The following is a 72,089-nucleotide window of genomic DNA, read 5'->3' on the forward strand; positions in this document are numbered from 1 at the left end:
TTCGTACCCAAATGAAAAAGCATTCCTGCATCTTAGTCTGAAGGCTTAATGGATATATTTATCCCTGGCATTCTGAAAGCTCTTCTGTCTCCTCTCATGCTTCCCAGCAGGGGCATAATTGGCAAATCAGGAAGGGCAGTAATTTGTTGTGCAGGACTCCCGGACTTTTAAGACACTTAGCACACTGCCTGGCTTCACCTAAATACAAAAAAAAAAGTCCTGTGACAATCGAAAAGTCTCCCTACATTTTAAAATGTAGTGCCAATCTCTTTTGATAATCACTGGGCCTTAAAAGAATGTTGGTATCTTTTAAATGTGGAAAACCATCTGGCCCAAAATACTATCCTGGAAGAAGGTGGCTTTATGGAAGAAGACATAATCTTGGCTTGAAACATTTGTGGAGACACACACACACACACACACACACACACACACACACACACATTTGTCACATAAAAATCTTAATATGGCCCCGACAGAACATTTTACTTAAAACGAGGCTATGCCTTTGAACAAGGCTACCAAGATGAAATAGCATCCAAGTGTAACTGTTATCAGCTGAATGAGTTAATCCACGTAGCTCATTCATTCAACAAATATTAATTGTCCATCTGAATAATGAAGATGGTCTGCCAAAAAAATAAATAAGTAAACCTTTTGGTTTTAATGAAGTAGATACCATAATTTTTTTTTTCTAGCTAGTTGACCAAGGTGTTTATTTCTTCCTCCAATGTCAAGATCTATTATGTGCCAAGTGCTGAAGACACAGTATTAGTATTTTGCTAATAGTCTAGAGGAGGATTGCATGAAGACAGGTGATAAAGTATCATGAAGGGTATGAGATACAGCTATGGTGGGCCCGCTGAGGAAACTTTGAATCTGAGATCTGAAAGACAAGTAGGGGTTAACTTTTCTTTGTGGAGAGCAGGGGGTGGAGTGGAGACAGAGACAACTGTTCCAGGCAGGGCAAGCCTATATGAGACCAAAACTGAAAAGGTTAAGATGCAAACAGAAAAATGGTGAGAGAAGTCTAGTGAGGGGAAGATTTTCGAGCTTGAAAAATATAAGGATTTTCTCTTAAGTGCAGCAGGACTCCATCACTGAATTTTACAGAAGACATGATCTGTATTCAAGACATCTCACTCAGATCCATGGGGTTGAGATCTGAGGAAAAAGCCAGACAACTGGTTGGGAAATATAATATCCAGAATACAAACGACAGTGGGCAAGACAAGGGTAGTGCAGGAAGGAATGATTTATTCATTCAATAAATAAGAGCTCCATGTGCCAGGCGCCCTACTAAGGTATTGAGGAGTCTAGTGGGGGAAATACATTAACCAAACAAGCAATAAGGACAAAATATAAAATATTATATTCAAGTCACAAAAAAGAAACAAATGATGCTATGAGAATGAGAAACAAGAGAAGCCTTTCCTTTAGGAAAGCTTTCTCTTGAGGAAGGGTCACCTGAACTAAATTCCGAAGGTTGAGTGGAAGCTAACTGAAGGGCATGGGGGGAACAGATGGAAATAATCTTCGGGAAGAATAGCATTTACCAAGAAACAGTAAGGCAGGCAATGTGGCAGGACACTAGGGGCAAAGGAGGATATGATTAAGATGAAGCTGGAGAGTGGGTTGGGACTAGACTGTGCAGCATTAGTATTTTGGTCTTTATCCTAAGAAGCAGGGGAAGGCAGCAAAGTGTTTTAAGCGGGGGGGTGACAATGAAAGCATCAAATCTGTGCTTTGGAAAGACTGCTGTGGCACACTGGTAAATGTGGGGAAGTAGGGAGAACTACCAGTGCAGAACAGCAGGAAGCTGCTGGGAGGTGGACTGTGGAGACTGTGGTGGGGTTTCTGGCTTGGGTTTCTTAAATACACTCTGTGTGGATGGCGGTAAGACCATATCATCTCACCATAAGGTGTTTGCATCTTCTTAGTCACTAGGGCAAGAATAGGTCATTTTGTATCATACATCCTTGTATCACACATTAAACTGCTGAGGAATTGGATTGAGGAAGGAGGATGGTATAAAGAGGGGGAACATTTATAGTTTTCACCTTCAACATTTCTGTATTTGGTATTTTTATAATGAAAACATAAATACAAATATAAGCTTAAACATCAGATATAGAAGTCCCATCAAATTATTTTAAGTGGGAGGAAGCTAGGATTATCTTGTTTTATACCACTAAGGCTCAGTTTTGACCCCTAAAGAGCCTACTCCCACTCATCCTGCTTTTCAGAACCAATCTGCAATATGCGGTTGGAAGATTAAAACCGTGGAATCTACGAACCGATAGGTGTGTGCTATCAGCAAATATTTTAATTTATGGTTACAAAATTCAGTAAATATTTCAAAAAAATCTTAAATTGCTCTTTTTTTCAGTAAAAGCCTAAAATGATCAATAGAGAGCTGAGACTAAATCATGCTTCTTCCTCAAAAAAGTATCAACCAACCACAAAGACTCAGAAAGAAGCAAGCTAACAATTACTTTGGACAAGACATTCAACGAACTGATGGCTGTGTAGCTTTGTGGAGATGAAGAATTGTTCTTTTTCTAAATAGATACAATTGAAGTCCTTATCTAGGAACCTAAGTCTCAAAGAGTTAAACATGTAAGCATTAATGTCCAATAGCGTAGGATTTATATGACTCTGGGCAACAAACTCTTTGCTACGTGGAGGAGATGTCTAGAAAACTATCAAATGTGCACTTAGCAGAATCTTGAGATTCTGCCAGCATTAACTCATAACCACATTCGAACATGGAATCTAGACCTTTTCCATTCAATAATCATTTATCTTTTCATTTGCATTATTAACCAGTCTTTTAAGTTTTACACTCTACTTCTATTATTTAAGATAACATTTAGAACACTGCATATTTTTTTCTTGCCTCTCACTAATATGGGTATGGAGTCTAAAAAGGGATACAGGAAAAGCAGAAATGAAAAATTACACATTACAAAACAAGATCAGTGTTTGCTTGCTAATATATAGCAGTGACAGGTTTAAAAAATGGCACTGTCAGCAACTGTTCAGAGCTGTACAAAGCACTTTCATGCCCATTATTCCTCAGACACCTTTTGAGCCAGATTCTCACTCCTGTCACAGATGAGCAATCATAGCCAGATTCCTAACAACTTGTCAAAATTTATATAGTCTTATCTTCACTTCTGTACTCTTTTTTTCAACCAATGCAGTAGGGACAGAATGTGTTGCAAAGCAGCAAACTAGAACTATCTTAGACAAGTATACAAATACACACACATAATGGGGTACATTATGGAACTTTCTATGGTCTGAATGTGTCTTCCTCCAAAATTCATGTTGAAATCCTCACCCCCAAGGTGACAGTATTAGGAAATGGGGCCTTTGAGAAGTGTTAGGTCACAAGAGTGGAGCCCTCATGAATGGGATTAGTGTCCTTAAGAGAGAAACCCAGAGAAATCTGTGATGTAAGGTCACAGAGAGAAGAGAGCTGTCTGTGAGGAAGGAGGACATCACCAAACACTGAATCTGCAGGTGACTTATCTTGAACTTTCCAGCTTCCAGAACTGTGAGAAATGTTTCTGTTGTTTAAAGCCACCTGGACCATGGTATTTTGCTATAGTAGTCCAAATGGTCTAAGAACTCAAGAACAGGGAAGGATAGCCAAGTCTCCCTGGAGCCCACTGTGAGACCTGGCAGTCCCCTCTGCATGTCTGATTCTCTGTCATCTTCTTATCCACATCCTTCGCCCTCTAGTTTTTCCATGCCACACCAAGACCACAGTTTCCAGCATGGCACAAAAGTTCAAAGGGCACATTATTCATTCAGCCCTAGAATGAATAATGGGCCTGAAATCTCAGTTGGAGTTCTAAAATTCCTGGGACACATCTGAACAACTAAGCTTGGGTGAGAGGGGTAACTCTACTCAACTGACTAAAGGAAATTATCAGAATCGTAATAGAAATGAAGTAAAATCATGGGTACCATGTTAGACCAATCTGACCAAATCAATGATTGCAAATGTTGTGAAGAAGTATCAAATGTTTTACTAAGATGATTATACAAAAACCTTTAAAAATGCAAATGAAACCATTATATTTAGTAAAGTGTTAAGTCTGGATGCCTGGGAGTCTGGAGGCTGCCTGCCACACTGGACTGTGATGAAAGCACATTCCTACTACATGAAGCCAGTGAGATGTTGGGATTATTATTATTTTTATTTTTTTGAAACGGAGTTTCACTCGTTACTCAGGCTGGAGTGCAATGGCGCGATCTTGGCTCACCGCAACCTCCGCCTCCTGGGTTCAGGCAATTCTCCTACCTCAGCCTCCTGAGTAGCTGGGATTACAGGCACACACCACCGTGCCCAGCTAATTTTTTGTATTTTTAGTAGAGACGGGGTTTCACCATGTTGACCAGGATGGTCTCGATCTCTTGACCTTGTGATCCACCTGCCTCGGCCTCCCAAAGTGATGGGATTACAGGCTTGAGCCACCATGCCCGGCCCGATGTTGGGATTATTACTGCAGTTCAGCTACCCCAATACTGCATTACCACCATAATCAATGAGAAAACAAACTAAGCTCCCTCCAAAATGCAAACCTTCAATATAAGGTCTTCTAAAACCTAATCCCATGCACCTCACATTCTAAAAGTATCACTGACTCTCCTAAATGTTTTCCAAAGTACCTAGACCTGTTCTTCTCCCTCACATTACTGATCCCAATGTAGTGCAACTGGTTGTCAGTCTCTTTTCCTAGATTGTGAGTCTCCACGATGGCAGTGGCCTTTTTGCTTCTTTGCAGATGTATCTTCAACACAGTATCATATGTTGGGCATATAAAAGATGCTTAATGAATAATATGCTCCTAAATGTTCACGTCTCCCTGAAAATTCATGAAATTTTAGAGCCTGGAGAGTAGGAAAAATCAGTTCTCATTTTATTGACACATATTCTCTTCTAAAATGGTTAACTCCTGAATACCCAACTCACTGGCTTAAAGCTCTGACAATATTACTGAAATGAAATGAGGAGTGAAGAGCCATGAGTAAATAATATCCTTTTGATTAGAATTGGTTTCTAGACCACATCCTTTAAGACTGTGAAAATTTAAAAACTGTGATCTGCTAAAGTCAGAAGTGACATTTTTTGTCTTAGGAATCTGAGGTGAAATGAATCATAGGTATTTTAAATGGGGGTGGATTCAGAATCATTTCAGAGAGGAAGCAACCTTGGAGATATAAAAATCATCATTAACTCAAAATATCCCATTTGTGATGGGGGCATTCTCAGAGAAGCACAGCATTTTATGTTTCTTGGAAACTTTAGGCTTTAATAGCCCTTCCATAAAAAATAAAAGCATTTTATATCAAACATCATTCAGGGTTGAGGCTTAAATGTTACTTTAATAGCATCCACAAAGAATCTGGTTTAGTTATTAAAATGACTTATTTTTATTTAAAGAAAAATCTATGGTTTTACTCACTGTATATATAGAAGTGAATTTTTAAAAAAGTTTCTTCCTTTATGTGGACTCTCTTAAGACATGAAGAACCAAGCTACTCTTTGGTTTTATTATATGGGAAAAACCACACACAGTCTAGTTAAACAACTTTGTGATATTTATATTCCATTGCACAGATATGGGTTATACAAATTAGTAACACAAGTTATTTCTTAAATTCCAAACATTTTCTAAAATATTATTACAGCAGATGCCTAGGATATTGAAACAAAGGTGGAAATCATTCTCTAAATAGTTAAATGTGACACTGAAAATACTGAACATTTTAATTAGAGGAAAATTAAAATGTGTGCTCAAATGCTCTAAGAAACTAGGTAGCAGGGCAACTAACAACTACAAATAAGTCACGGTGGTCCATTTTTATGTATGCGTATATATGATTATTCTCTTAGATAATCTATCTTCTTAAAAATGCTAATAAAACATAAAAATCCAGATAAATGATTTCTTCCTACTACCTAAGGTGATGTGTACTATTATCTATGACTTCATACAGTTACTAATTCAAATGTAAAAGACACCACACTTAGAAAGAAAAAAATTTTAAGGTAATGGTTTTAATTGAATTAATGAGATGAAAGATAGTAAAGCCCTGTTTGCTACTTACATGAAGGAATATTTTAAAAAATAATCACTGCACAAAATGTAAAGGGTGGGTTATGTTGTGGTATTAATTTTCCTCAATAATGTTTTTCTAGACGGTTCAAGAACAAATTAAAGTTTCCACAGCAAATTTGTTTTCGAAATGCCGAATTGTGAAACAATTGCTGGCCTCACGTTTCTGAATACCTGTTTGAGAAGAAAAAGGTTTTTTAAAATTTTGGTTCTCTAGTAATAAATATTCACATAATCTTTATAGTTTAGACATATAGAAATATTTCACTCTATACTCCACAAAACTTCTACAGTTTGAATCTGTTTACACTGAAGAAAAAGCTTTTCTCCCTTTCTGAACTAAGTATTAAACATCTTGACAGATCGTAGCAACATTAATAATACTATACAGATTGCTTACAAATTCATGAACTTGAAGGTACTGAAAATGTTCTGTGGAGGGGATGGAAGCAGCAAACCACATTGCCATGTATGCACTTATGCAACGATACTGCATGATCTGTACAAGTACCCCAGAACCTAAAGTACAATTTAAAAACATATATAAAGGAGAAAGAAAATGTTCTGTATCTTGATTATGGTGATATTTGCAAGACCACGTGTATCTTTGTGGTATAACTCAGAATTGCACACTTAAAAAGGGCAAATTTCATTGCATGTGTAAGTCTGACTTAAAAAAATTATAAATCAAGAATTTTAAAATGTAAGAAGTCAACACAGCCATAAAAAAGATGAAATCATGTCCTTTGTAGCAATATGGATGCAGCTGGAGGTCATTATTATAAGTGAATTAACACAAAAACAGAAAACCAAATACCTACCTTATAATGCTCTCACTTGTAAGTAGGACTGACATAAAGAAGGGAATAATAGATACTGGGGATTATAAGGAAAAGAGGGAGGAGATAAGGGTTGAAAAACTACCTACTGGATACTATGCTCACTACCTGAGTGATGGGATCATTTGTACCCCAAACCTCAGCATCAGATAACATATCCTTTGTAACAAACCTGCACATGTACCTCCTGAATCAAAAATAAAAGTTGGAAAAAAAAAAAAAAAAAAGAAATCAAGCGGGTTTCGGATGACTCAATGGCCGGAGATGAAAGAACCGTATTATTTAAAATGCTAGCAAAAAGCCAGGAAAGCACTTATACTGGGTGACACAATTCCAAAGAAATCATACCACAGTGTATGTGAATGGCATTTCTTACTTTCCACAGCTGCCACATGTACTTTTTATTTTCACAATGATCTTAAAAGGAAATGAGGAGATATTGTAATCCTTATATTTCGGGTGAGAAAATAAAGGTTAAAGGTTAAATGATTTGGCAAAGCTGTATTAGTTGTTTCAATGCTCTTAATTCCTCATCCAAATTCCTTTCCAACCAATCTGACAGTGATTATTCCCAATGTCATCCAGAAGACAAACAGGCTGCTTAGAATCCAGATCCCTGAGAATACAGCTGAAGAGATGGTCCCAAGAGACCCTCTGGATAATAAAAACCCTTTCAGTATGGCTGAACCAAAGTGGAAGGATGGGAAGTTGGACAGGGTAACTAGATGGAAAGTGAGGTACCAGCATCTCAAGGCAATGACATTTCACATTGACCTTTTCTCTCCATCTGAAAAGAGTGAATTTATTAAATAGAATTAAGGTAATTCTATAGAAACCTGGAAATATTATATGATGACACAATATTATCTCATTCATGGCAAGTACATTGGTAACAATGACTAGGCTTCACCTAAATCTAGTTTAATGCAGTGAACTTTTCTGCCAAATACTTTAATATTTAGAAAGTATTACCTCTAACAGTTTCTCTGCGTTGCAGTTTGTAAGTTTCCTTGTCATGACACAGTCGATAAATAAAGAAACCCAGGGGATCAATGTTTTCAATGCGATCAGTAATAACCATGTGCTCATGAATCAGATAGGACTGAGGCAAATAAGTTCCAGCCTACATTCAGAAAAGAATACATGACGTAACTATCCCAGAATATACAATGAGTAGACTAGAGTAACAAGACAAAGTTCTTATACATTATGATACGGAACAGGTTGCCAAATTACTACCCACTATCTGTTTGTTTTATGTTCTTACTATGTTGCCTAGACTGGTCTCAAATTCCTGGCCTCAAATGATCCTCCCACCTTGGTCTACCAAAGTCCTAGGATTATAGGCATGAGCCACTGCCTTCGGCCTGGTTTTATAAGTGGAGTTTTTTCTGGAATATAGTCATGCTTATTTGTTAACATATTTTCTATGGCATCAGAATTGAGTAGTTGGCTAATATTTACTCTCTGGCTCTTTAAGAAAACTTAAATCATTATTTGAGAAATTATATTTCAATTTTAAGATATGAAACATAACAAAACCCACAAGTATTAGTTCCTCCTTGTAAAATTCTTAACAAGAGTTTGCTAAAAATGGGCTCCTACAGGGCTAATTTCTCAACAGGGAATTCCAAAACACTATAAAGGCATCATTCATCAAAAATAGTCAACATTCTTATACCTTGATGTTAATAAGTAACTCCAATAGGTTTCTGGGTGGCATAACAATGGAAGTGTTCAGAGGGATCACATAGCACTTATCCAGGTTAAGATCTAAATAGGCTGTGAGTTTCTAAGGAGAAAAAGATACAGTATAGTTAGAGTAATACTTGTACAACAGGAAGCAACTAGATTTTTAAGAATAATTTATACCATTGAAGTGAATTGGCTTTAGAATGTATAAATCACTTACATTTCATCAGAATTTGGCTGAATAAAGTTGGAAGTGGGAATGGGACAGGAAAAAATATTGCTACCAGTAAATAAAATACTTATCATGGGTATATTTCTATAATAAGAATAATACCTATTCAAATTAACTGCAAATACTTATTATATAATTAAGCAATTTAACTTCCTCACTTAGAAGCTCAAGTGCCCTCTAAGGTATCTGTCCATTGCATGTAAAGATTGACTTTTCTCGCACGTATCTTGAATACTACACTACCATCTTTAGAACAATGGAAAAACAGTCATTTAAATGATTTTGTGTTCTGTGGTTCAAATGAGAAACGCTGGTTGAGAAAGACTGTCTCATAGGATGGTTTTTAAGAATAAGGTAAACCAAACAATGTCAACATTTTGATTACTAAGAGCTCAGTGTTAGCTATTATTATTTACTGTTTGCTTTGGATGTTTATTTCCTTGAAGTAAATTTTCAAACTGGTTTAGAAACATCCATCAGACGTATTTATCAGGGACAAAATGTTTGCAAAGCTAACTGAGTAATGTAATGGAGTGTTCAAAATGGCAAGCTTACAGAGAGACATAAAAATCACAGGTGATACATAAACTTCTGAATCTCTGAATCCTTATTTGAAAACACAAAAAATATTCTTGGGACAAAAATTGGGAAAATTTAAACATGAACATAAATTTAAACATATTAAATACAGTAGTCCCTCTCATCTGAGGTTGTATTTCCTGAGTTTCAGTACCTTCCGTACCTACCTACCTTCAGTTAACTGCCGTCCACAAACCTAGGTAAGTACAGTATAAGTATTTTGAGAAACCACCTTCACATAACTTTTATTATAGAATTTTGTTATAACTGTTTTATTATTAATTATTGTTAATCTATTACTGTGGCTAATTTGTAAATTAAATTTTAACATACATATACATGGACACTAATAGGAAAAAACATAGTAATTAGGGTTTGGTACTATCTGTAGTTTCAGACATCCACTGGGGGGTCTTAGCATACATCCCCCATGGATAAGAAAGGACTGCTGACCTACATGATAGTGTCAATTTTCTTAGATGTGATAATGATGTGGTCACGTAGGAGAACATCTCATTTTCGAGAGAAAACAGCATAAGTAACTTATGTTAAATGACAGAAAAAGAGATGAAGCAAATATGGCAAATTTTGGAACAAAGTGGAAGATTTTGGGTATTCAACTTTTCTGCATTACATAAAAATGCTCAGAAGCTAGGGAAGAATGTAGAATGAGAAATTAAAAACAGATTAACAAAATTATTGACTTTGAAAATGCTACCAAAAGACAGAAACATAAATTACCTCTTATCTAAGAAAATGTGGGAGCATACAATAAAATATTAATTTGCTGGCAAAGGAGGAATAGTCATGAGGTGGGCTTTAAGAGTAGGTAAGGCAAGGAGAAGGAAAAGACAACATAAGAGAAGCTTGCGTCATCAGGGTCTGCTTCAGACAAAGCACCAAATGCTGACAATTAAACTCTAAATATAACAAATTAGCAAATATTGCAATTAGAACTACAAAAAGCATAAAGAACTTGCATTCTTTCTACAATTCTGGATACTTGGCTCACCTTGTTAAAGTCATGAACAATGTTGGCAGGATCACTATCTGCAAACTCTGGGACAGGCACACTGATAAATTCAACCTCCTCTTCTTCAAAGATTTTAATATTTTCTTCAATTGTCTGGTATCGAGCAGCTGGGGCATCGGCAGAGGGCTCATTTAAGATGACATCATCTTTGATGTACTTTATTCCACAGTAGTAAACGTCATCTGGCTATAGAGAGTTCAAAGACTCATTTCAGCAATTCAGCATGAGACAGGTTTTTAAATACAAGTATTACTTAAGCTGCCACCTCTATCCAAATAGCATTTTGCTTGCAAACTCTTGCTTTCAGATGACAAGTCAGACAGTTTAATTACACAGTTAACATATTCTTTAAGATCAGGTTTTGAAGTACTGTAAAAGAACAGCTTCAGAAGAAGAAAAGCAGCTGGTTTTCCCTTTACTTTTCATGACAGATGAAAAGAGAACACAAAAATAATTAGCCATCCAGTAACAAATAAATATAAAGAAACAACAGACCTACTCTACCTGTAAGCAGTTTTTATAAAAGAATATATTTCAAAAGTAGTCATGTTTTTCTGAAAGAATATATTTCAAAGTTTGGATATAGTCTACTGATGAAATCATTTTTTTCTTGTTAGCCAAAAAAGGGATGAATTTTCTGAAATTTCTATATGCATACAGGTAGTTCAAATTTTCCCTTTATATCACAATTCAGTGGAAAATATTAGATTACAGCAAATCTTTATGCTACTGTCTCACTTTTGAAAAAAGAAAAAACAGTATGTAAGGTCTGGTGCAGTAATTCACGCATGTAATCCTAGTACTTCGGGGTGGTGGGGGCAAAGGCTTGAGGCAGGTAGACTGTGTAAGCCCAGGAGTTCAAGACCAGCCTGGGCAACATGGTGAGACCCTGTCTCCACAAAAAAATAAAAAATTAGCTGGGCATGGGGGCACACACCTGTAGTCCCAGCTACTGGAGAGGCTGAGGTGGGAGGATTGCTTGAACCCAGGAGGATGAGGCTGCAGTGAGCTGTGATCATACCACTGCACTCCAGCCTAGGTGACAGAATGAGACCCCATCTCAAAAAAAAAACAGTACATGTATACACACACACACACACACACACACACTCTACACACACAACAAAGACTAAACGTATATAATGCACCAAATGTTATCTCTGGAAAATGGAATTGCACTAATTTTTTGTATATCATATGTCTTTCTCGTAAAAAAAAAAAGTATTAAAAAAGATGACTAGTATTTTAGGAATTTCCATTAACATGCGATTATCTTGAACAATACAGAAAATGAGCATGAAATTTAGAATGCTTCAAAATTAGTTATTTAAATTATTTTAATAAGTCTAGTTGCTAAACCTTGAAAGTAATTTTTCCTTCAAAACTCAAAAAAAAAAAAACTTCTGAATTATTGCCAACAGAAATATATCACAAATGGACTGTAAATCATAACTGATCAATAGAAAAACCTTTGTCTTAGCCCACTGGGATTACTATTAAATATTCAAAGTTATAAACAACTTTCATCCTATGTTATATTTCAATATCACTGCTGAAATCACCAAGTTCTTCAGAGAAACCAGTGACTGGAAAAGAAGCAGAAACATGGTTTTACTATACTCTGGGCCCAAGAGTACAGTAGGACCATGGGGGAGCCCAAGCTGACTATCAAATTATGGCCTATCAACATGAGAACATTTGTGGCTGATGTATTTATTCAATTGGCAATTGATAATACTATGCCTCTCAACCCTTAATTACAGTTAGGAAAATAAAGTTTAGTAAAATCACCCAACAACCTAAATAAATCCTTTAGTCAGCAACATTTTAAAACAAGTTACTCTGCTTTAGTGACCTGTGTCTGATGGGCTCAGCAAACATATCATGGAGAGATGTTTAAACACAGCTTTAAAACAGAACTACCACTCTGGCTGAAGGCTGTAGACAAAAAGTACAAGCTTAAAGCAAGTTATAAATAATTTTGTAATGCATGTCAGGAAAGGCAAAAAAAAAAAAAAAAAAAGAGAGACACAAGTAATTTTTCCACTTACTTGAAGTGCAAAATATTTGTAAAGGTATGCTCCTCCTAGAATAACACCTGCAAGCATAAATGCTAGTCCAAAGCACATACACCAACACCAGGCTCTTCTCTGGCCAACTGGTACCACATCATCTGGGTCCTAAAGTATGAAAAAGACAGTTAAATATTTTATCTCCAGACAGAATAACAGAAGGCTTAGAAGTGGAAAAACCTTAAGGATTATCATTTTAATAAATGAAGACATAAAGACAAAAGTAGTTGGGTCTCTCATCAAAATCAACCCAAGAATGATTAAGTGGTAGCTCCAGGACTCATGGTTCTTGGGCTGGGACATCGGTCTCTAGGAGAGTTGTCTACTTCTAATCTCAACACCCCACCTGCTAACCCTGCCTCAAGCAATGATACACTCCACAATTTTTATTTTCCATGCATAACTTTTGGCGATATCTTCTAACATTTAATAATTTAGAAGAGGTTATTCTACAACTTAGTCATACAACATGATGATAAGTCTTTTAAATTATAAATCCAAGGAGTCTATCTGATCATTTATAAAATTATGTGTTAGCCCTGCTACAGGTGGTTTATACTTTATACCAGGTATAAAACTATTCTTTTTTTTTTGAGACGGAGTTTCGCTCTTGTTACCCAGGCTGGAGTACAATGGTGTGATCTTGGCTCACCGCAACCTCTGCCTCCTAGGTTCAGGCAATTCTCCTGCCTCAGCCTCCTGAGTAGCTGGGATTACAGGCATGTGCCACTGTGCCCAGCTAATTTTTTGTATTTTTAGTAGAGACGGGGTTTCACCACGTTGACCAGGATGGTCTCAATCTCTTGACCTCGTGATCTACCGCGCCCGGCCCAGGTATAAAACTATTCTAAACAATCCACAAGAAAAAATTACAGCAAAGTAAGGAACAAAACAAATAATGATACTAAAATTATTTAAACAATTGGAATTTTTAAAAATAGGACAAAATTACATACATAGAAATAATCCTATTATCCCACTGCTCTACCCTAAACCATGGTCTGATATGATTCTTCAATTTATTTTAAAGACAGGAGCCATAGAAAAAATGAGAAAATGTTCAATGATAAAAAGCTACTTATAAATTCAAGAAACAAACCTAGCACACAATAGAATTTTCAGTTTTATCCACTTAAGAAAACAATTTAGCATTAGAACATTATTTGGGGTCATGACATTCATAATTCCTAGATATTCCCTCCCTGTGCCCTTCTAACCTGATCCCTCTATCCTGTCCCTCTAGAATTACAGAGAATTTCTGATTCATACCCAAGTTCATGTGCAAAGCACTAAGAAAACCAAGATACTTAAATAAGTAATCACTCAACAAATAGTAAAGACTGCAAAAAATTCATGGTATACATGAACAGCCTCTTGAAGTACATGACTGTCCTTTACTTGGAAAATCCAATATGGGTAGCTTAAGGGAGAAAGTAAGACTTCAGCTGGCCAGAAACCATGGCTCTGCACTTTGGGAGGCTGAGGTGGGTGGATCACCTGAGGTCAGGAGTTCGAGACCAGCCTGACCAACATAAAGAAATGCTCTCTCTACTAAAAATACAAAATTAGCCGGGTGTGGTGAGGCATGCCTGTAATCCCAGATACTCGGGATTACTGAGGCAGGGGAATCACTTGAATCTGAAAGGTGGAGGTTCCAGTGAGCCAAGATCATGCCACTGCACTCCAGCCTGGGCAATAAGAGCAAAATTCCATCTTAAAATAAAAAAAAATTAATTAAAAAAAAAAAAAAAGAGTAGGCTTCACCTAAACCTATATAATAGGATATAAAATTAGGAAGAAAAACTATGAATGATGTACAAAAACAGGATGAGTCTATTGGAACAGCGGTCCACAGCCTTTTTTGGCACCAGGGACCAGTTTCATGGAAGACAATTTTTCCATGGACAGAGTGTCAGGGTTGGGATATGGCTTCAGGGTGAAATCGTTCCATCTCAGAAGATCATCAGGCATTAGATTTTCATAAGGAGTGCACAACCTAGATCCCTAACATGCACAGTTCACAACAGGGTTCATAGACATTGAAGCAACCAAGAACAATGTAATTCGATATTCCTAGGTTGAGGTTCCAAACTTAAAATTTAACATTGACCAACAAATACTGTTTAATCTAAGAATCAGTCCATTGCTATGAAATGTCACCCTTTCTATAGCATTTGTCAATATACTATGTGTGTAAGACACTGAGTGTACTGCAACCAAGAAAAGTATGTAATAAGTCTGAAGAATTTATCAAGCCATGTAAGATATTTCAGCTATGAAAAGAAAGTTACAAGAATTCCATGGAGTCATAAGGTATTATGAAACTTTAATGATAAAGTATACATCTTTTGCTTGAGCCCTTGTCTGACATAAATATCTAAGGAGGTAAGAAACCTCCTAACATAATTTTAGGGTGGAGGGAGAGTGGGGGGAGACGAAAATGGCAGATGGAAATAGTTATTTCCAACATTTGGTATCAGCTGCTGAGACAGCCAAATGTGCACACACACCCACCCCATTTGGCAGGCTTTCTCTTCCAATAATACATAACTGAATAGCCAAACAGCACAGGCAGACATCTGTAAACGAATATGCAGCCCCAACCGGCTAATTGACGACAAGTTTCAAGGCACTGTCATATATCATTTTTAACTGTTCAATGATCATTTTGAGAGTAAATTATAAATGTCTACTATGTGCCAAGAGCTGTGCTAGGCACTGGAAAGATATCCTCCACCAAGAAAGAGACCAGTTGGATCAGTCTGGAAAACAGATAAATATAAAAAAGGAAATAAAAATGATACAGGCTCTAATAGTAAAATGCACAGAGAACACTTAAGAGGGGATGAGTTTCAAGAAGACTTCCCAGGGGAGAAAGTACTTAAGTGGAATGTTAAAGGACAAATACTCATTATTTCAGCAGAAGACAAGAGTTAAAGGAAATTATATATATGGCAAAGATTTTTTAAAAGTTATGTAGCTAGAATGCATGACATTTCCAAGGGCCACATGTGGTTTGGCTGGAGTATCCAATATGTGGACAAGGGTAAGAGAGATGATGAACAAGAAATTGGGGCAGGTCACAAAAGACCTTTGTAAACCATGCTACAGAGTTTGACTTCTCATGTTCATTCAAAAATCACTTCGAGGCACTATTGTAAGTTTTTAAAAATTCAATTTCTTGGGGCATTTCACTTACAAAATACTTCACTTATCCACAGGTCAATTTATTCAGCACCTCAACAATGTGAAATGTGGCTTAAGAATCAGGAAATAAACAAGATTCTTTGGTCAGCCAAATTATAGACCCCACACTCATGCACCATCATCATATGAAAGAGCTGTTAAATCTCCAAAGCCTATCTAATCTTTTTTCTCTAGATTTCTAGCGATCACTTTTCTTTCATTAGAATAATTCACATAAAGATCTTATCTCTCTCTGCTAGGCTCTAAGATTCTTTTGAGTATCTATTCATGTTCATTTTGCATTACTGGCAGCTTCAAGCCAAGCTTGGCATTAGTTGGTGCTCACAAATTTGATGAATGACTAAAACTTAGATATATATATTTTTAAAAGCTTGGCTATTAACTTTTTTATGATTCATAAAAGTTATATCAGCAGCCAGCATAATGAGGGAAGGGAGAAATGCAACCTAATTATGACGTAAAACAAACTGGCTATTTAGCAAGAGCAGTAGCCTAGTTCAGCATTTATTAAGGCCTGCTATTTGCAGTATACTGTGCTAGATACTGTAGAAAATTCAAACATGATTAAGATATGGCTCATATCTTGAGCATTTTATAGTCAAGAACTAACATCATGTATGATAGATAAATGATGTTCCATAATACAATCCGAGTCATAGAGAAGGTATTAAAGTATGCTCAAGATTAAAAAGTCGTTAATCTAAGAGATTAAAAGTATTTTTAGAGTGATTAAATTTTAACACTTCAAAGAGTAAGCTTTACTTAAAGAAAAAGCCAAGTAAGATTAAAGGGAAAAAAAACCTCCATGACTATCTTAAAATATACAGAAAATGTATTTAACAAAATTCAACTTCCATTAAAAAAAAAATCTTTACAAACTAGCAAAAGATGAAATTCTTTAGCCATTAGTAAGGCTAATAATTGAAAGCCAGAAAGCCTCATACTTAATGGTGAAACTTTATACTTACATTATACGCTTTTAGTTCAGAAATATAAGAATGCCCACTATTGTACCTAAAAAGAATTAAAAAAAAAAAAGAATGCCCACTAAAATTGACTGTTTCCATTCAACACTGCTCTAGAGATCCAACTACACAAACGATAACAAAAGGTATTAGAAAAAAGAAAACAAAACTGTTATTATTTGTAAATAATCTATGTAGAAAATCTAAGAAAGTCAAATTATTCACACTAGGGGCTAGCAAGATTTCTAAAGATCAATAATAAAAAATCAACTGAGTCAAAAATTCGTACATGAATATTTACAGCATCATTATTTATATACTAGCCCCAAACTAGAAACAACCCAAATATCCATCAACTAAAGAATGAATTGTGGTATATTCATACCATGAAATAGCAATAAAAAGGAACAAAATAACACACACCAGCAGGACTGAATCTCAAAAACATGCTAAATGAAAGAAGTTTAGCACAAAAGATTATTCACTGTATGACATCTATAAAATACATGAGTTTTATTCCATGTAAATTATATTTTGATATGGAGGGTGGGGAAGAAATCAACTGAGTTCCTATCTACCAGGCAATAAAAAAATGTCTGACACAAAGCAACAGAAAAAGTGTGTAACAAAGGGAACTTGGGAACTTCTACTCAATTGACAGAAATTTAGGTACAATAGCTTTGGAGAACAATTTGGCAGTATCTAATCAACATACGTCACGCTTGTGTAACTCATGGCCCACGGGCTGCATGCGGTCCAGGGCAGCTCTGAACGTAGCCCAGGAGAAATTCATAAATTTTCAGCTGGGTATAGTGGCTCACACCTGTAATCCTAGCACTTTGCCAGGTCGAGGCAGGTAGATCATGAGGTCAAGAGATAGAGACCATCCTGGCCAACATGGTGAAACCCTGTCTCTACTAAAAATACAAAAATTAGTTGGGTGTGGTGGCATGTGCCTGTAATCCCAGCTACTTGGGAGGCTGAGGCATGAGAATCGCTTGAACCCAACAGGTGGAGGTTGCAGTGAGCCGAGATTGTGCCACTGTACTCCAGCTTGGTGACAGAGCAAGACTCCGTCTCAAAAACAAAAAAGGAAAAAAATAAATTCATAAACTTTCTTAAATAATTATGACTTTTTTTTGTGATTTTTTTTTCCAGCTCATCAGCTATTGTTAGTGTTAGGGTATTTTATGTGTGGCTCAAGACAATTCTTCCAATGTGGCCCAGGGAAGCCAAAAGATTGGATACCCCTTATATACATGAATCTTATGACTTAGCAATTCCATTCCTAGGTATAAATCCTAGATAAACTTTTGAATATGTAAAGTAATATGTCCAATAATGTATAATGCATTATCAGTAACAAAAAAATTCAAAATAAATTATCATGAATTCATATAATACTGCTAAAAAGATTCAATCAGTGACCAGACCTAGTGGCTCAAACCTATACTCTCAGCACTTTGCGAGGCAGAGGCAGGAGGATTACTTGAGCTCAGGAGTTCGAGATCAGCCTGGGCAACATAGTAATACCCTATCTCTATTAAAAAAATTAAAATTAAAACAACAAAAAAAGAAATGTACTAGCCCTGTTGATTTTAGATAAGCCTAAGAAATATAACTGCTGATCCCCTAGAAAAGGCAGTTTGCACAATATATAATACTACATATTTGTTATATGTGATATTTAAGACTTCAAAAGATAAAATATACTACAGGTTCTCTATATTTTATGTGCTTGAAATATTTCATAATTAAAAGAAAAACCACTAATAAGAGCTTCCTCACTGGGGTATATAACTTTACCTGGCCTAATTTAAAACAGGTCACTAAGATATTTCCTCCCTTCTACTGCAATAAAACTGGTGCACCTTGCATAGTGCTTAAAAGGTAAGAGAACTCCCACAGCTGCTGTACAATTATCATCTAATTAATCTTCCTAAACCTCAACTTTTTAGCCCAGTTTATAATGAAGACACTGCAGCACATGATAGCCTATAACCATCTTGCAACAGTAGATACAGAAAGACCTGGCTTTCAGAAGCACTCTCACTCTGGCACAGTACTAATTTCTGGTTCAAATAAATCTCAGCATTAGATGATAAAATTACTTAAGAAGTTATATCTTCTTGTTGGGTGCGGTGGCTCACGCCTGTAATCCCAGCACTTTGGGAGGCCAAGGCGGGTGGATCATGAGGTCAAGAGATCGAGACCATCTTGGTCAACATGGTGAAACCCTGTCTCTACTAAAAATACAAAAAATTAGCTGGGCGTGGTGGCACGTGCCTGTAATCCCAGCCAACTCAGGAGGCTGAGGCAGGAGAATTGCCTGAACCCAGGAGGCGGAGGTTGCAGTGAGCCGAGATCGCACCACTGCACTCCAGCCTGGGTAACAACAGCGAAACTCCGTCTCAAAAAAAAGAAAAAAAAAAGTTATATCTTAAACAAAATGAAGGACAAATTCTTTTCTAGCACTTGAATTAGGTCACCTCAATCAGTTCTCTAAGAGGCTTTGGTAAATGTGCTTCAATTATAAACTTAAATAAAATGTATATTTTTTCATATAATTGTAATTCTGTTCTCAAACTAACAAATCACTTCACATTCTTAGGCATTTTTCTATTTGGACCTTTTTTACAGGATGACTAAAGCTTTTAAGATATATTTTTCAAAGTGCTCAGATATACTATTTTACATCTCTATATCAAATGCAACAACAATGCTTTAGGAACCAGGATACTAAAGAGGAAAACATGTCTTAGGGTTAAAAATTATGTTATCAAAAAACATATATGTAGAAACAATTTATTCAACTCAAAATATACTGAACCTTCAGAAACAGATTTAGTTACTTAGAAACATGCTGGGTAACATAGGTAAATATGGAGGTGCATAGGCCAGCTGCCCAGAGATGTGTTGTTTGGCTGGTATAATACTTTCCAAAACAGAAACAGCTGGGACATTAAAAGAATTCAGTGATTCGCACTTTTAAAAGCTAGATTTCCCATCAATATTCTAGTATTTTCAACTCCTCTCTCACCTTTTTTTTCCTCCCTACTTAGAGGCCAAATATACCTAGTTCTTTCCTATCATGTTTCTAGGTTTTGAACCCTGATCTTCATTTCCAGTTATGACTGGGTATACTTCCTTCTGAAATCCTATTTACATTAAATAAGCAATCTAAACTACTTCCCCACATAAAGGGTTTCAAGTTCTGGGTTTTGTAGACTGGTACATATTCACTTGGTTTCCACATTAGGTTTCTTTCCTCAGTATGGAAGCATCAAAAGGACATGCTCTGGTGATCTGCTAATTATTAATTGCATTGATTACCAAATATATCTGCTATACGTAAAACACAAAATCTCTGGCTGATAAGTTAACAATCCATGAGGACATGAAGCATTTCTTTGCCTTTTTTCTTATTCACTTAAATCAGTATCTGAATTCGACTTTATAATTTGCCTTTTGAAATGAGATTGCTACTGTCTCAACCATAGTGAAGAAGTCTATATAATAAATGTTATGTTTGAAACATAAAAAGGAAGCAGTTTTCCAAATAGCTGGCATTACACAGAAAGCTGCTCTTTATAGTTGTAGGTACTATGATATGTATCACAAAGGCCTCTGACCTTTTGTCAACATTAGATTTCATTAAGTTAAATTAGTGTTTAGAGTCAAAACTGGGACTTATACCGACATGTTATGATTAATAAAGTTATGGCACTATTCTGTACTGGAATTAGAACAAGAGAAAGCTTTAAAAAGGAGAACTTAATCTCAAACTAAAAGGTCTACAAAACAAATTTCTCACTAATTTTTTGTTAACAAAACCTGCAATATAAGAGAAGCAATACAGAATAAAAAAACAAATTTAAAATGTAAAGCCATTGCATAATAATGTAACTATTGTGAGAAATCTACGAAAGTTGAACCAAATTATTAGCATCACATAAAATTAGCACAGTCCTAGGTTAAATAAAAATAGGTTGGAACTGAAAAAAAAAAAAAAAAACCAGGCAGACTGTCAATGCAATGCATTTGGAGCTGGATCATAATTTAATCACTTCTGTAGCAGAGACAAGCAGAGTATCTAGTGCAAAGTAGAATATTAAAATATATTTATAAGTTTAAAATCCCCTATTCTTTTTTCTATATAGTTTAAAAGATGACCATCATTTCTATACAGTGTTTATTCAGTCTACGCTCAACAGAACTGTAACCCTTTTTTTAAGTGAAATTTTAGCAGAATTTCCAATTCATATTGGTGAGTGAAAGGCACTGGGATAGTAAAAAGCCTAGACTAGCACAACCAGGCAAATGTTTGTAAACAATAGCATTATATACAAATGTTATTATTAGTAATATCCTTTACCAGGGATGGATAAATTGGTAAAGACAGATTTTTCTCTACCATTGGCTGAATAAAACTCAAGTCCACATTGTTACCAATATCAACTGTTTCCCTAAAAATTTTAAGCACAATACAAATGCTCTAATTTTATATAATTCATTACAAAATTTAGTGTCATGGTTATAGAAAAAAAAAGAACAAATCTTATCTAGACTCACTTTTACACAAATGCTGGCTTTTAATGTCTTTCAACAAGATAATTACTACACATTCATATTCAAATATGGGTAATTTCATTTAAAATGCAGAACTTCCAGTAAGAAAATTCCAACTATATTTGTCTGAAAGTACAATATAGTTTAAATGTGGACAGTTAAGAGAAAATTTCTGTCCAAGTTTGGAATTTTAAATGTTAAGATGACTACTAGAAAAAATAATTCTAGTTCTTGAGATCAGGAATATTTGTCTCTACATACAAGAAGTGCTTTGACCCTATGAGCTCTACTGCCTAGCACTGAATGCATGTGTAGTTAAAACTCAGTGGTAATATTTAATGTTGCTCCCTTATTCCACCATTCTCCTGGCTCTTGGATCCAGGGGTGTGATTTCCTTGAAAGATAAAATACAGGCATTTAAATAGGTTTTGACTAATCTGTTTTTCGTAGCTGATTGTTGGTCTTTCCTAGCTACACAATGTTTCTTGAAAGTTGAGGTGCTTAGCAATTTTTAAATTCCAGGTATGGTACCTGGCTATGCAGTAGGTGCTTCTGAATATATGATCAATACAGTTCTCAGAAACAGATCCCCTATGGAAGTATCATGAATGTAGTTTAATCCAATACATCATTTACAGATAAATATGAGGCCCAGAGAAGTAGAAGTATTTGCCTAATATTACAGAGCTAATAAGGCCTGAATATTATCTTGACCCCAAGTGCTTCTTAAGGAAATGGACTAAACAGCTTAGACAAATTAACTCTGGTAATAAATGAAGTGACAGATACCATGTCACATTTGGATAACACTCTTTTCTAACCAGAAACCACATAGGCCAAATTTGTTATTATTTTTATTTTATTAAATATATATTTTAATTAATTTTTTTTTTGAAACAGGATATTGCTCTGTCACCAGTTAAACCAGCTAGAGTATAATAGTGCAATCATGGCTCACTGCAGCCTCAACCTTCTGGGCTCAAGTGATCCTCCCGTCTCAGCTTCCAGAGTAGCTGGAACTACAGATGTACACTACCACACCTGGCTAATTTTTTAATTTTTTTGTGGAGGTGGGGGTCTTACCATGTTGCCCAGGCTGGTCTCAAGCAATTCTCCTGTCTCAGCTTCCCAAAGTGCTGGAATTATGAGCCACCATGCCTGGCCCACAGCGTGAATTTCTGCTGTTGTAAAAGGTTTACTTAAATTGACCCACACTAATAAGCCCTACATATGTTAACTATTATAAAGGAAATAATATTACTTTTGATACACTGGGAAATTAATAGGGCTTTTTTCTATTGTTCATCAAATTACAAAGGATGGTAGCAAAAGTATTAAAATCATATACATGTGAACCTAAAACAATAAAGGGAAATAACTAAGGCACACGGGCATGTAAGCATTTCAACATAAATGTAAAAGGCAAAATATTAATTACAAAAATGAAACTTTTATAAAGTTAGTTGGAGTAATAATGCCACAAAGCAAAACTACAAAGTTGGTAATGAGTTGCCTCTTATATTCCTCATGAAGGAGACAATCTTGAAACTTTGAAGAGGAAGATTAGAGGATGTGCCTCATCAATCTTTCTAGACTACCCTGTCTGATCTTAAATTAGTGCTAATAGTAATTCAGACGATTTCCATTATTATCCATTTTTAATTATCAGTAAGTCCATTTTTAATGTAAAAGGAAATATTCTAACAATTCTTTAAAAAGCTATCAGGATAGCTGAGTTGAAGTTCTAATATTGATTTCCAGTTAAATGTTTGTTTACTTCCTCCTGAAAGTTCAATAAAGTGAAAGTAAAAGGATAAAACAAATAAACCTTAAGCCACAGAGAATTAAAATGAATGACAGCAGGCAAGTCATGTCAATAAAAATTATGAAAGCTGAAAACATAAAAGAAAAAAAAATCAAGGTATAAGGAGAAAATCTCCAACGTGTAGACAACTAAAGAGGGGAAAAACCGTCATGCACAAATGCAGAATCAGAATGGTATCACATTAGAAGATAATGGAGCACTGCCATCAAAGTGCTGAATGCTAACCTAGAATTTTACACCCAGATAAATTATCAATATGAAGATGAAATAATAATTCTCAGACACATATGATTTTTTAAAAATTTAACAAACTTTTTCTTCAGATTTATAAAACTGCAGATCTAGCAAGTGATGAAGACAAAAGCAATTCTTCCAAGATGATTATGACTCTCATGACATTTGTATGGCAACACACCTAGGGTGCAACCAGTCTGGACTAGAAAACTAAAGAATGATGGGCAAAAAATCATCAAAAAAAGAAGAAAGAAAAACTTGGTAAGTTACCTGGTGAGTCTGAAGATACAGAAAGACAATTACACTGCTGTCAGAGTCTGAATTAGCAATAAATATACAGAAAATTAAGGAACCCTCTCCCCTGCCCCAAGAAGCATGACGAAATCCAGGGAAAATAAGTTGTTTTACAAGAAAGGAAGTAAAAGTACACTACAATACTCAAATGTAAATAATGTATATGTTAATTATAACAAAAAAACACAAAATATCAATTTAACCAGAAACCACTAAAACAGAAGATGTGTACAGTATGTAAATAGACAGAAAAAACTAAATATTCACCTTCCATGTAGATATTACCAATAGGTATTATCTAAAACTGCAAAAAATAAACAAATGAAAACGAACCATGAAACAGAAGTATAAGCAAGTATTAAGAGTAGAGGTTCTCCAAATGTGGTCCAGGAACACACCCTTTCGGGGAGTCCATAAGATCAAACTTTTTTCATAAGAAAACTAAGCCTGTGTTAGTTTAATAAACTACATAATAAAATTGCCTTTTTCACTTTCATTCTCTTGCAATGTTCATATACAATAAAAATTGTACAGTGCAATTTTCCAGAAGCTAAGCACCATGTCACAACAGACTGAATGCAGAAGCTGACAGGAAAATCCAGTTGTCTTGTTGAGGTCAGGAGTTCGAGACCAGTCTGGTCAACATGGTGAATCCCTGTCTCTACTAAAAATACAAAAATTAGCAAGGAGTGGTGGCGGGCACCTGTAATCCCAGCGACCTGAGAGTCTGAGGCAGGAGAATCATTTGAACTTAGGAGGCAGAGGTTGCAGTGAGCCAAGATTACACCATTACACTCAAATGAGCCAGACTCTGGTTCTCCCCTGAACCACCCCCAACCCCCACCAAAAAAAGAGAAACATGGAGTTAAGATCATCACCACCTATGGTTGGGCTGGTTGTTTACAGTACAAGGACACCAGAACAATGGGATCAGTAGGGCTAGAATCTAGCTCATGCTCTATCCTCCAAAACACCAGAGAGGGCAATTTTTTCTAAATTGCATAAAGACAGAAGAGGGTCTAGTGGTCACCATGGTAATAAAAGACCAGAAGAAGCTAATGAGTGAATGTGATTGCTTTGAATTAATCTATGGGGAGAGAAATTAGAATTGTGGTTACCTCTAAAGAGAACAAATTGTAAAAGGACATGAGATAACTTTCTGAGTGGATGACAATGTTCGAGCTTGATTGGGAGTTAGAGCTTAGATATATACACTTAAAATTATCTAACTATACACTCAAGATCTATGCATTTTACTGTATACAATGATGCTACAATTTTTAAAAAGTGTGTTCTTCTGACATAGGGCAGGACTATGTATTTGCATATTAAAATTCAGCATTACTTTGATAAAACTCAAATTCTATTAACACCTATTATGTAATGAATAAATAACACTTTTAAATGAAAATGAGTATAGCTACTGAATTCTAAGAGTTTTTATATTGCAGGAATGAATCTTTACCAGAATACTTTGCTGGGAAAAAAAGTACCAACAATATTGTTATTGACATGTGAGGTAGGGATAAGCAGCAACAGCAATATAAGAAGCAATATTACAAAACAAGAATGACGAGGAGAAAACTCTGACTTTAATAATAGTACCTGAAATCTACTGATTTTTAACTCTGTTCCAGGTATTGTGCTATTGCTGTTACAGATTATTTGCCCCATTTTGCTGATGAAGAAGCTGAGACACAGAGAACTAAAGTAATTTACCCAAAGTATCACAGTAAGTGGTAGAGACAAAATTTAAACCTTAAAGAATGACTGTGTAGCCTGAATTCTCAATCACTACACAATACTGCTTCCTGTACAGTAGCAGCCCCTCCCCACCAATTCAGTGAGGATACTGGGCAAAAAGGACAAATATTCCATTGATATTTTTCTCAAAAATATTAAATAATTCTTACCCCATGGGCTAGAGAAAAACAGGAGGCAGGTACTATTTGAAGACATAGGCTATAATTTGCCATTTCTGCTTTCCACTTTAAAGAAGATTACAAAACAGTGGCCGATGCCTTAAGTGTTCTGGACTAAAATTCTTTTATGAATTAAAATAGAAGTACTTCCCTTTGAAAACTAGAGGATCAAGCAACACTGGACTCATGATTAAAACTGAAAACCAAAAATATGTTTGTTTGTTTTTTTTTGAAACAGAGTCTTGCTCTATCACCCAGGCTGGAGTGCTGTGGCGTGATCTCAGCTCACTGCAACTTCCACCTCCTGGGTTCAAGCAATTCTCCTGTCAACCTCCCGAGAAACTGGGATTACAGGCACACGCCACTACGCCCAGCTAAACTTTTTTGTATTTTTAGTAGAGATGGGGTTTTGCCATGTGGGCCAGGTATATCTCAAACTCCTGACCTCAGATTATCCACTGGCCTCCGCCTCCCAAAGTACTAGGATTACAGGTGTGAACACTGAGCCCAGCAGGAAAACCAAGAATATTTTTACTTGTTTCATAGGCAAAAAGCCCAGCTTCATCAATTCATCTGCTTCAGCCCAGGAGGCACTGAATTTGCCTTCTCTGCTTAACATGCCTAGCACTGCCCTAGGTAAAACTAAAAGATGGGAAATTTTATGTCCCAGCATTAAATAAAATCAAGGAAAAAATGAATTAGAGAAAGTTGCATAAAATGGAAAACTGAAAACTGATAATGCAAAGCTAATAGACTGACTTCCAAAAATCATTTTTCCCAGCATAAAAAATGAGTCTGCTTTTGGATGCTGCAGAGATTTAAGTGATTGAATTAACAATACATTTTTTAAAATTTTTATATGAAATGATTTAAAACATAATCATATATAAGCAGAGAAAATAGTTAAGATTTAAGCTTTATCCTTAACTCATTCTGAAAACAAACAATTTTTAAAAATAATTTGAGCCTTGGCTGCTCTGCCTATGGAGTAGCCATTCTTTTCTTCCTTTACTTTCTTAATAAACTTGCTTTCACTAAAAATAATAACAATAATTTGAGCCTTAAAGTTAAACATTAAAAGAAATACAAACATCCACCAAACCTGTTTTTTAAAGTATGAAATTCAACTATGCCAAAAAATGCTTTATGCAAATATTTCAAAATTTCAAAGTATAAAATATCCAATACCATACTTAGTAACACTTTCCCAAATAAATGTCCGGGTTATTTAACTTCGAAGTGATATTATATATGTGCATAATTTATTTCTCTTTTTTCATATTTCTATTAGTGCTACATCATAAAATTATTGCTGGTAACTTACTAGCAGTAATGAACGATAAAACATTAAGTGAAAAATTAGAATATCCCTCTACCATAAAAAACAAGGGTGACTTTCTCATCTCTCTACAACTCAAGATTCAAACTTTTCTGTTTAAGAATAAAAAGTCAGGAGGGATAACATGGGAAGAAATGCCAGATATAGGTGATGGGGATGGAGGCAGCAAACCACATTGCCATGTATGTACCTATGCAACAATCCTGCATGTGCTTCACATGTACCCCAAAACCTAAAATGCAATAAAAAAATATATATATAAAGAATAAAAAGCCTATGTTCATTCTTATCTGATTTTTCCCCCAAACAGTACAATTATAGAAATACTGCAAAAAGTTATTTTTTCTCTAATAAAACAGCTTAAAAAATGAGCAATAATTTCAAATAATCTTGTTCATTCAGTTGTTGGTAACACTTATAAAATGAGGTTGTATTGTAGATTTCCTTAAAGCTATTAAAAATATGTATTGTAAGTATTAATTAAAAGGGATAATCACAATTTAAGCAGAGATTTTTCAAAAATTATGTCCTTGGGTTATAATTCCCAATTTTCAACTTTCATCTGTCTACTTTGTAAAAGACTTTCATTGTGAAACACAGCTCCAGTGTTAATATTTTCTATATCATTTAAGCAAAAATAACCTCATTCAGAAATTCAGAATTGTCAAATCCTGCAACACTTATGGTCTAAAGTCCTTAATTTATTTTCCTTTAGTCTTTAAGCTCTAATAAAATCCCACATTTGCCAAAAAATTTAAGGGGATGATTTCACAGATAACCCAAAAAGATATAATTTTTTTTTTCTGGATCTTCCCTTTACTGCTACTGTGATACACAAAGCAGTTTGAGACGCTTTAGTTAAAATGGTAATTCAGAAAGTTATGTTTCCTTTTGGAAAAAGAATGTGGCTTTTGAATAGACACTCCAGGCATTTAAGTTATGATATGATAAAACTAAGAGAAATAAAATCTCCCTCAATGACTACTTAGTACATTTTTCTATGTACATTTACACGCAAGTCAAGCTTTGGTAATGCATAGTAAAAATCTTGTAAGTCAAATTCTAAATTAATTTAAATAGGCCTGTACCATAAATATATTTGAGATATTTCTGCTTAAAAAATACTTCCATTCACAAACCTTTTACGTGTCAGAGTTGAATTAAATGAGGTCTTACAGGCTTATTATGCCAAGTATATTATACTCGTTTCTGTCTAGTTGGGAAGACTACAATCCCGGCAGGTAAACTGTCCTTCAACTGTACAATATGTAACCTTGCACACCCAATATGCAACAGCAGTCTCCTGTCAGGGATGTACGTGTACACAGGAGGTCCTGCCATGGCATTGGGATGCACAGAGGCAATTCATTTATTTCCCAGCACTAAACTCTCACTTGAGATATTAATGACCTTATAGAGAACCAAAATGTAATGACTGTGAAAGTCTCACTGGCCAATATTTGCAAAAACGAAATTATGTAACTATGTAATAAGATGCACTTTGGTTAAAGAGAACCAAGCTCTCAATCCCGAGAGCATTCTATCGTTACAGTAAAAATGGCCAGCCTTGAATTTTATGTCCCTTCTCACTCCCCAAAAAACACGAAAACAAAAACCATGACCGCAAATGAAAAGCTTAATTATCAAACCTTTCATTCCTGATTGTGCAAATAGGGAAAACAAGAAAGTGTAAGAACCAGGGTCTAAACAGCCATTTGCCATGGGTAACGCAGAACTTACTGGGTTAGTCGGCCTTCACTTTCTCTCATGCTCTCATCCTGCAACCATTTTCTCTCCTATATCAGCACTTTACTCCCTCCTTTTAAAGAACATCTACAAAGTGGGGTGGAGAGAAAGCAACACTATTTGTCAGCAAAACAACATACATACGAGGCAAGCTTAAGCTATTCTGAGGCCTGATACTGGGAAAGGGGTTTCATAAGCAGGCATTGCAACTAAGAGGTGCTGACAACTTCACTGTTCTACAGTGAGGTAAACAGAAGTGACAATGTGCTTTATTACATAATACCTCTACCCATCTCCTTTCACTTTGAACCACTGCTACTTAATATGACAGAAGAATGTAACATGTTAAACATGGAAAGGAAGAAAGGAAATACTCTGGTTAGAGTGAGGAAGTAGTTGTTATTTTTCACAATTAAAACAATTTAATTTCTGCCAAATAGACTTATGTAATCCTAGCATCTTCATAAAATTTTGAAACTGGAAGAATCCTTAGAGGCCATCTGGTCCTACCCTCTCATCTTACAGACCGAAAAACTAAAAATTCAAGCCCAAGATCAAGCAGTTATATAAGGAAAAAACTAAAACTTCTGATACAGTGAAGTATTCTGATATTTGCAAATACACAACAAACACTTTCCTAAGGTTCAAAGTATCAACACAAAAATAAATGAAAGAATTGTTGCCTACAGCATAAAACATGTATATAAATTCAAATTCACTTTTGCTACCAAAAATACATCCCACTCTTTGTTGTCTCTATAGCTCTAACAGCTATATGCCCACTAGGACAGGAGGGAGGTGAAAACAATTAAGGGGAAAATGCAGGAAAAGAATAAACAGCAAGCTAGTTAAGATAAAACAATCAATAGAAATGGCTGTTAGGATTAATAGCTACTGAAAAATGGGGTTATGGAACTGTTTCTGGAGAGTTCTCACTCTGCAGAGGAAAAAAATAGCAAGATAGGAGCAACTTAAAAGTACTGGAATGCATGTTATATAAGTCAGCTGATTAGAGTGATCAGAATTCTTGTGGCATAAGGTAGTAGAATCTGCATTTTAAAACCAGAATTCCAGACGATACCAGAGCAGCTGGTCCCTAAAGAGTACATTTTGGAAAACACAGGTCTCTGGGATATTGGGGTTTAGGAGGGTCAAAGATAAGATAAATTCTTGTTCAGGAGTTCTGGGCCATTAACTAGCTTGGTTTGATCCTTTCAACCACCCAGGCAAAGGAAATGCCCTCGGCAAAACACATTAAGGCTGATTCTGTTCCCAGCCCAAGCAGTAAGACAAGGTGGCTGCCACACAGTCACCCCAAGGAGCCAGACAACATTATGTAATCACTGCCCAAGCTCTGAAATGAAGAGATCAGAACTTCTTTCACTAAAGTGTGTCATTAAGGTTTTCCTTTACCCGTTGAGCAACTGACTGGATTATAAGGATTCTACTTTAAAGGTACAGAAATATTTTGTCTTCCACTAAAGAAGTCTTTCAGCTTATAGCTGGAAAAAAATTAGTCATCTTGTATCTACCAACTCATCCGTGACTGCTGGGTGGTTTACAAAGAAGACTCTGGCCCTGTGTAGTCCCAGTAGTGTTTTCCTTTGGATATGGAGGATGTGAGAAAATAAAAAATGGAAAACAAAGCACGGAGCTACCAATGATTCACAGAGCTACCAATGATTATTTACAGCTGCAATGACCACAAAATTTAAATATGGCGAATTTGTGAGAAATTTTGAGAATCTGAAATCAGTCACTATTTCAGAAATGACAAAAATTGTCAGAAGTCAGATTTAAATGCTCAGCAAATTTAATTTTGATGTTTGTCCAGAGTTTCAAACCTCCACTACAGAAGAGAAAAGCTGTCTGAAGTGACATCATCAAATGCTTGCTCTCTCTCTCTTTCTCTTTCTAAAAGGGAGCAGTTATATTTGTTAATAGGATTAAAAAAAAAAAAATATATATATATATATATATATATATATATATATATATATATGATAGCATTAGGCCTACATATATTTGAGATTGTTTTGACTGGGTCCTTGACTCTCAATCTTTTAGGTACAATAAATGTTAGATAAACAAAGAGCTAAGATAATAATTTGCTACTGGAATTTTCGTCTGTGCATTCCAAACATTTTATTTAAAGACCAAGACTGCAATGGCTTCAGGAAAACAATACCAATACGAAAACCAAAACCTTTAATCCTTTTAGGGAATCAGTTCACTGTTCCTATTTCAAGGCAAGGCAAGTCATTTAGAAATCAACCCCTGACGTTGTGGGTTTTTACCAAAACATTTCCAGAAAGTAAGATTACCATTATATTCTGAAGGTAGATTATATTCAGAATATAACAATATAATATAATGATGTCTAGATTACATCTATATTCTGAATTTTTTACAGTATATTAGTGGCCTGTTTTTTAGTAATAATTTTCATTCGCTCATTTAAAAACTCCTATTACTCATACTTGGCACACCAATTTTTTTTGAGTTAAAACTAAATTTAACCGACTGATAACAGGTCTTTAAAAATGCTAACAACAAAAAAAATAAGCTAAGCAACATAACTTTACAGTTAATTTCTAATTTTTGCAGCCGAAAGAGGATCTGGGTAAGAGGCTGTGGGCTTTCTTTTTTAAATTACGAGACAGTTACACTCATATTTAAGTAAATATGATCATAACCTACTAAAAGTCAACACAATAACAGTCCCACTTCATGAATTTTTCCTAGGATTAGAAGGAGATTTTGTAAAATGAAGGAGAATTTTATTAGGAACCTGGGGGCAAATTTCTTATGTTTAGTATCACTCGGCAGGAGTCCTCACAAAGACGCTGATATAATTTAAATGCCATCTACTGGTTTTTCACTAACATCCACATAGTCATTACTGGCCTTTACCAGGGATATGTGTTTTAATTATAAGAGACAGCCCAAACCTACTTAAAGCGGACTGTCACTTTGTCCAGGTGAAGTTCACCTGTCACTACCGAAGGGCGGTGAAAAAAGAAGGTAAAGAAAGAAACGCTTTTAAAATTAAGACGCTTACAGTTGCTGGAGTTAGTCCAAGTGCTGTTCAGCTTAGAAACGAAAGTAGGAAACAACAGAGGTTTAGGCTTGTAATGTCAGCCATTTTAGGTACATTATTTATACTGGGAAGGAAGTGCCAAACTCGGCTGTTGTTGTTGTTGTTGAGCCTGTCGCTGCCGGTCGAACGAATCAAGTCCTGGCCGCACACACACTCTCCGGACTGCAAAAACGACCGGGACCTCGGCACAATTCGTCAATCGTCCCCTCTCTTGGCCTCCCAAGCCCCTGACTCCGCGTCAGACACCGCTTCCAGCACACGCACTTCCTTACAAAGAAGGAGCTGCAGCCCCACAGGAAAGAAAGGGGAGCGCCGGGCTCTCGGTGACCTGTCCCCGCTGCGCCCGGCCCACTGCCCGCCACCTCGGGGCGCACCGCTCCCGCCCGCGCAGCCCTCCCCGGCCGGGCCGAGCAACCCTCTTCCCCGACCTCCCTGGGTTCGGACCTTGCAGTCCACGGCGACCGCGTCGGGGGGAATGATGAGCGCCTCCTCGCCGCTCTTGGGATCGTCCTTCTTGGCCTCCTTCTGGGCCAGAGCGGAGTTGAACGTCACCTTCACCATGGCGCGGCCTGGGGCGCCCTCGGAGGACGGAGGCGGGCTCGGGGCGCGGACTGCGGGCTCCCGGCTGCGACTGCAGCCTCTACGGCCGGGTTCCTGGCGGCTGAGGATCGAGCGGCTCCGAGGCGACAGAGAAAGCTACTGCGGCAGGGCTCTCGCAGCCTCCCAGCTCCCGCGCGAGGGCGGAGACGGCTCGCGCACCCCCCTGGGGGTGGGGCAGGGGGCGGGGCCAGCGGACGAGGGCGGGGCGCTGCGCAAGACCCTGCCCTCGCCCCCGGGCTGATCGCGGGATCGGGCCGCGCGGATAGGGTTGGTCGTTTCTCTGGGCCGCCTGGAATTTCCAGTTCTGAATTCGACCCCAACCAGTTTACCTCCAACCCCAGTGTTGCAGGTTTGTAGCAAAAGTCGAGTGAACTTTACTGAGTTCGCCGGGTACAAGGAACTACCCTTTGGCAGCAGACCGCCTCTTCTCTGCCCCCTACCCCCACCGTGAGCTTAAAGGCCGTGGAATTTTTGTACATCCACGTCTTCATTTTCTCACTTGTTAGGGAAACGACTCAGAGCACAGAAATGTTTAAAGCTCTCTGTCCTTGAGATCTGACTTTATCTTTTACGGACCTCACCCAAGGGTTTTTACCTGGCTCAGACCTGCCTGGTCTTCCGTCCCTCCCTCGGGAGGTCAGCGCCTGTTCTGCCTAGTCCCAGACCAATGTGGAGGAAGCCTTTTGGCAGATTTGTATTTATTTCAAACATCTCACACTCGTAAAACAAAATGTTCCACTCTTGTGCAGACTTGGAAAAAAACCACATGCACACTTGGCTGATTTGTGACTCAAGGTAAAGTACTCGATGACAAGTCCCTTTATTTTTCTGCAAAATGAAGAAGATAATTAAGGATAAAGCAAAATTCTTATGCTTTGAAGACGTTTCATTACAACTAATGCGAGGGGGGATACTGGCTCCCGCCGTTACTGCGTTTATAATGTGTCAACAGACGGCCCCCTTGGAAAAATGGGTGATCTTGTATCCTTCTTCCACCCCATTCTGTCCTGGTTCATCCAGAGTTGTGGGTGTGCTCTAGAATGTTACAGCTGTGTCAGCTCTGCCCTGGGCCAACCCTGAAAATAGTGGGTTGAGTCTGAGATCCTTGGGGATTTGGCTCTGATCAAGGAGAGAGTTGGGTATCTCCATAGAATGTCAGATCATAAATCCCTGGGAAACAGCACAAGGTCTCCGAATCCTTCTGTTCATGTATTTCAGAAACATCCTGGGCTGAGATAGGAGACTTTGAGTCTGCTTTGGGTATTCAGAAATTCCTGTCAAAATGAAATGTGTTCAACTGAGAGGAGAGTGAGTTGGGTTCCAGTTCTGGTGAGTTTTAATAGTAGCTAATCATACTTGCAGCAACTTGTTTAAACTCCCTGGGTCTCCCTTGTCCAGGCATCAGCTCTGTGAGGTTGACTCTATGGACTCACATTTCATGGTAAAAATGTTACTTAATTCCTCAAAGTTAACGACTGCCCCCAGCTCCCTACTTCAATAGGTTTCCTGAGACATTACAATTGAAGACTAAGTATTTCTGGAAGCAAGATCTGGTGGATGATAAATGATTATACGTATATCCTTCCTACTTCTTTCTATGTTAAGATAAGATGGTAGAAAAATACTCAAGGCATTTTGCAGTAGATGTTAGAGAAGAATCTGGCTGTCATTATACTCTGAGGATAAAAGGAATTACAGAAGAAAAGAAAACAAAATTCTTCTTCAACAACACTACGGAACAGACTAGGAAGATGAGGCAAAGGATGAACAAATGAGGTTGACAGAACTAGAAATCCTCCCCTGCCCCAGGATTTCTGTTTTAAAAGACTCATGAATAAAAGACCATTCATTATGTTGTGTACTTACAGTGAGCAACAGTTTCAAATCGGTTGGCAACAGGTCTGGGACTAATCTCCCGGTTTTGTTTCTCCATTTTATCTCATGTGTCTACAGAACTATGTAGTGCACAACAGCAGGGATAATAAAGACGCTGGAGCAAGACCAAGCATAGCAAATCCAGTCTTGTGATTTAGAAAAGGTTGCCCGTTGACCCTGAAAACTTAGGAGTGGGGGAGGAGGAGAGTCCATGACTCAACAAAAGAAATTTAAAAACAGTCATAAGTTACCATTAACTACCAAATGTAAAGGGAGTCTTAGAAGACCTTTATTTTCTTTATTCATGTTCATTTTGAAAGAGCAAGATAAATCTGACCCAGCTCTGCATATCACCAGGAACCAAGGAGGCAGAAAAAAATGGAAGTCGGGAACTGAATTCTAAAATCTTTTATTAATAGATTTGTGTGATGTGCTTCGACATGGATTTTTTTTTTCTTTTTGAGTTATTTACATCCCTATTCTGTCTGTTCTTTCTTAAGGAAATAATTCCTTCTTCAGAGAAATTTCTTGTGGTTTTACAGAATGATTCGAAAACACTTTTTTTTTAAATTTACAAATATAGGGTCCTTGGTGAAACAACATCACTGAATATGCCCTTTGAAATGTGCTCTTCTTTGCCTTTTCTCTTAACCCAACGTGTTAGTTTAGCTGAACATCTTGCGGCTCTGTCTGAACTTTCACTAAAGAAGTGTTTCTTCTAGGCCAGAGGTGAAGGCTTCGACTTGCCTCTTCAGAGACGTAAGCACTATTTATATTTCTTACCAACTTCCTACCTCAATATTATATATGCTCTTCAATTATTTTCATTTATTTAATATAAATTATTTTAATATAATTTAAAAATAATTTATCATTATTTTTCTTGAACTGGCAGATGCATTTTTTTTTCTTTCTCAAATCTCAGGCTTTATAATATCCCAAGACCCTTTGGAAATTATCCTGATAACAAATGCAGCTCTCTTTTGATTTGTCTGACTGTGGCACTTGGGACTGGATATGTTCTATACTGATGAAAGAGAGGGAGAAGCCAGGCACAGTGGCTCACACCTGTAATCCCAGCTCTTTGGGAGACCAAGGTGGGTGAATCACCTCAGGTCAGGAGTTTGAGAACAGCCTGACCAACATAGAGAAACCCTGTCTCTACTAAAAATACAAAAAATTAGCCAGGCGTGGTAGCACATACTTGTAATCCCAGCTACTCGGGAAGCTGAGGTAGGAGAATGGCTTGAATCTGGGAGGCGGAGGTTGCAGTGAGCCAAGATCTCGCTATTGTACTCCAGCTGGGGAAACAAAATCGACACTCCATCTCAAAAAAGAAAGGGAGAACAAAGAAGGAAAAGTTGAGAAACACATACCAAAAAAAAAAAAAAAAATAGTGAAATCAAAAGAATGGGAAGACAAGCCACAGACTGGCAGAAAATATTTGCAAAAGCCATATCTGATGGAAGACTTGAATCCAAAGAATGCTTTAAACTTAACAATAAGTAAACAAACCACCTCATTAAAAAAATAGGCCACAAGCCAAGTGCAGTGGCATGAGCCTATAGTCCCAGCTACTCAGGAGGATTGCTTGAGTCCAGGAGTTCAAGATTGCAATGCATTATGATACTACCTATGAGTAGCCACTGCACTCCAGCCTGGGCAACATAGCAAGACCCCGTCTTTATTTTAAAAAATTATTTTTCTTATCAGGGAATTGTGGTGCATGCTATGGTCCCAGCTACTTGGGAGACTGAAGCAGGAAGATCACTTTGAACACAGGAGTCCCTAAAAATAAACAAACAAATAAATAAATACAAATCAAAAACGAAACAAACAATACAGTTCCTTAGTTGCAATAACCACATTTTTTAAAAAATGAGCAAACAAGGCTGGTCACGGTCGCTCATGCCTGGAATCCTAGCATTTTGGGAGGCCAAGGTGGGTGGATCACCTGAGGTCAGGAGTTTGAGACCAGCCTGGCCAACATGGTGAAACCCTGTCTCTACTAAAAATACAAAAATTAGCCAGGTGTGGTGATGGGAGTCTATAATCCCAGCTATTCGGGAGAATGAGGCACAAGAATGGCTTGAACCCGGGAGGTGGAGGTTGTGGTGAGCCAAGACGGTGCCACCGCACTCCAGCCTGGGCAAGAAGAGGGAGACTTCATCTCAAAAAGAAAAAAGGAGCAAACAATCTGAAGAGACACCTAACCAAAGAACATACACAGATGGTAATTAAAGCATATGAAAAGATACTCCACATCTATATTTACATGTATTATTAGGGAATTGCAAATTAAAACTACAATGAAATACCCCTGAACACCTATTAAAATGGCCAAAATCTGGAACAGGGACTACACCAATTACTGATGAGGATGCTGAGCAACAGGAACTCTCATTCATCGCTGATGGAAATGGAAAATGGTACAGCCGCAGTTTCTTACAAAACTAAACACACTCTTAACCATACAATCCAACAATCATGCTCCTTGGTATTTACCCCAAGGAGTTGAAAACTTATGTCCACCAAAATACCCTGAGTATGTATGTTTACAGCTGCTTTACTCATAATTACCAAAATGTTAAAGCAACAAAGATGTTCTTCAGTGAATAAACTGTGGTAAATTAACTGGATAAATAAACTGTGGTACATCCAGATAATGAAATGTTATTCAGCACTGAAAAGAAATGAACCATCAAACCCTAAAGATGTGGAGGAAATTTAAAGGGATATGATTAAGTCAAAGAAACCAGTTTGAAAAGGCTACATAGTGACTATATGTCATTTTGGAAATGACATTTTGGAAAATGCATAACTATGGAAACACTAAAAAGATCACTGGGTATTACTGATTGGTAAAATGATCAGGGTTAGTGGCAAGGGAGGAAGGGATGAATAGGAGGAGCAGAGAGGGTTTTTAGGACAGTGAAACATGGTGAATACATGTCATTATCCATTTGTCAAAAACCATGGAATGTACAATGTCAAGAATAAACCTTAAACTGTGGACTTTGGGTAATAATGATGTATCAATGTGGGTTCACTGATTTAGCAAGTGTATGAGCCTGGTGGGGGCTGTAGACAGTGGGGGAGGTTGTATGTGTGTGCAGACTGCGTGTATATTGGAAACTCTCCGTACTTTCTTGCTCAGTTTTGCTGGAAAACTAAAAGTGCTCAAAATATAATGTTTATTAAAATGAAAGAGAGAGGCCGGGTGCAGTGGCTCATGCCTGTAATCCCAGCACTTTGGGAGGCTGAGGTGGGCAGATCACAAGGTCAGGAGTTCGAGACCAGCCTGGCAAACATGGTAAAACCTTGTCTCTACTAAAAATACAAAAATTAGCTAAGCATGGTGGCACATGCCTGTAATCCTAGCTACTCAGGAGGCTGAGGCAGGAGAATTCCTTGAACCCAGGAGGGAGAGGTTGCAGTGAGCCAAGACTGCACCACTTCATTCCAGCCCGGGTGAGAGTGAGACTCTGTCTCAAAAACAAAGAAAGAGAAGTGGCACAAAGGTTGGTGATCGAAGGGATAGAACCCACTCAGAAGACCCAAACCCTTGTCTTGCCTGAACCACACCATGCTTCATGTTTTCATTGGTAATACTCTACAAATAAACCAACTGTTCACGTTGGAGTCTAGAATGAGCTGGAGCAGCCTGGTAAGGTTTCACAGAGAAGACAGAATTTTAGTTGGAGAAATTGAAAAGGTTTTGGTGAAGGCAAAGGAAGAGGAAGAAGAGCCTGAGTGGAGAGAAGAGCATGAAGAAGAGAACCAAGACCAGGAAAGACTGAGACAAAAGGAGAGAACCCCCACTCAGGCTGAGGGTGTATGCTGAGTAATTCTGGGAAACACAGCTGGATGGGCGATGGAGTAATAAAGCTGCATGTCCTGTTAGAATTAGTAGTATGGACTTTCTCCTCAAGGGACTGTGGAAAGATTCTCCAAATATAAGTTGTTGTTTTTAATCTTATTCATTTATGTTTTGAGACAGAGTCTCGCTCTGTTACCCAGGCTGAAGTGCACTGGCACAATCTCAGCTCACTGCAGCCTCTGCTTCCGGGGTTCAAGCCATTCTCCAGCCTCAGGCTCCCAGGTACTGGGATAATGGGCATGCGCCACCATGCCCAGCTCATTTTTTGTATTTTCAGTAGAGATGGGGTTTCACCATATTGGCCAGGCTGGTCTGGATCTCCTGACCTCAAGTGATCTGCCCACCTCAGCCTCCCAAAGTGCTGGATTACAGCCATGAGCCACTGCACCCAGCCATGCAAATATCAGTTTTTAAAATAAAAGGCTGCTCTATAAAGATTGATCTGGAATTCTGGGTGAGTGGGAAAGGAGGAAACGTCAGGCAGAAAGAGAAGTTCAAATAGCTTCTTTCCTTTTTTATGAAGATAAATGAGATAAGACTCCAGTGCTCTTTTATTTGTGATGGAAGAAGAAATACCAAATAAATCCAGCATTACTAATAACAATGCCTAATAGACATTATTTGTGTTTATAAGTCAGGCGAGGTAAACAACATGCACCAAGGCTGGCAGAACATTGTAAAAGTCTGTTCTCCTCCAGTTGAACCTTACCAAGATTCATGAACTTCCAGACAAATGGCATAAAGGCATTGATGTTGTAATAGCCATTGCTTTGACAACATGGATTGTAGGAGGAGGCACTAATATTTATCATGACTGCCTTTATAATAAGCATGTGGTGTGTGTGTGTGTGTGTGTGTGTGTGTGTGTGTGTGTGAGATCTAAACTCCTCTATATGTTTCCTAAGGCCCTCCATAACCTGCCTGGTGACATCCCACCAAGTCAACCTTTTATCTCCCGTGTACTGTCTCCACTCTGCTCTGTTCAGCATTCAGTGTAGCAATTTGACTTGCTTATTATCTTTATCAAAATCATTACTCTAGTTAAGATAAAGTGTGTAGCAAATTTTGTTCTAACAAAAGAGGAATATGAAGTTAGTATGAAGAAATTTCTTTCAGTGAGTTTCTTAGATGCTTGACCAAATTTCCAAAGTACCATTTTTTTTTCTCCATTTTTCTAAAGTGAGATAATCCTGACACATATATAGTAGAACACATAAAGGTACCTGAAGGCAGACTCCATCTAACCTTGATTTTTAAAGATGTATTAATTACCCCAAGATCTAATTTAAAGTCCTCATGTGATCCCTAAATTTTTTTTTCTTTCTTATTTTTTTTCCCCAGAGCTGGGACAAAAGGAATGGTAACTTTATGTGAGTTCCTATCAATTATTTAACATTATGGCACTTTAATGAAAAAAGAAAAGGAAACCCAGACTCTGAAAATATCTTTTAAAATGTGGATGCTTTCATAAGTGGAACTTATGAAAATATACATTATTTCCTGGAAATATTTTATAAAGCTAATTGTTAACTTACTTTAAAAACTTGCCCAGAACCTTTATGAGAATGACTGACATAGTCTAACCATGGTTTGATATACCACATCTCTATATATTTCTGTATATTTTATCTTCTACAGTTGGCACTCCAACTGTATGTGTTCTGTATCTATGGGTTTTGCATCCATGAATTCAACCAACCATGGGTCAAAAGTATTTGAAAAACAAAAGAGGATGGTTGGGCCTGTACTGAACATGTATGCACCTTTAGTCTTGTCACAGTTATCTAAACAATACCCTATAATAATTTATATAACATTACATTGTATTTTGTATTATAAGTAATCTAGAGATCATTTAAAGCATATGGGAGGATGTGCGTAGGTTATATGCAAATACTATACCATTTTATATAAGGGACTTGAGCATCTGTAGATTTTGGTATCTGAGGGGAGTCCTGGAACCAGTCCCTCATGGATACTGAGGGATGAGTGTATTTCATAAATACTTATTATGTCTAAGGCATCTGTGAAATTTAAATCTAACTCAAAATAGGAAAAAAAAGTGCTGGGCATGAAATCAAAAAACAAACTTGGCTGGCATGGGAAACTCAAATTTCTGAAATTTTTCATAAATTTGAGGTCTCATCTTCTCATACTTAATAGCCAGAAGACTTTGCCTTGTGTTCAAACAGTGTTCTTGCTAATAGACTCAACGAACAAACACACACACACACACACAACTTTAAGATGATTTCTGATAGTTCTTTTTCTGCCTAGTCAGTCCAGGAACAGATTGCAGTCCAGTATAATGGGAAGGTCATGCTTATTTAGACAGACTTAGTTTTTTAAAGCCACAACAAAATGACTTTTCTTTTGATCATTAAAAAAAAAAAAACCCAAAATCAAGCAAGACTTGGACTATTTTTATCTCCAGAAGAGCTGTAGTCAATGGCAGCTATAGGTGGTCAGGCACTAAAGTGATCTTTCCAACTTGGGCCCTCAAGACACATTGCATCTGGCAACAGTTATTAAGCAGGAAAAACATTCATAAAGCAACATAATTAATAGGACTGAAACAGTGAGAGCTTTATTCCACACTTAGTCTTCATGGCTTCTGGATGGTATGCAACCTAGCCGTAGACACTGTTGAGGAGACTGTTTTCTACTAACTCTGGGATCATTTCCTAGACCAGCATGATAGACTCTGCCTAGCTAAACCCATCCCCCATATTCCTAGCCCTTAGTAGACACATAGACAGGGAAAGGCCTAACAATAAGTTATTGAAAAACCTTTAGATGTGACTGGCATAATGAGTCTGTGTTGTCCAGACCCCTTGCACCACTTCCTAAGAAATGTAGGGGTAGTGCCTGTACTTGAAAGTTGTGTCTCTCAAACTTGGTGAAAACTGCAAGATCTGTGGGTTGATACAACGAATTGGTTCTCCTGGGTTCTGCCCCAATACTCCCCTTTTAAAAATTTCTAAAGATTTGTTTTGAAGTTGAAGAAAAGACTATTTTAAAAATGTCTCCCCTTAGTGAAGTGATAGCTGTAAAGCAAATTGGGAGGTTATAACCAAAAGAGCTCCAGGTGGGATGAAAGTATATGAAATGAACTGTGCTGGGTGACCCATGCCTGGGACCAAATGAGGCCTGAAGGAACTGTGTTTGAGAGCCCTCCGCTCCAGATGGTTTCTTACAGTACACTTTGATACAAAGTGTATTTTATTCCCAAATCCGCCTGGGGTCCATGCCAATTTAACCAACTTATGAAAGAATATGAGAAATGCAAACAAGTCCACCAAAACAAGAGAAATCTACTTGGGTTTTTACTTTGGTTGTTTTTTTTCCTGTTTGTTTTTGTTTTTGTTTTTTTGAGACAGAGTCTCACTCTTGTTGCCTAGGCTGGAGTACAGTGGCGTGATCTCAGCTCACTGAAACCTCTGCCTCCCAGGTTCAAGTGATTCTCCTGCCTCAGCCTCCCAAGTAGCTGGGATTACAGGCATCTGCCACCATGCCCAGCTAATTTTTTGTATTTTTAGTAGAGACAGGGTTTCACCATGTTGTCCAGGCTGGTCTCAAACTCCTGACCTCAGGTGATCAACCCGCCTCAGCCTCCCAAAGTGCTGGGAGGATTTTTATTTCAAATCTGGTATAATCAACTTCCTTGTGCTTGGACTCATTGAATAACAGTGAGAACTTATACCCAAGAGAAGATTGTACTTGGAGTCAGACAGCATCTAAAGACTGTTTCTGTATAATCTCTCATCTACTTTTCCTCTGGCTTATTTTCAGAAAAGGCAGGAGAGGTTTGATTTGCTAAAATTCCAGAGAAGAAAGATACAAATATTTACATAAAACTCCCTTTTGAATTTTTAAAATTTTCCTTAGAGGATGTTTCAGACAGATAAAAATAAGAACACAGTCAAGATATACCTTTGGAAGACCGAGGGAAATTCAGTATATTATATGTAACATAGTATATCATATATTTATATATATAAATGTAGTGTATTTATATGTAGGGAGAAACATGGAAATTTGTCCTTAGGATACTCTTGGGTTTAGTTGATCACACAGCATAAAAGCCTTAGAGAAAGTGCATAATTCCGTCTTAGAGAAAGTACATGACCTAAAGCAGAAATAGCATGTTTAACTGCCATTTACTTCAAGAGACCACACACAGAAGGGGGAAAAATTATAAAAGAGAATCTGGCTAGGTACAGTGGCTCACGCCTTAATCCCAGCACTTTGGGAGGAGGAGGCAGGTGGATTACCTCAGGTCAGGAGTTTGAGACCAGTCTGGCGAACATGGCGAAAAACCATCTCTACTAAAAGTACAAAAATTAGCTGGATGTGGTGGCGGGTGCCTGTAATCCCAGCTACTCAGGAGGCTGAGGCAGGAGAATTGCTTGAACTCGGGAGGTGGATGTTGCAGTGAGCACTCCAGCCTGGGTGACAAGAGTGATACTCTGTCTCAACGAGCAAACAAACAGGAGAATCTGATCAGATACTATAAGATATACTAAGGATGTAACTTTATATATCATCTTTTGGTTTCACCAGTGAAAACAGCAAAGGAATAGAAGTCAGTACTTTCATTCCCTTTCTAAATGCCCAAGGGGCCATTTTTAGGAATAGAAGGATTAGAGGAACAAGCACAATAAGACATTCCCTAAGAGAATAAAATTACATGGAACTTCAAATAAACTTCTACTCAGTAGAAAAGAAACAAAAATTGCTAGCGGTTCAAGAAATACCCATACACTCAGGAACTTCTTAAAGCAGTCTAGACTAAATGGGGGGAACAATACTTCAGTGTAGCTATGGGCAATTAGCATTTGTTCCATTTGACTCTTTTAATGCCCTTGACTTTAGTACTGTGGGTAATACTATTGATGAAGTCTGCTGTTTCATACATAGCTTAACTAGTTTTTCCTTTTTTTGGTTTGATCTGTTTTTAAACTTTGATATTCATTTATTTCTGAAAGTGAACTAATTACATTTTGCAAGGAAAAAGATGATACTCTTGGAGGCATAATAAAACATTGCGTTATAGTCATTATCAAGAAATTGCACAGCTATCATCCTGAGATACCAGCATTAGTTTTTTGTTTTGAGGCGGATGGAGCCTTACTCTATTGCCCAGGCTGGAATACAGTGGCATGATCTCAGGTCACTGCAACTTCCACCTCCCAGGTTCAAGCGATTCTCCTGCCTCAGCCTCTGGAGTACCTGAGATCTTAGGTGCTTGCCACCACACCCAGTTAATTTTTTTATTTTTAGCAGAGACAAGGTTTCACCATGTTGGCCATGCTGGTCTCAAACTCCTGACCTCAGGTGATCCACCTGCCTCGGCCTCCCAAAGTGCTGGGATTACAGGTGTAAGCCACCACTCCCAGGCCCCAGCATTAGTTTTATGAATAATTGGACGGTGTATAACAGAAACAAACACATATATACTGCAAACAAGGAGTCTCAATGGCATTTAATTAAAAGCAATTCAATTCAGTGTTTAAAAACCTTTTGCCACATTACCTATGCACTTTATAAAAATCACATTCATCGTCACGGAGATGAAAAAGATTCTTTGTTAATGGCAAGTAAGTGGGTGGTTGCGGAAAACTGTGCAAAGATAAAGACATAAAGGAAGAGAGAACTTGGGCAGAGAGGGCGTAGTATGGGAAGTGGAAGAAAAGACACATGTCATTAAGAACAAGTCATTCTGTGAAACAGGAATTTGAACTAATAAATCCTGTTGTCTAATGGAATGCACCCAAGAAGAAAATAACCAGCTCAGTTGGTCGAAGACAGATTTCTAAGGAGTTTTTCTCACAGGGTACCCAAGGGAAAGCTGGTATTTCAGAAGCTCTGGTATCCATGATCAAATGGCATTTTCAAACAACTGTGGAGAGAAGTCAAGTTGAATATACTTGGAGTCATGAAATAATGAGGAAGATAAGGTAGTGAGAAATCATTGCTAAACTGCAGTTCACCCCATGCCAACAGATACAGAGCAGACAAGGTTGTGTTCCTAAGGTGACGCTGCTCTCCTTTAGGGTGCCACTAAGCCAAACGAAGAACATGACTTATATATAGCAGGCTCTCCCTCAGGGAGGAACCCGGGGAAAGTCACAAAAAAAGAAGAGGAAGCCAAAAGAGTGTTTTTAGTCTCACACATCCTGTACTTTTTTTTTTCAGCTGCTATTTTGAAAGATAAACATTACATTTGTGGTTGAGTTGTCTTCCAGGTTTGAGAAAACAAAACAATATAGTTGTGAAAAGAAGAGACCTGTGATGGAGCTAATGACCTTGGAAATGCAGACTGCTTTCCTGGTTTTAAAAACAAAACAAAACAAAGAAACCATTTTTTTAAAAGTGATTGAAAAACAGTGAAGCCCTAGCATCTATCTCCAGTGCCCCCAGGCCCCCAGCTGGTTCTAGAGTGACCTGGCCACAAAGATGCTCTGTCCAGTTTGAGCAGATGAATGGCATGCCATCCCTGTACAGCCACATTCCACCTTCAGCTTTCATTCGACTGGCATTTTGTAGGCCAGAAGCTGTGTTCAACTCAGGTTTTATTGAAACTAGAGCATTTCTATATTCTTCTTAGTTTGAAAAAGAAAGCAAATTCTATTTAGGAAGCTGACAGAGTTTTCTTGTGGGTTTGAAGGCAATCCACTTTACCAATGGGTCAATTCCATAGATCCTTTGATTTCCTATTAGATACCAAAGGTGGGTCTTACTTACTATATCCAGAGCCCTGCTGTCATCACACAGGGCACTGCTAAAGCCTATAGTCAGCAGATAGATCAGAAAATTTGAGGGGAAGAAACCAACCTATATGGCATTAGTAGAGCAGTGGGAGGAAATACCTGCTGGTCTAGATATTATTGAGCCTCCTTGAAAAATTACTCAATATGGCTGATAACGTGTTGAAGGGTGTTGCAGAGTGGTTTCCTTTATACAGTCTACAGTGGGACTGACTTGTAATGGTGCCATTAGGTCAGAATTGGAAGACAGATAGGGCTCCAGAAAACCCCAGATGTATGATTCTTAAATCTCCCAATAATAAAATGTGTGGTTGATTGGCATTGTGTTAGGATGCTTAACATTATCACAAATTGTGTGGCTTCTCTAACAAATTATCACAAATTTTGTGGCTTAAAACGACTGAAATTTATTCTCTCACAGTTCTGGAGGCCAGAAATCATAAATCAGTGCCACCAGGCTGAAATCAAGGCACTGGCAGATTTATAAAAATAAAGATGCTCCTGGGAAAATCTGTTCTCTGCCTCTTCCAGTTTCTGACATTCTTTGGTTTGTGGCTTTATCACTTCATTCACCTCATCTTCAAATTTTTCTCTGCTCCTTCACATCATCCTCTCTCAACCTCTCTCTCTCTCTCTCTCTGTGTGTGTGTGTGTGTGTGTGTGTGTGTGTGTGTGTGTCTGTATGAGAGAGAGAGAGAGAGAGAGAGAGAGAGAGAAATCTTCCTCACTTCTGTCTTATAAGGACACTTATAATGACATTTACGGCTCACTGGATAATCCAGGATAATCTCCCCGTCTCAAGATTCTTAATCACATCTCCAAAGACCCTTATTCTATATAAGGTAATGTTTATAGTTTCTGGGGATTAGAACCTTACATTTTTGGGATCATCATTCAAATAGCCTACTATAGGCATGCACTCTATTCTCTCTTACACACATGGTAACACTTGATATATATATACTACTCTAGGAGTCATCACTGGACAACTTGGAGAACACTAATTAACTAAGTGCGTACTGAGCACCTGCTCTGTCCTGAGCTCTATCCAAGTTGCAGCAGCAAAATAAAAGAAGTATGAAATGCAACCCCTGCCTTGAAGTAAAAGACAAATATGGTTGGAAGACAAGAATCATACACAAGTGACATAAATAGAAACTCTACAAGACAGAAGATAGTCAAATAGTATAGATTATAAATGTTACATGAGTTCAAATAAAGGAGGTCTTTATTTAAAAAGAATAGAAAATATTAGCAATTTAAAGCCTGCAGTTGTTCACAATCTATATTTTTCATATTTGGGGAGTTCCATATTAAGTTACTTGTAACACCTACAAGGAACAAGTGAATAAAAACTGGATGATTAAATAACCTTAGTGGCATTATTGACTTTTGCAAAAGCTTAAAGCCATATCTTACATCCAACTGGTCACATTTGTTATTAATTATAATTGGATGTTGATGATACTCTGTACTGAAGTACAAATTGGTTTGTAGAAGATGAATTTCTTTTTCTTTTCTTTTCTTTTTTTTTTTTTAAACAGGGTCTCAGTCTGTTTTCCAGGCTGGCGTGCAGTAGTGCTATCATAGCTCACCGCAGCTGTGGCCTCCCAGGTTCCCATGATCCTCCCACCTCAGCCTCGTGAGTAGCTGGAACTACAAGCACACACCACCATGCCTAGCTAATTTTTTAACTTTTTTTTGTAAAGATGGGGTTTTGCCATGTTGCCCAGGCTGGTCTTGAGCTCCTGGGCTCAAGCCATCCACCGGTCTTGGCTTTCCAAAGTGATAGGCTTAAAAGTGTGAACCACTGCACCTGGCCAGAATCAGAACTATTGATAAACGGGGCATATTACCAGAAACAAGAATCTGTCTAGTACCATATTAGGAATATGCTGGGCATAGTGGTGCACACCTATAATCCTAGCTACTCAGGAGGCTGAGGCAGGAGAATCGCTTGAACCTGGGAGGCAGAGGTTGCAGTGAGCCAAGATTGCCCCATTGCACTCCAGCCTGGGTGACAAAGCAAGACTCCATTTCAAAAAGAAAAAGTAATTGCTAGGAATGGCAAACACTTAAATGGGATTTATTCAGGATTTCTTATGGGCTAGACATTGCACTAAATTCTTTATATATACTAACTAATTTAATCTTTACAATACTTCTAATTAGCAGTTACCATTATCATCCCCATTTAGGAGATGACAAAGTATCTGTTGTTAATTTGCTAGTAGTTAGCAGAGCCAAGATTAGACCCCAGGCAGTCAAATGCCAGACTCTAATTCAAGGCACTCTAATTCCAGTGCTCTAATATACTATGCTAGACTGCCTCTTGCTTCTCCATATTCCTCTCTGATCTACCAAAAAAAAAGTGGCTATTTCAAATAATTAAACAAATATATGTCAACATCCCAAATTGCTCTCAGAAGGTGGTTAAAAGACATATATACACTGTATCAGTTATCTATTGCTGAGTGTATTAATCTGTTCTCACACTGCTAATAAAGACATACCCAAGACTAGATAATTTATAAAGGAAAGAGGTTTGATAAACTCACAGCTCAGCATGGCTGGGAGGCCTCAGGAAACTTACAATCATGGCAGAAGGGGAAGCAAACACATCCTTCTTCACATGGTGACAGGAAAGAGAAGTGTCGAGCAAAAGGGGAAAAGCCTCTTATAAAACTACCAGATCTTACAGGAACTCACTCACTATCACAAGAACAGCATGGAGGTAACCACCCCATGATACAATTACCTCCCACTGGGTACCTCCCATGACAAATGGGGATTATGGGAACTACAATTCAAGGTGAGATTTGCGTGGGGACAGCCAAACCATATCATTCTGTCCCTACTCAAATCTCATTTCCTCATATTGCAAAACACAGTCATACCTTTCCAACAGTCCCCCAAACTCTCAATTTATTCCAGCATTAACCCAAAAGTACAAGTCCAATGTCTCATCTGACACAAGGCAAGTCCCTTCTTCCTATTGGCCTTCAAAATCAAAAGCAAGTTATTTATTTCCTAGATACAATAGGGGTACAGGCATTGGGCAAATATACCCACTCCAAACGGGAGAAATTGACCAAAACAAAGGGGCCACAAATCTTATGCAAGTCCAAAGTCCAGTAGGATTTAAACCTTATACTTTCAACTCTGGCCAAATGCTGTGTTCAAAATTTTTAATTCTTTTGGAGGTTTTAAAATTAGCAATTTTTTTTTTTTACAGTGTAACTATGTTTTCCCACCTCACATCTGACTTCCTAGCTGTATTGTCTCAAGTATGAAAGTGTCAGTAGGCCAAAAGCAGTGGCTCATGCCTGTAATCTCTGCACTTTGGGAGGCTGAGGTGGGCAGACCATGAGGTCAGGAGTTCCAGACCAGTCTGACCAACATGATGAAATCTCGTCTCTACTAAAAATTCAAAAATTAGCTGGGCATGTTGGTGCACACCTGTAATCCCAGCTACTCAGGAGGCTGAGGCAGGAGAATTGCTTGAACCCAGGAGGCAGGGGCTGCAGTCAGCTGAGATTGCACCACTGCACTCCAGCCTGGGCAACAGAGCAAGACTCCATCTAAAATAAATAAATAGAGGAGGACTCAAGATGGCGCTGTGAGAACAACCCAGGATTGGAGCTCTCCTTGAATCCGCGGAGAGAGACCCAATCGAAAAGTCAGCAACTACACAGACGACAAGCGGATAAATCCACAAAGATGGGAAGAAACCAGCAAAAAAAGGAGGAAAACACCCGAAACCAGAACACCTCGCCTCCTAGAAAGGACCAAAACTCCTCACCAGCAAGGGAACAAAGCTGGACGGAGAATGACTGTGACGAAATGACGGAATTAGACTTCAGAAGGTGGATAATGAGAAACTTTTGTGAGCTAAAAGAACATGTATTAAATCAATGCAAAGAAATTAAGGAACTTGAAAAAAGATATGAGGAAATGATAACAAGAATGGATAACTTAGAGAGGAATATGAATGAATTAAAGGAGCTGAAAAACACAATACGAGAACTTCGCGAAGCATGCACAAGTTTCAATAGCCGAATTGCCCAAGCAGAAGAAAGAATATCTGAAGTCGAAGACTAACTCAATGAAATAAAACGTGAAACCAAGATTAGAGAAAAAAGCGCAAAAAGGAATGAACAAAGTCTCCAAAAAATGTGGGACTATGTGAAAAGACCTAACCTACGTTTGATAGGTGTACCAGAGGGACCAAGAGAATGAATCCAAGCTGGAAAATACTCTTCAGGACATCATCCAGGAAAATTTCCCCCACCTAGCAAGACAGGCCAACACTCAAATGCAGGAAATACAGAGAACACCACAAAGATATTCCGCAAGAAGAGCAACCCCAAGGCACATAATCGTCAGATTCAACAAGGTTGAAATAAAGGAGAAAATACTAAGGGCAGCCAGAGAGAAAGTTCGGGTCGCCCACAAAGGGAAGCCCATCAGACTCACAGCAGATCTCTTGGCAGAAACACTACAAGCCAGAAGAGAGTGGGGGCCAATATTCAACATTCTTAAAGAAAAGAACTTTCAACCCAGAATTTCATATCCAGCCAAACTGAGCTTCAGAAGTGAAGGAAAAATAAAATCCTTTGTGAACAAGCAAGTACTCAGAGATTTTGTCACCACCAGGCCTGCTTTACAAGAGCTCCTAAAAGAGGCATTACACATAGAAAGGAACAACCAGTACCAGCCATTCCAAAATCACACTAAATGCTAAAGAACATCAACATAATGAAGAATCTACAACAACTAACAGGCAAAACAGCCACTTAGCATCAAAATAGCAGTATCAAATTCACACATAACAATATTAACCCTAAATGTAAACGGACTAAATGCACCAATCAAAAGACACAGACTGGCAAATTGGATAAAAAGCCAAAACCCATCAGTGTGCTGTATCCAGGAAACCCATCTCACATGCAAGGATACACAAAGGCTCAAAATAAAGGGATGCAGGAAGATTTACCAAGCAAATGGAGAGCAAAAGAAAGCAGGAGTTGCAATTCTCATCTCTGATAAAATAGACCTTAAAGCAACAAAGATCAAAAGAGACAAAGAAGGCCATTACATAATGGTAAAAGGATCAATACAACAAGAAGAGCTAACGATACTGAACATATATGGACCCAATGCAGGAGCACCCAGATACATAAGGTAAGTTCTTAATGACTTACAAAGAGACTTAGACTCCCACACAATAATAGTGGGAGACTTTAACACTCCACTGTCAATATTAGACAGATCAACCAGACAGAAAATCAACAAGGATATCCAGGGCTTGAACTCAGACCTGGAGCAAGCAAACCTGATAGACATTTACAGAACTCTCCACCCCAAATCCTCAGAATACACATTCTTCTCAGCACCACATCACACCTACTCTAAAATTGACCACATAATTGGAAGTAAAGCACTGCTCAACAAATGCAAAACAACTGAAATCATAACAAACAGCCTCTCAGACCATAGTGCAATCAAGTTAGAACTCAGAATACAGAAACCAACCCAGAACCGCACAGCTTCATGGAAACTGAACAACTGGCTCTTGAATGTTGACTGGGTAGACAATGAAATGAAGACAGAAATAAAGAAGTTCTTCGAAACCAATGAGGATGAAGACACAACATGCCAGAACCTCTGGGACACATTTAAAGCAGTCTCTAGAGGAAAGTATATGGCAATAAGTGCCCATATGAGGAGAATGGAGAGATCCAAAATTGACACCCTATCGTCAAAATTGAAAGAGCTAGAGGAGCAAGATCAAAAAAGCTCAAAACCCAGCAGAAGACAAGAAATAACTAAGATCAGAGCTGAGCTGAAGGAGATTGAGACACGAAAAACCCTTCAAAAAATCAATAAATCCAAGAGCTGGTTTTTTGAAAAGATCAACAAAATAGACAGACGACTAGCCAGACTGATTAAAAAGAAAGGAGAGAACAACCAAATAGATGCAATAAAAAATGATAAAGGGGAAATCGCCACAGATTCCACAGAAATTCAAACCATCATCAGAGAATATTACAAACAACTCTATGCACATAAACTAGTAAACCTGGAAGAAATGGATAAATTCCTGGACTCCTGTGTCCTCCCAAGCCTAAACCAGGAGGAAGCTGAAACTATGAATAGACCAATAACAAGGTCAGAAGTCGAGGCAGCAATAAAGAGCCTACCACTCAAAAAAAGCCCAGGTCCAGATGGATTCACAGCCGAATTCTACCAGACACACAAAGAGGAGCTGGTACCATTCCTTCTAAAACTATTTCAAACAATCCAAAAAGAGGGAAGCCTTCCCAAATCATTTTATGAGACCAACATCATTCTGATACCAAAACCCAGCAGAGACCCAACAAGAAAAGAAAACTTCAGGCCAATATCCATGATGAACATAGATGCAAAAATCTTCAATAAAATATTGGCAAGCCGATTGCAACAGCAAATCAAAAAACTTATTCATCATGATCAAGTAGGATTCATCCCGGGGATGCAAGGCTGGTTCAACATACGCAAGTCTATCAACGTAATTCACCACATAAACAGAACCAAGGACAAAAACCACATGATTATCTCAATTGACACAGAGAAGGCATTTGACAAAATTCAACAGCCCTTTATGCTAAAAACCCTCAATAAACTTGGTAACGATGGAACGTATCTCAAAGTAATAAAAGCTATTTATGACAAACCAACAGCCAATATCATACTGAATAAGCAAGAACTGGAAGCATTCCCTTTGAAATCTGGCACTAGACAAGGATGCCCTCTCTCACCACTCCTATTCAATATAGTACTGGAAGTTCTAGCCAGAGCAATCAGGCAAGAAAAAGAAATAAAGGGTATTCAAATAGGAAAGGTGGAAGCCAAATTGTCTCTATTTGCAGACGACATGATAGTATACCTAGAAGACCCCATCGCCTCAGCCCCAAAACTCCTGAAACTGATAAGCAACTTCAGCAAAGTCTCAGGATATAAAATCAATGTGCAAAAATCACAAGCATTCGTCTACACCAATAACAGACTTAAAGAAAGCCAAATCAAGAACGAACTGCCATTCACAATTGCTACAAAAAGAATAAAATACCTTGGAATACAACTCACAAGGAACGTAAGGGACCTCTTCAAGGAGAACTACAAACCACTGCTCAACGAAATCAGAGAGGACACAAACAGATGGAGAAACATTCCATGTTCATGGTTAGGAAGAATTAATATCGTGAAAATGGCTATACTGCCCAAAGTAATTTACAGAATCAATGCTATCCCCGTCAAGCTACCATTGACTTTCTTCACAGAACTGGAAAAAGCCACCATGAACTTCATATGGAACCAAAGGAGAGCCCGCATAGCCAAGTCAATTCTAAGCAAAAAGAACACAGCGGGGGGCATCACACTACCGGATTTCAAACTATACTACAAGGCTACAGTAATCAAAACAGCATGGTACTGGTACCAAAACAGAGATATAGACAAATGGAACAAAACAGAGGCACCGGAGGCAACACGACATATCTACAACTATACAATCTTTGATAAACCTGACAAAAACAAGCATTGGGGAAAGGATTCCCTGTTTAACAAATGGTGTTGGGAAAACTGGCTAGCCATGTGCAGAAAGCAGAAACTGGACCCCTTCCTGACACCTTACACTAAAATTAACTCCAGATGGATTAAAGACTTAAACATAAGATCTGGCACGATAAAAACCCTAGAAGAAAATCTAGGCAAAACTATCCAGGACATAGGAGTAGGCAAGGACTTCATGAACAAAACACCAAAAGCATTGGCAACAAAAGCCAAAATAGACAAACGGGACCTAATGAAACTCCACAGCTTCTGCACGGCAAAAGAAACAGTCACTAGAGTGAATCAGCAACCAACAGAATGGAAAAAATTTTTGCAGTTTACCCATCTGACAAAGGGCTGATATCCAGAATTTACAAAGAACTCAAACAGATTTACAGGAAAAAAACAAACAAGCCCATTCAAAAGTGGGCAAAGGATATGAACAGACACTTTACGAAAGAAGACATATATGAGGCCAACAATCATGAAAAAATGCTCATCGTCACTGGTCATCAGAGAGATGCAAATCAAAACCACTTTGAGATACCATCTCACGCCAGTTAGAATGGCGATCATTAAAAAATCTGGAGACAACAGATGCTAGAGAGGATGTGGAGAAATAGGAACACTTTTACACTGTTGGTGGGAGTGTAAATTAGTTCAACCATTGTGGAAGACAGTGTGGCGATCCTCAAGGCCTTAGAAATAGAAATTCCATTTGACCCAGCAATCCCATTACTGGGTATATATCCAAAAGACTATAAATCGTTCTACTATAAGGACACATGTACACGAATGTTCATTGCAGCACTGTTTACAATAGCAAAGACCTGGAATCAACCCAAATGCCCATTGATGATAGACTGGATTGGAAAAATGTGGCACATATACACCATGGAATATTATGCAGCAATCAGAAATGATGAGTTTGTGTCGTTTGTAGGGACATGGATGAATCTGGAGAACATCATCCTCAGCAAACTGACACAAGAACAGAAAATGAAACACTGCATATTCTCACTCATAGGCGGGTGATGAAAAATGAGAACACATGGACACAGAAACGGGAGTACTAAACACTGGGGTCTATTGGGGGGAAAAGGGGAGGGCCAGTGGGAGGGGGAGGTGGGGAGGGATAGCCTGGGGAGAAATGCCAAATGTGGGTGAACAGGAGAAGGAAAGCAAAGCACACTGCCATGTGTGTACCTACGCAACTGTCTTGCATGCTCTGCTCATGTACCCCAAAACCTAAAATCCAATAAAAAATTAAAAATAAATAAATAAATAAAATTTTAAAAATAAATCAATAAATAAAAATAAAATAAATAAATAAGGTATTAAAACTTAACCAGTCATTAAACCTTAAAGTTCCAAAGTTATCTCTTTTTACTCCATTTCGCACATCCAGGTCATGCTGATGCAAGAGTGATGCAAGAGGTGGGCTCCCACGGCCTTGAGCAGCTTTTCCTCTGTGGCTTTGCAGGGTATAGCCCTCCACCTGGTTGCTTTCACAGGCTGGCATAGAGTGTCTGTGGCTTTTCCAGGTGCATGGTACAAGCTGTCCGTGGCTCTACCATTCTTGGGTCTGGAGGACAGTGGCCCTCTTCTCACAGATCCACTGGGCAGTGTTCCAGTGAAGACTCTGTGTGGGGGCTCTGACCCCACATTTTCCTTCCATGCTGTCCTAGCAGAGGTTCTCCACAAGGTCTCTGTCCCTGTAGCAAACTTCTGCCTGGATATTCAGGCATTTCCGTACATCCTCTGAAATCTTGGCAGACGTTCCCAAACCTCAATTCTTGACTTCTGTGCACCAACCAGCTCAATACCACCTGGAAGCTGCCAAGGCTTGGGGCTTGCAGCCTCTGAAGCAACAGCCTGAGCTGTACCTTGGCCCCTTTTAGCCACAGGTGGAGCAGCTGGGATGCAGGGCACCAAGTCCTGAGGCTACACACAGCAGGGAGGCCTTGGACCTTGCCCAGGAAACCATTTTTCCCTCCTAGGCCTCTGGGCCTACGACGGGAGGGGGCTGCCACGAAGGTCTCTGACATGTCTTGGAGGCATTTTCCCCATTGTCTCGTAACGTGGCATTTGCATAAGTAACATGTCATTTGGCTTCATGTTACTTATGCAAATTTCTTCAGCTGGCTTGAATTTCTCCCCAGAAAATGTATTTTTTTTTCTGCATTGTCAGACTGCAAATTTTCCAAACTTTTATGCTTAGTCACTTCTTGAATGCCTTGCTGCTTAGAAATTTCTTCTATCAGATAGCCTAAATCATCTCTCTTTGAATCATTGTCTCTCTTTGAATCCTCAAAGTTTGAAGTTCCACAGATCTCTAGGGCAAGGGCAAAATGCTGCCAATCTCTTTGCTAAAGCATACCAAGAGTCACCTTTGCTCCATTTCCCAAGAAGTTCCTCATCTCCATCTGAGACCACCTCAGCCTGGACTTTATTGTCCATATCTCTATCAGTGTGTTGGTCAAAACCAACAAGTCTCTAGGAAGTTCCAAACTTAACCATATCTTCCTGTCTTCTGAGTCCTCCAAGTGTCTAGGAAGTTCCAAACTTTCCCACATTTTCCTGACTTCTGAGCCCTCCAAACTGTTCCAACCTCTGCCTCTTAACCCAGTTCCAAAGTTGCTTCCACATTTTTTGATATCTTTACAGTGGCACTCCACTCTCCATGGTACCAATTTTACTGTATTAGTTCGTTCTCATGCTTCTAATAAAGACATACCCAAGGCTGGGCATGGTGGCTCACACCTGTAATCCCAGCACTTTGGGAGGCTATGAAGTGGAGACTTCTGGTACAACTTAAAACAAGAGTCTATAAAGTTAAACTGGGGCTGGGCATGGTGGCTCACACCTGTAATCCTAGCACTTTGGGAGGCCAAGGTGGGCAGATCATTGTGGTCAGGAGTCCAAGGCCAGCCTGACCAACATGGTGAAACCCTGTCTCTACTAAAAAAATGTATATGTATATATATACATATATATATATATAATTAGCTGGGAATGGTGGCATGCTCCTGTAATTTTAGCTACTTGGGAGGTTAAGGCAGGAGATTCACTTGAACCCAGGAGGCGGAGGTTGTAGTGAACCAAGATCATGCCACTGCACTCCAGCCTGGGAGACAGAGGAGACTCTGTCTCAAAAAAATAAAATAAAATAAAGTTAAATTTGGCCCACTCTTCTCTGTACTTGTTTTGTTATCATGGTGGAACTATCCTTCAAGGAGATTAAATTGAGATGGAGGACTGTGCAGAAGGGTCTTTCTACCCACCTGCTCCAATGCCTTAAGTTTGCAAAAAGTTATAAAGAGAGAGAAGAATTCATACTATTGCTTGAAAATAATAAAATGTACTATCAGTAGATTGAAATTTTAAAAAAATTCCAGAAATATTGAAAGCATCTATTATCAGATTAACAGAGCAAACCTCGTTTAAAATGTAACACAAAGTCTAGTGCAGATTATAACAAATGTACCTCACTGATGCTGGATGTTGGTGGCAGAGGCTGTGTGTGAGAGTGGGTGGATTATATAGGAACTCTCTGTACTTTTGGCTCAATTTGCTTTGAACTTAAAAGTGTTCTAAAAAAATAAAGCCTATTAATTTAAAAAACAAAACAACAAAAAACCTAGTGTACCGGAGACTTTACAGGTAGGAGTTGTTCTGAGAATGTTCACATGTTCTAAGCTTTGGATTTAGCTTATGTTATATTATAGGCATTGGATAAAGGAAGAGGAGCGCTCTTTGGTCAACTGCTTTGGAAGCAGAAGGCAAAAAGAACATTTACCTTTAGGACAGTTAATGGAGAAAAACAGGGACATTCTTCAGAGCGTGATTTTTTAGCTGGAGGCGATATTACTCCCACCAGGGCAAAACGGTTCTTGGGTGGGAGCTTTTGGGGAAAGAAGAGGGAAAAACTTAAATATTGTGGCTCTAATGGCCCACAGTATGTAGGTAGCCTATCGGTGGTACTAACATTTCATGAGGGAGAGATAGTGATTAGGGGAAAAGTGTCTAAAATTTCCTTAGGAGGGTGATAATGAAAAAAGGATTGAGAAGCATTGCTCCAGGGCATAGCAGCCCATCCCTTCTTCCACTCCTCCTCTGGATTTCCCTTCTTCCACTCCCCTTCTGGAGGAGTGGAAGAAGGGATGGGCTGCTAGGTTTGACATCTCTGCTTGGCTTATCCACAATGACCCAGGGCAGCCTCCTGGATTCACAAGCAGCTCCCACATACAGGTCTGTGCAATCACAAAGGCCAGCAGCAAGCCAAGAATCACCAGACTTTTAAGGAAAACCAACCACTGTGAAAGACAGGCACCAAACCCAGTAAATAGAATGCCCAAGGAAACAGTTGTTAATAGAGCAAACACGATTTTAAATTGGACTATAATTAAAAACCGTAGCGCTATAAAAGGATGCCACAACCACAATACAGGTAGTTTTTAAAGAATCAGTTATTGATTTTGAAAATAAAAAATATGGGCCAGGTATGGTGGCTCACACCTGTAATCCTAGCACTTTGGGAGGCCAAGGTAGTCAGGTCAGTTGAGGTCGGGAGTGAGACCAACCTGTTCAATACGGTGAAACCCCATCTCTACTAAAACACAAAACTTAGCCGAGTGTGGTGGTGCATGCCTGTAATTCCAGCTTCTTGGGAGGCTGAGGCAGGAGAATCACTAGAACCCTGGAGACAGAAGTTGCAGTGATCCAGGATGGCACCATTTCACTCCAGCCTGGGTGGCAGAGTGAGATTTTGTCAAAAAAGAAAGAAAGAGAGAGAGAGCGAGAGAGAGGGGTGAGGGGAAGACAAGGAGAGACAGAGAGAGAGAGAGGGAGGGAGGGTGGAAGGAAGGAAAGAATGAAGGAAGGAAGGAAAAAATATGATCACCAGGAAGAAAAAAAACACAAAATATGATCACTGAAGTAAGAGGCCTACTAGATAAACCAAATAGCAAAATAAATACAGCAAAGAATAAAATGATGAACTGTAAGAAATGAGCACAAGAATTCAGCCCAAATAGAGCATACTAGGAAGAGATGGAAAGCATAGCAAAGAAAAAGGAGTAAGACAATAAATTAATGCATTTTAGTTGCACAGCTGTATTTTTTGGGAGATGACGGAAAAGCCTATACCTACATATAGATATGATAGGTAGTCTTCTAAAATGACTCCTTTTGGCAGGCGGATCACAAGGTCAGGAGTTAGAGACCAGCCTGGCAAACATAGCAAAACTCTGTCTGTACTAAAAAATACAAAAAATTAGCTGGGCATGGTGGCAGATGCCTATAATCCTAGCTACTCAGGAGGCTGAGGCAGGAGAATCACTTGAACCTGGGAGGCAGAGGTTGCAGTGAGCCAAGATAGCGCCATTGCACTCCAGCCTGAGCTACAGTGCAAGAGTCCAACTCAAAATAAATAAATAAATAAATAAATAAAATTCTTGCTTCATAGAGTTATTGTGAGAATTATCATCCCCAAATGAACCTCAGTTGTGCAGCTCACAAAGGAAGACACTTTATTCTCAACTGCACTACCGTTACCTTACTGTGTGACTAAGATCTTTTTTGCTGTTACACAGTGGGATCTTAGCATCAACAAGCAGGTTTCAAATGATTCAGTACTTTCTCTAACTTTATTGCACAATAGTAGTCAGTAGAGCACTGAGTCAGTTGGAGAGAAAACAGCCTGTCTTAAGTCAAGTGAGTAAGAACCACGAATAATAGAAGCCCTCAAGCTGCATCTTAACCGCACTTTACAATGAGTTGTTAAGTGTAATAGGAAATTAATCATCCACATGTTATAGGCTCAGGAAAACAGAAAGGCAGAGTTTGCATGATTTTTCAATCCTGTCAAACAATTGCAAAATTGGGACATCCCAAAACTCCTTTCTGCTCTTCCACTGGACTTCTGCAATGGACTTGTGGCTCATGTAGACTTAACTATTCTCTGTTAGAGATAATAGCTAATATTGATTGAACACTATTATATTTCAGGCATGTAGGTGCTTTACTCAGATAATTAATCCATGGGACATCCATAGAAGGTAAGTATTATTATTATCCCCATTTTACAGGTGAGCAAATTGAGGCTCAGAGATGTTCAAGCAATGTGCCTAACAGCTGGTAAGTGACAGAATCCACTGTGAACCAGGTAGTCTGTCTCCACAGTCTATGGTTTTAACTTTGTGTGCAGTGGAGACACTTTGGGGCTACGGACTGGCACTGGAAGTACTGGGGGCTTTGAAGGGTTTCCTGGGGTGGAAGTAGAGAAATGCATTGTACTAACCAACAGCTCAGGGGTTTTCTGCATCTGACAAAACAAAACATTTTTCTTTCTTTCTTTTTTTTTTTTGAGGCAGAGTCTCACTCTGTCACCCAGGCTGGAGTGCAACAGTATGATCTCAGCTCACTGCAACCTCTGCCTCCTGGGTTCAAGTGATCCTCAGGCCTCAGCCTCCCGAGTAGCTGGGATTACAGGCCTGTGTCACCACACCTGGCTAAATTTTGTATGATTAGTAGAGAGAGGGTTTCACCATACTCTTAGTGAAAGTAGAAACTGATATAACCTTTTAGAAGGCAATATAGTAGTATTTATGAACATTTTAAATTCTCACTGTTTGACCAGGGAATTCCACTAGAAATTCAGGCATTTCAGAAAGAGTTGTTACTGACTGGCAGCAAATGCTGATTCTGCTTCCAGCAGTTTACTTGTATCTTACTTTGTTACTCTTTCTCTTGACTTTTCTTCCTTTGTTTCTATGGCGTGAGATCAGTCCTGACTAAGGAGGGAGGTGGCCATAAGTACCAGGCTGGCAGGCCCCTTGTACTGAACAGTGTGTACACACGAGAGAACAGTTTTGAGTTACCAGGGGGAGGCACACATATGGTGATCTTTCAAGTTGCAAAGTAAAATGTGGGAAGCCTACTTTCATTCTTACACCATATTGATGTTTTTCAAATTACATCTGTTATTGGTTTTGTTTTTGTCAAGATTTTCATAGAAAGACATATCTGTACTATACTAGCTTGTGACCATGTTTTTTTTTTAAAGTATAATAGTAATATATGCTCATCATAACAAAAAATTGAAGAGTACAGATTTGCACAGAGCAAAAAACCTTCCTTTGGGGCAGAGATTTAAATGTAAATATGAATCCATAAATTACTAGAAGAAAATATTGCTGAATTTAAATAATTATCTTAGAATGAGGGAAGGACTCTAGGCATAAAATAATACGCTGTAAGAATAAAGGACGACATCAGCATATTAACTTGCATAAACTTTCTCATGAAAAATGCACCATAAAAAAACTAAAAAGATAACAAGAGCAGAGGGACAAAAATTTTAATACTATGAGAAATAGTTATTTTTAAAACCCATACAAAGAGCTGCTTTAAATCAATAAGAAAATTATATTTAGTTAGAAAATTGGGCAAAAGGCATGAATAGTTTACCAAAAAAGCATATAAAATGCTTTGACCTCAGTTATAAAGGAAAATATTAATACACTAATGGATGTAATGGATGTATTTTTCATACAATTACTAAATATTTAAACTTTTTTTTTTTTTTGGAGACAGAGTTTACTCTTGTCGCCCAGGCTGGAGTGCAATGGCGCGATCTCGGCTCACTGAAACCTCCGCCTCCCAGGTTCAAGCTATTCTCCTGCCTCAGCCTTCTGAGTAGCTGGTATTACAGGCGTGTGCCACCACACCCGGCAAATCTTTATATTATTAGTAGAGCCAGGTTTCACTATGTTGGCCAGACTGGTAAACTCCTGACTTCATGTGATTCACCCGCCTAGGCCTCCCAAAGTGCTGGGATTACAGGTGTGAGCCACCGTTCCCAGCTGATTTAAACTTTTTATAGTAACCTGCATTGGCAAGGATGTTAAGAAGTAAGTAGGCTCATATACTCTTCATGGAAGTAGAAATTGATATAACCTTTTGGAAGGCAATATAGCAGTATTTATGAACATTTTAAATTCTCAGACTTTTTGACCAAGCAATTCCACTAGAAATTCATTTTATGTGCATATTTATACAGACATGCCGTAATATGTGTCACTGTGCCATGTTTGTAATGGGGAAAAACTGCAAACAACCTAAATATTCTTCAGTAGGAGAAGGGTAAATAAGCTACGTTGTGTCCCTTCCACAAAATAGTATCCAGTGTTTAAATAATGAAATAATGAAGCAAAACTAAATATGCTTAGTTGGAAAAATGTTCACAATATAGCATTTAGTGAAAAAGGCAATTTGCAGTAGAACATATATAAAATGATCCCAATGACCCCATTTGGGTATGTGTATTTTATAGTGTGTGTATGTGTGTGTGTGTGTGTGTGTGTCTGTGTCTGTGTGTATCAGCTAGGATGCTTTTGATGCAAGTAAATGGAAAACTATGAAATGTATTAGGTTCCATAGTTGGAAGTACAGAGGCTGGTTAGGTTTAGGATTGATATTAGTAGCTTAATCCAGTGGCTTGACTTATGTTTCTGTGATTCCCATGGCTCATTAGCCTCTGCTGACTTTTCCTCAAACTGGTTCCACATTTGGGGCTCACCTCCAACCTTGGTTCTCTGAAAAGAAACCCCCCAGCAAATTTCTCCATGAATCTCATTACCCTGAACTGGGCTATGGCAGCGACTTGTGCCCATTCTCAACCCAGTCCCTAGGACAGGAAAACATCCTTTGCCGATGGCTTAGGCCTGGATTTCTGAACCAGTTACTGGTAAGGGAGAAGTATGTAACATAATTATCTAAGATTAATTAGGGCTTACCCAAGAATTGGCACTCACCAAACGAAATGGCGATTATGCATGGAATGGAATGGAGTCAAGGACTATGGGGGTAAACAAAGATTTTTATTTTTCTCTTCTTAGCCTTCTACACTGTTAATTTTTTTATTTTTAATAGTTGTATGTGTCTGACTCAGGATCTTAGTAGGAAGCATATGAACAGATGGCATACTCAAAAGGGCTTAATAAAGAGACTTTAATGAAGGGACTATTTATCTAGGTGTGGGCAACGTTAAAGGAACATAAAAAGGAGTTGTGAAGCATACAGGAACTAACAACAGTGGGAAGTTATTTCCACTCCTAGGCCTGAAGGGGAAAGGGGGCGGGGATGGGGCAAAATGGTGGTGAGGAAGCCTAGAGTGAGCCTGTGCTAGGAAGACGAATGAAGAGCAGCTACTGCCTGCACAGTAGTGAGCCAGGAAGCAGGTGCTCATGTGAGGCAATAAAGACCTCTAGCCAGGCGCAGTGGCTCATGCCTGAAATCCCAGCACTTTGGGAGGCCGAGGTAGGCAGATCATGAGGTCAGGAGTTCTACACCAGCCTAGTCAACATGGTGAAACCCCATCTCTACTGAAAATACAAAAATTAGCCGGGCGTGGTGGCACACGCCTATAATCCCAGCTACTCAGGAGGCTGAGGCAGGAGAATCACTTGAACCCAGGAGGCAGAGGTTGCAGTGAGCCGACGTCAGGCCACTGCACTCCAGCCTGGGCAGCAAAGTGAAACTCTCTCTCATAAACAAACAAATAAATAAATAAATACCTCTTTCTCTCTGTCCCCTGATGGTGCTTCCCATTAGCCACCCAACCAGAAACCAGAGAACGTGGGTGAGGCAATCTGTAGAGGTCAGCTCCTGGGTCTCAGAGCAGGGGGAGAAGGATGGAGAATTGATGATCATGGGGGAGAACACACAGGTGAGACAATCAGCCAGAATTGATTATTTTACCTAATTGAACACATGAATGCTTCTTCCTCTTTCTTTCTTTCCTTTTCTTTCTCTCTCTCTCTTTCTTTCTTTCTTTTTCTTTCTTTCCTTTCTTCCTTCCTTCCATCTTTCTTTCTTTCCTTCCTTCCTTCCATCTTTCTTTCTTTCTTCTTTCCTTTTCTTTCTTTCTCTCATTCTCTTTCTCTCTTTCTCTTTTCTTTCTTTCTTTCTGAGGTGGAGTTTTGCTATTTTGCCCAGGCTGGAATGAAGTGGCACTATCTCAGCTCACTGCAACCTCTGACCCACTGGGTTCAGGTGATTCTCCTGCCTCAGCCTCTGAGTAGCTGGAATTACAGCCATACACCACCATGTCTGGTTAATTTTTGTATTTTTGATAGAGACAGGGTTTTGCCATGTTGGTCAGGCTGGTCTCAAACTCCTGACCTCAGGTGATCCACCTACTTCAACCTCCCTAAGTGCTAGGATTACAGGCATGAGCCACCATGACAGCCTACATGAATGCTTTTCTAAAATGACAAAATGTAGGGAATTCTTTCACATGCTACAACATGGATGAACCTTGAGGATATTATAGTAAATGAAATAAGCCAGTCACGAAAAGATAAGTACTACATAATACCAGTTATTTGAGGTTACAAAAGTAGTTAAATTTACAGAGACAAAGCAATAGTGGAATACTATTTAGTGATAAAAAGAAATGAAATGAGATATCAAGCCATGAAAAGACAGGGAGGAATCTTAAGTGGCTATTATTAAGTGAAAGAAGCCACTCTGAAAAGACTACATACTGTATGATTCCAACTATATGACATTCTGGAAAAAGGCAAAACTATGGAGAGAGTAAAAAGATCAGTGGATGCTGAGCATGCTGTGACTCATGCCTGCAATCCCAGGACTTTGGAAGGCCTGAATGGGAGGATAACTTGAGGCCAGGAGTTTGAGACCAGCCTGGGCAACACAGTGAGACTCTGTCTCTACAAAAAACATTTTTTTTAATAAGTTGGGCATGATGGCATGCACCTGTAGGTTCAGCTACTCAAGAGGCAGCAGCAAGAGGATTGCTGGAACCCAGGAGTTCAAGGTTGCAGTGAGCCATGATCACTCCACTGCACTCCAGCCTGGCCAACAGAGCAAGATCTATCTCAGAATTTAAAAATCAGTGATTGAGAGTTTTAGGAATAGGGAGTGACAGGTTGGCAGAGCACGTAGGGTTTTTAAGGCAGTGAAATGACTATGTATGCACCATAAAGTAGAAACATGTCATTATACATTTGTCAAAACCCATAGAATGTACAACAAATGATAACAACATTGATAACGATTTGTCAGTTTGGGTTCATTGGTTGTAATAAATCAAATTTAAATTAGGTCATTGATTTGGATTGAGTTCCTGTACTAGCCCCAACAGACCAAACCAAAATGGGATCATTCATGCTAAAGTTCTATGCCACCAAGCCAAAATTAATTTGTTTATCTGACTTTCCAAGAAATCAGGAGAGAGATAATATCCAAATCCTTGAATAAGCCAGTTTTAGCCAACGTTCTCAAGAAGCTCCCTCGGTTTTAACCTTTACTTGGAAAGTAACTTTGAAATGATCAGTCTGCTTTTTCATCCTTATTTTTGCTTTCTTCAGCCATTTTCTGTCTGTAAATACCCATTGACTATATTGCAGAGCACAGTTTTCTGAACCTCTCTGGTTCTGAGGGCTTCCCAATTGAAGAATTGTTCTTTACTCAAACAAACTTTGCTGCATTTATTTTGTCTAAAGTTTTTTTTTAGTATCATAACAAATGTACTATACCGGTTCGGAATTTTGGTGGTGGAGGAGGTTGTACACATGTTGGGGGGTATATGGGAACCCTCCATACCGTCTTCTCAATTTTGCTGTGAAGCTCAAGTTACTGTTAAAAAATAAGGTCTATTTTTAAAAAAATGGTTACCATGGTAAATTTTATGTTCAGTGCATTTTTTAAAAACCACAGTATTAAAAATTGCAGAAGTCTTTTCTTTATTCCCCATTCCCTAATCCCATTTGCCAGCAACAAAGACCGTTAACAGTGTTTATATTTTTAATCAGATTTCAAACTTCATACTCTTTTATTTCCAGCACAAATAATGTGTTCAGAGTGTTTGAAGGCAAACACTATGCTCAGAAAGAAGTCCTGACTTGGAAAATACAAATTTGAGATTCCTGGCATGGGTGTGATACTTCTATCATGGGACTCTTGGGGACTATGTGCACAGAAAGCAGAAGCAGCTAAGGAGAAACCCAGGGAAACCCGGAGTAAAGACTCAGGGGAAGTCTGCATGAATGAGAAATGAACTAGTAGGAAAGGTATGAACCAAGGGCAGATAACACCTTTTTTTTTTTTGAGACAGATTTTTTTCTCTTCTTGCTCAGGCTGGAGAGCAATGGCACCATCTCGCTCACCACAACCTCCACCTCCCGGGTTCAAGTGATTCTCTTGCCTTAGCCTCCCAAGTAGCTGGGATTACAGGCATACACCACCATGCCCGGCTAATTTTTTGTAGTTTTAGTAGAGATGATGTTTCACCATGTTGGCCAGGCTGGTCTCAAACTCCTGACCTCGTGATTTGCCCATCTTGGCCTCCTAAAGTGCTGGGATTACAGGCGTGGGCCACTGTGCCTGGCCTGGAAGATAACATTTTAAGCATAAATGTGGTCAGGCGTGGTGGCTCATTCCTGTAATCCCAGCACTTTGGGAGGCTGAGGTGAATGGATCACTTAAGCCCAGGAGTTTGAGACCAGCCTGGCCAACATGGCAAAACCTCGTCTGTACAAAAAATGCAAAAGTTAGCTCAGCGTGGTGGTGTGTTCCTGTAGTCCCAGCTTCTCAGGCAGCTGAGGTGAGAGGATCACTTGAGCCCAGGAGACAGCGGTTGCAGTGAGTGGAGATTGTGCCACTGCACTCCTGCCTGCGTGACAAAGTGCGACCCTGTCTCAAAAACAAACAAACAAAACTATTATGCTAAGTAAAATAAGCCAACCACACACACAAAAATCTTGCATAATTCTGCACATATGAGGCACTTAGAATAGGCAGAGTCATAGAGATAGAGAGTAGAATTGATGTTACCAGTGCTGGGGGAGGGGAAATGAGGAGTTATTGTTTAATCAGTTCAGAGTTTCAATGTGGGAAGTTAACTAAGTTCTAGAGATGGATGGTGACGTTGGTTGCACAACAATTTGAATGTACTTAGTGTCACTGAACTGTATATTTAAAATGGCTAAAATAATAAATTTTATGCTGTGGGTAGTTTATCACAACAAAAAGAGGAATAAATGCATAAAGAAGCCAGACACAAAAGAGAACATACTGTTTGAATTTATTTATATGAAGTTCAAGAACAGGCAAACCTAACTGGAGGTGGGAATGGAGCCAGAACAGCAGTTACCTTCGTATAGGCATGTGGGAAGGAAATTGGAGAAAAGAAGAAACAAACTGTACATTTCAAGGAGTTTGAAAGGGGGACAAATATTATTATAAATGAAGGGTAATGTTGGCTAGGGAGCCTAGCTTTTTTTTTAGAAAGGGGAAAATTGAATGTATTTTTAGTTCGAGGAACAGATGGAGAGAGAGGGAAGGATGACAGTGCAAGAGAGGGAAGAGACGGATGACATCGGGAGGTGGGAGGGGAGGGGACAAAGAAGGGAGGGTCGGATTGGCTTTGAAGAGGCATAGGGACCCATCTTCTGCTGCGCCTATGAGAAAAGGGAGCAAGAATGGGTGTGGATTGACTAAATGAGGAAGTGGAAGGGAAGCCTGTCAAAGGAGACAGAGTTGCATGGTCTTTTTCTTTTTTCTTTTCTTTTTTTTTCAGACAAAGTCTTGCTCTTGTCACCCAGGCTGGAGTGCAATGGCACGATCTCAACACACACCTCCTGGGTTCAAGCAATTCTCCTGCCTTAGCTTCCTGAATAGCTGGGATTACAGACCCATGCCATCACACTGGGCTACTTTTTGTATTTTTGGTAGAGACGAGGTTTCATTATGTTGGTCAGGCTGGTCTCAAACTCCTGACCTGGTGATCCTCCCACCTCAGCCTCCCAAAGTGCTGGGATGACAGGTGGGAGCCACTGCGCCCGACTCTTTTCTTTTGCTTTTCTGTTATTTTTTTTGAGACAGAGTCTTGCTGTATCAAGGGTGCACTTCCAGGCTGGTGTGCAGTGGCACTATCTCTATTCACTGCAACCTCCATCTTCTGGAGGATCAAGTGATCCTCCCATCTCAGCTTCCTGCATTGCTGGGACTACAGGTGCACTCCACCACTCACAGCTAAATATTGTATTTTTTATAGGGAGGGGCTTTTGCTGTGTTGTCCAGACCGGTCTCTAACCCCTGGGCTGAAGCAATCCACCCACTTTGGCCTCCCAAAGTGCTGGGATTGTAAGTGTGAACCTCAGTGCCTGGCCATCTTTTTTCACTATACTGAGCTGCCTCCCCCTACCTACTCAATGTCACCAATATCTCAGCAGAATTCAACCCCTCTGATCAATTTTTTTTTTTTTTTTTTTTTTTTGAGATAGAGTTTCACTCTTGTTGCCCAGACTGGAGTGCAGTGGCTCAATCTTGGCTCACTGCAACCTCCACCTCCCAGGTTCAAGCAATTCTTCTGCCTCAGCCTCTCAAGTAGCTGGGATTACAGGCACCTGCCACCATGTCCAGCTAATTTTTTACATTTCTAGTAGAGATGGGGTTTCATAATGTTGGCCAGGCTGGTCTCAAACTTCTGACCTCAGGTGATCCACCTATCTCTGCCTCCCCAAGTTCTGGGATTACAGGTGTGAGCCACCATGCCCAGCCCCTTTGATCTATTTCTTACTCTAAAACTAAACTATGCCACTAATTACCATTACCAAAATCATTTCTGTTGACACATTTTCTGTCTGAACATACAGGTATTTGATCAGAAGACCTCTGTGGTTTATGCAAGCTGCAACATTTTGTTTTGCTACAGATGTGAATTTTAGAATAAATCAGTTGGAAAATATAAGTATTTTTAATTTCCTCTGTGTCCTCAATTTAATAAGTGCAGCTGGGAAATAGACGTACTTTCAAAATTATGTTGGTAATACAGAGCTATCTGCCTTTCTCATAAAAATTATGGGGTTTTTTTGAACTGAGAATTGTCTTTTCATTCTACAAGGAAAACATTTCAGACTTAGATAGCTAAATTAAATATATCCACATGCAATTGATATATCAAAATTTTGTTAGGAGGAGGTAAATAATTGGAACAGGTTTCTCTCTGTGTCAATTCGGAACAGTGAAAACTGCATTACTGTGTATCAGCAAATGATAAGATTCTGGAACAGCTGTAGGGTGTATAGTCTCATTCCCTGAGAAGTAGAGGCCTTTGCTGAAGAGCAGGCAATGTTGCAGTAGGAGCCTGGCTAGAAAACTACTTCATCAAAGGTGTTCAGAAAAATCTCCTTTCAAAATACATACAGGCAATTCAAAAGGCAAATTATGGGTAGTTAATGCAATGTGAAAGAATGGAAAGTGTATAAAGTAGAAAAGTTCCTTTTTAAAGTTTCCTTTCTTGTTAAAGAATAAGTGTGCTACTAACTTTGTTAAGCCCAATCCTATGTAGCTGTTAAACATGCATGCTTACAGGCACGTAGTACATTCTATGTTCTTGTACTTTAACCAAGATATCTGTGCTGAACTTGCTCACAGGCATGTCCCAGCTCTCCATTGCTTTTACCTGTTGAGAAAAGTTTTAAGTTACTGCATTAGTTTGCTAGGGATAAAAAAAAAGGAGAAAAGTTTTAAGTTGTTAGCCAATCTGGTTTCAGTTTAGATTGTGAGGCCTGACTCCAGCCAATGGAGACCAGACACAGCAGTAAGGATGACCACAAATGCATAAAGGATAAATTTATGTGTTTTCCCTTGTTCATGGTACTCTCGTGGCACGATGGTACCCTTCCTGCAGTCCAGGGAGTAAAAAATTGCGTTGCCGAAAAATCCTTTGTCTCAGTGCTAATTTTTCTTTGTGGCACTGAGCATCTATTTCCAACAGAAAGATTCATTAATATTCAAAAGATGCAAATTAAAATGACACTTAGATGCCATTTCAACTTATCCAATTAGCAAGATTTGTAGAAGTAATGCTTAAGGGTAAAATGTCATGGGAAATCTCATGGACTGCTTGTAGGGTATAAATCAGTTTAATTTATTAAAAAGTGATGGAAGAATGTATATCAAAAGCCTTACCAATGGCCATACCTTTTGAATCAATAATGGTAATGCTAGGATGTCATCCTTTAAATAATTCAGAAAAGTGGATAAACAGTTTCTCATACAAAGATACTCATTGCCATGCTAATTATAATAGAAAGAGTTAGAAACACTATAAGGAGTTCAGTGTGTGTGTGTGTGTGTGTTGAGACAGGGTCTCTCCATGTTGCCTAGGCTGGTCTTGAACTCCTGGGCTCAAACAGTTCTCCCATCTCGGCCTCCCAAAGTGTTGGGATTACAGGTGTGAGCCACTGTGCTCAGCCAAGCATTTCAATTATGAAATATGATATTATACATTATATAGCCATTCAAATGCTTATGAATAATTTATAATGATGTAGGGGAAATGTGACATAATGATCAGTGATACACTGTTATTTCCTCTGTGTTAAAATATGTATATGTATAGAAAAAGATTGGAAAGTGTCAAAATGTAAAGTAGTTACATTTAAGTGGCAAGATTTTATAATTGTGTTTTCCTTCTTTATACTGCTCTCTATTTTTCACCATGTCTGATCACTATTTTAAATATCTGAATCTAAAGTTATTTTTTGACAAAGAAAGAAAACGTTCTTTGATCATTTTTGGTAATGATTAAATTCTTGTACTCCAGAGAAATGGGCCAAAATGTTGAGCTAAGTTCAGCTATTCATTCAACAACATGCGTTAAGTGTCTACTATGTACCAGGCTCCACAATATATACTGGGAATTCAAGGATAAAGAAGACGCCCAGACTTGTGCTGGTCCTCAGTGAGTTTAGTCTAGTGGAGGGTGCAGTAGATTCGTTTGCTAGGAGTGCCATAACAAAGCACCCCAGACTAAATGACTTCACCCAACAGAAATTAATTTTCTCACATTCCAGAGGCTAGACGTCCAAGGTGTTGGCAGGGTTGGTTTCTTCTGAGACCTTTCTCCTTGGCTTGTAAATGGCTGTCTTCTCACTGAGTCTTTACATCACCTTCCCTCTCTGTGTGTCTGTGTCTAAATTTCCTCTTCTTATCAGGACGCCAGTTATATTGGATTAAGGCCCCATCCTAATCACCTCATTTTAACTTAATTACTTCTGTAAAGACCCTATCTCTAAATACAGTCACAATCAAAGGTACTGGTAGTTAGGACTTCACCTTATAAGTTTTGAGGGGGAACAATTCAACCCAATAATATCTAGCAATTAAATAATTGCATCAGGCCAGGCACTGTGACTCATGCCTATAAGCCCAGTACTTTGGGAGGCTGAAACAGGTGGATCACCTGAGTTTGGGAGTTTGAGACCAGCCTGACCAACATGGAGAAACCCTGTCTCTACTAAAAATGCAAAATTAGCCTGGCATGGTGGCGGGAGTCTATAATCCCAACTCCTCAGGAGGCTGAGGCAGAAGAATCGCTTGAACCAAGGAGGTGGAGGTTGCAGTGGGCCAAGATCATGTCATTGCACTCCAACCTGGGCAACAAGAGTGAAACTCCATCTTAAAAAAAAAAAGGCCAGGCACAGTGGCTCATGCCTGTAATCCCAACACTTTGGGATGCTGTGGCAGGCAGATCACAAGGTCAGGAGTTCGAGATCAGCCTCATCAATATGGTGAAACCCCATCTCCATCTCCAAAAAAAAAAAAATGACATCAGGAAAAAGGGCTGGAAAAGCTGATATTGAGAGTCAACAGTATCCTTGTGCTCCTAGCACTACTGGTAATTTCTAATGAATGGTGTGATTACTATTACTTCAGTATTTGCTTTTTAGTCTTTAGTGCACAGTTTGTACCTTCTTTATTTAACAGATTAGCAGGAATGAAACAAATTTTCATCTAGTTACAATAAAATGCAGCTGACATTTTAAATGTATCTTCTCTTCAGAGAGTCAGAGAATGAATATTTATTATTTGATGACTGATATTACAAAGTCATTATCTTATCTTTCAGGGATCAGATTGGGGTGTGAATTAATACTTGCTAAATTCCCAGAGAAGTATATGGCATGACTTCCAAGAAGGGCTTGGCTGCTTCTAAGTCCCTAGAGCTGTAAACAGAGTCCTGGAGAATAAACTCTGCCCAGTCTAATAACTTCTCTGTGACTCGTTTTCAATACTTTTCGAAATTCAGAAGAATAGCTTTTTACGGAATCATGTATAAAATCTAACTTAATTCATAATCTGCTTCCTATACACCTGTCATTTGGCATCAAATTCTTTATGGCATGTGGCGGGCTACAAGTAAATTCATTAAAAATGAAATGATTCTTTAGGCTGCATAGATCACGGCTGAAAAATACTTGTTATATTACATTCATATAGACAAGTAATTTCTTCTCCATTTCAAGAGACAGAATTTTGCATAATCACTTGAGAAGCAGTAGAAGGATGGGGTAATCTGATGATTAAGGGCCTGAGCTCCTGGGAGCAGCTCTACCTCTCCCCACCTCCAGGAGGATGGTGAAAATGAAACGAGCAAATCCTCCAGGAGCCCTTCACAATAGTTCCTGGGGCATAGTGACATGTGCAATATTCAAGAACTGCTCTTATTAGACATTGCAGAGTTGATTTCCTGTCTTTGATACATTATTCCTTTCTTGCCTTTTCCCCCACACTTCATCCAGACTTAGCTCAGTTACCCAAGGGCTGGTTCAGAATCAACAGTGAATGACAACTTTGAGCCCTCTTGTTGATGACATTTTAATATGGTAAACACTTGAGCCCTTCACTATTTGAAGTTCACTTTTGGCTTGTTGGATCCACACAATTGCAGTGATTCCCTTTCTAGCAAAATTAAAATTTGTACAAGTTCGGAAGTATGTATTTTGGTGTTCTTTCATTAATGTGTGAGCACTTCTCATTCTCCTGAATTTCCCCAGGTCATCTGTGAATTCTCCCCTATAGCACAGTCCCACTCGCTGCTTGCTTCTTAAAGTCATTGTGCTAGGCTTATAGGGCTTTGTTTGTTACAATCTCCGTGGCTACATGGTTGCTCTTCCTAGTTTGCAATGCCTTGTTCCTCTTCACCAGCAGAACTCCTCCTTTATTTCAAAATTGGACCCCAACACCCTAGGATCTTGTTGCTTTTATTACTTTGCCTTGATTGTACTTACTGTCCACATTATTTTAATTTGCCCTTATGAATTACTGCTTGAAAAATATGTTTCTGATTTGTGCCTTTTTTCTTATGTGTTCCTGTTAGATTGTATGCTCCTTGGCAAAGCACTTAAGATACTTAGCGACAGCTATTATTAAAAATGATTTGACTGGGCACAATAGTTCATGTGGTAATCCTAGCATTTTGGGAGGCTGAGGTGGGTAGATCGCTTGAGACCAGGAGTTCAAGACCAGCCTGGGCAACAATATGGCAAAACCCTATCCCTACAAAAAAATGCAAAAATCACCTAGATGTAGTGGTGTACACCTGCAGTCCTGGCTACTCGAGAGGCTTAGGTAGGAGGATCACCTGAGCCTCGGAGGCTGAGGCGGCCGTGAGCCATGATCATGCCACTACACTCCAGCTTGGGTGACAGACTGAGACTTGTCTCAAAAAAAAAATGTAAAAAAGATACTAATATATCAACATTTACTTATTC

At 38.6% G+C, this 72,089-nt stretch overlaps 1 protein-coding gene and 1 long non-coding RNA gene across 2 annotated transcripts; both read right to left on the reverse strand.

The window, feature by feature from the left end:
- Window positions 1-5,595: 5,595 nt before the first annotated feature.
- Window positions 5,596-32,485, reverse strand: ITM2B (integral membrane protein 2B). The gene is made up of 6 exons (XM_003731935.7): window positions 32,227-32,485; window positions 12,561-12,689; window positions 10,489-10,695; window positions 8,655-8,765; window positions 7,946-8,096; window positions 5,596-6,308 (listed from the first exon to the last, which is right to left on the reverse strand). Exons 1-6 carry the CDS (start codon window positions 32,341-32,343, stop codon window positions 6,223-6,225), a joined length of 801 nt encoding a protein of 266 aa, XP_003731983.2. The 5' UTR covers window positions 32,344-32,485; the 3' UTR covers window positions 5,596-6,222.
- Window positions 15,964-32,220, reverse strand: LOC128931618 (uncharacterized). Its single transcript, XR_008480223.2, has 2 exons — window positions 31,744-32,220; window positions 15,964-28,769 (listed from the first exon to the last, which is right to left on the reverse strand). It is a non-coding gene; the product is annotated as an uncharacterized LOC128931618 (long non-coding RNA).
- Window positions 32,486-72,089: the final 39,604 nt, after the last annotated feature.

Source organism: Callithrix jacchus, chromosome 1 (assembly GCF_049354715.1).
Source record: "Callithrix jacchus isolate 240 chromosome 1, calJac240_pri, whole genome shotgun sequence".
In the NCBI taxonomy this organism is placed as follows: domain Eukaryota; kingdom Metazoa; phylum Chordata; class Mammalia; order Primates; family Cebidae; genus Callithrix; species Callithrix jacchus.

What these genes read in the sequence shown, in the direction of transcription:
- ITM2B (XM_003731935.7), bottom strand. Translation starts at nt 32,343, where the DNA reads ATGGTGAAGGTGACGTTCAACTCCGCTCTGGCCCAGAAGGAGGCCAAG. An exon ending in TTGTTCATGACTTTAACAAG is followed by an intron (nt 8,766 to 10,488) that starts GTGAGCCAAGTA and finishes TTTTCTCCTTAG; the next exon opens with AAACTCACAGCCTATTTAGA. An exon ending in ACGCAGAGAAACTGTTAGAG is followed by an intron (nt 6,309 to 7,945) that starts GTAATACTTTCT and finishes CTTCTCAAACAG; the next exon opens with GTATTCAGAAACGTGAGGCC.